This window comes from Panthera onca, chromosome A1, assembly GCF_046562875.1.
Source record: "Panthera onca isolate mPanOnc1 chromosome A1, mPanOnc1 haplotype 2, whole genome shotgun sequence".
In the NCBI taxonomy this organism is placed as follows: Eukaryota; Metazoa; Chordata; class Mammalia; order Carnivora; family Felidae; genus Panthera; species Panthera onca.
The window spans coordinates 91,549,186-91,621,274 of record NC_138339.1 but is presented as its reverse complement, the minus strand read 5'-3'; the positions used below and the strand labels follow the sequence as shown (position 1 = coordinate 91,621,274).

At 35.3% G+C, this 72,089-nt stretch overlaps 1 long non-coding RNA gene across 1 annotated transcript; it reads left to right on the top strand.

Annotated features, from left to right (window-relative positions):
- The first annotated feature begins 16,160 nt into the window (after positions 1-16,160).
- On the top strand, positions 16,161-70,208 carry LOC132680165 (uncharacterized). Its single transcript, XR_009610556.3, has 5 exons — positions 16,161-16,537; positions 28,355-28,487; positions 28,618-28,785; positions 65,886-65,992; positions 69,675-70,208. It is a non-coding gene; the product is annotated as an uncharacterized LOC132680165 (long non-coding RNA).
- The last annotated feature ends 1,881 nt before the right edge of the window (positions 70,209-72,089 follow it).

Genomic DNA, 72,089 nt, shown 5'->3' with positions numbered 1-72,089 from the left:
AAAGGTTTAAAATGATGTGTTTATCAAAATCATGTGCACTGTGACATAATTTCTCACCATCACAAGTGTCCATTCATTAGCTGCTCCACTGAGACAGGGTCAATAAAATTTCAATGTTAATAGAATAAGTCATTCCATTATCTAAATATAAAGAGCATATTTATTATCTAAGGGAAAACAAATAATGCCATGAACAAGTTTAACTTATAGTCTCATAGTTTTGTCTTCCTTAAATATAATAAAATGTTGTAAGAAGTCACAGACTAGTTGATGGATTAAAAAAATGAATTAATGGGATGCCTGGGTGGCTCAGATGGTTAAGTGTCTAACTCTTGGTTTCAGCTCAGGTCATGATCTCAGTTTGTGAGTTGAAGCCCCACATCCGGCTCTGCACTGACAGCTCAGAGCCTGCTTGGGATTCTCTCTTTCCCTCTCTCCCTCTCTATGCCTCTCCCCCACTTGTACCCTCTCTCTCTCTCAAAATAAATAAACTTAAAAAAAGAATAATGTAGATATTATTGTGGGTATATGTTAAGTTTCTCATTTTAGGTATGTCTCTTCTGCTTGAAAAGATATATTTAAAATAATCTTAAGCACACAAAAAAGTCTTATTATGAGACTAGCAGAGTGGCTCACGGGACACCAACAGAGGAATTTACTAGACATCGAAGACAAAAGAAGACAAGGACTCCAATACCATCAATTTAGTTATTTCTTATTTTCTGTAAATGAAGGTACACTTGCTCTAATTTTTGGTCTATAGTATTCTTAAACAACAACAAAACAAAAGTAACAGTAACAACCATCAGTTACAGAGTATGTAATAACTTCCAGGTACTCTACAGATATTTTACCCTATGTAATCCTCACAGGAACCCCAAGAGATAAGTACTTTTATTATTACTGATTTACATATGTGAAAACAGACATCAATTACGTGATAAAGAAAAGAACCAAACTGAGTCAAGTCTGATTCAGGAGGCTGCACTTATTACTGCTTTTCACACTGCCGTCCAGAATTAACTTGATTTTCTGAGTCTCAAGTTCAAATTCATGAGAAACGTATCCTCTTTACCAGCATGGATCATCTCCCTACACCTATTTACTTAGCTGTGGCTTAAAGATTGGACCATTTTGTGCTGTGACGTCCTCTTGAAACAAAGGGTAATGAAATAGTGGAGGCTTTTCCTAGAAATAAAAACAATGTGTGGCAAAGTACAAAAGAATAAAAAACAGATGAGAAAATATGAACAAATATGAAGTTTTTGCTAAATTTGGATGAGTAAATAATAGTAACTATTTTTGGTTTTCAATGGATAATTAAATAGTACAGGAAAAGAGCACACAGCGATTAAAGAAGTGTGACTTCTTATCCAAAAAATACAATGATGACAGATTCAATTTTAGAAGCTTAATTTTTTAAATGAATGTTCTAAAAGCATGAAATATTCTTTGCAGTAGCTCAATTTAAAAGTATATTTTATTATTGAATGACACAAACCTGCACAACATTAAACATCCTTGAGAGTTACATTTGATGCTGGGTAGAGTGCCTATAAGAGGTGAATTTATGGTTTGGGTAAAAAGATACAAGAAGGATTATAGTAAGAGGTGAGTAAAGTGTACTATCTTTTGTATATCCACCTATGTAAATGCCTATCCTCAACGAGACTTTCTAAACTGGTCAGAGTTTTATTCCAAAAGAGCCAGGTATCTTCCATCATTTCCCTAGTATCCAAGAGCATGTGTGTATATGTGTGTAAATGTATGTTTATGTACATGTACACACACATACATATATATACACACACACACAGACATATACACATATACAAACATAGATATACATATATATATATATATATGTATGTTTATATATCTATATCTAGATATAGAGATATATAGATATAGATATATAAATTGTTAGCCCAGTTTAGGATTATATGTTGGGCACAAATAGTGAAAAATTGGTGATAAGCAAAGTTTAATGTTACATGGGAAAGTGAAAAACTGTTCCAGATTATTTTTCTAAGTATGGGATTTTTACTGATAGTGTTTTGAGGGGTTTTTTTTCCCCCATGATCATGGCTATGCTTATTCATTATTTAATTAAAATTAGTAACAGTATATACAGAGTCTACATATTAAGGCAGAAACTTAATTAACCTGGCAGAGGTGATTTGTTTTTTTGAGATAAAAGGAGAAGAATCCTAACAATACAGACGTATTAGACAAAGTCCAAAATTGAAAAAAGACAATCAACCCAATTGTTAAAATTAAGGGAATTGAATTTAAGAAGCATAATGCATAAGATGAAAAAAGACTTTCTTTTCCTCCCCATCTTCTTCAGCTTATTTTTGTAATCATATTTACAAAGTGCATACCACAGAACTAGTATTCAAAATCCAAGCATGTGTGACCCCCCAAACATTTAAGTAAAAACAGAACATGACTCAGACTCTAAATATGACTCAAAAATGATTTTTTAAGTATTAAAGTATACATCATATATAGTGATTTCTTTGAAGTCTGGTTGAATCAGTTTTAAGCTTTGGGTGTGGGGAGAGATTAGAACTTTGCCTCCTTTCCTTCCATACTTCTGAAATGTCACCCATGGTAACGCCGCTTTTTTCCCCTGAGTCTTCTATTGATTTTCATCTTTCCATTGTAAATAGTTCACATTCAAGTTCTGGCTTTCAGATTTCTATCTTGTTTCTTTTTTTCCTAACTGTATCTAATTATATGTTGCTGTGGGAAAAAAATACACCAAAATCAAGCACTTTAAAACACACCCATTTATGATTTCACACTTTCTGTGGGTCGGGAATCAGGCATGACCTCTCTGATTCATGGTCTCAGGAGGCTGCATTCATTTCAAGGTTCAAAAGGATCAGGTCCCCTTCCAAGCTCACTCAGTGTCTGTTGGCAGGATTTTGTTCTTTGCAGGCTGTTGAATGAAATCCTGTTTTCTGGCTGTTGACCAAAGACCACCCTCATTTTTCCCTTCTAGTGGTCCTCTCCATCACAGCAACCATGTGAGAAGAATGGAAAAATACCAGAAAGATGAAAATCAAAGTCTTCTATAATTGAATATTGGGTGAAATCATATCACTTTTGCCATATTATATATATTAAAAACAAACCACTGGAAATAGCATGCACTCAGGGGAGGGGACTCCACAAAGGTGTAAATATGAGAAGGCAAGGATCATTGAGAATCATTATAGAAGAGTACCTAACGCATCTACTCTGTACCAGTATCAACCAGGCAACATCAGGATTATTGTGGAGATTTTATTTACTTTCACTTTTTATTATGAAGGGATTTTAGACTTACAGGAAAGTTGCTATGAATAAAATCCCTAGGAATAAATTTACCCAAGGAGGTGAAAGACTTGAACACTGCAAACTCTAAGACATCAAAGGAAGAAAAGGAAGATGACACAAATAAATGGAAAAATGTTCAGAGATCTTAGATGGGAAGAATTAATGCTGTTGAAATGTTCATAATATTCAAAGCAACATACAGATTCAATACAATCCCAAACAAAATTCCTGTCTTCTTTCACAGTAATAGAAGAATCCTAAGATTGCATGGAAACACAAAAGGCCCTGAAGAGCTGAGGGAAATCTGACAAAGATGAGCAAAGCTACAGGCATTGTATTTCTTAATTAAAAACTATATTACAAAGTTATGGTAATCAAAACTGTATGCCATTGGCATAAAAACAGATAAACAGATAAATACAACAGAGGAGCGAGCCCAGGAGTAAACCTATGCCTAAATAGTCATTTATGACAAAGGAGTCAAAAATATACAATGAGGAAAGAATAATCTCTTCAATAAATGGAGCTCAGAAAACTAGATGGTCACATGCAAAGGAATGAAACTGGATCCCTGTCTTATACCATACACAAAAATAAATTCAAAATGGATTAAAAATATGAATGTAAAATGTGAAATCATAAAACTCCAGTAGAAAACATACACAAATCTTGACACTGATCTTGGCAATTTGTTTTTAGATTTGACACAAAACACCACAAAAGCAAAAATAAACAAGTAAAACTGTATCAAATATAAAAAAAAAACATTTTTGTGTGACAAAGGAAACGATTAAAAAAGTGAAAAATCAATGCAGTAAATAGGAGAAAATATTTCAAATCATATATTTAATATTGGGTTAAATCCAAAATATATAAAGAACTCAGATAATTCAAAAGAAAAAAATCCAATAAAAATGTGCAGAGGAACTGAATAAACATTTTTCCAGATATACAAATGGCCAACAGGTACCTGAAAAGATGCTCAGTGTCACTAATTATCAGGGAAATGGAAATCAAAACCACAATGAGATGTTATCTGTCACCAGTTAGAATGACTGTTATTAAAAAATATAATAACTAACAAATACTCAGTAAGATTGTGGTAAAAAAGAAACCCTTGTGCACTGTTGGTAAGAATATAAATTGATGCAGCCACTGTGGAAAGCAGTATGGAAGTTCCTCAAAAAATTAAAAATAGAATGGTCACATGATGGAGCAATTCTATTTCTAGGTATTTACCCCAGAGATATGGAATTGCTATCTTAAGAGATAATGGTATTCCCATGTATGTTGCAGCTTGTTGACAATAGTCAAAAAATGGAAACAATCTAAGTGTCCATCAAAGGAAAGATGGATAAGTAACATGTGGTGTATACATACAGTGGAGTATTATTGAGACACAAAATGGAAGGATATCTTGTGATCCTGCAACAACATGGATGAACTTTGGCGGGGCACCATGCTTAATGAAAGAAGTCAAAGAAAGAGAAATATTGCAGGAAATCACTTACATATGGACTCTTAATGAAACAAAACAGAATTCATAGATACAGAGAACAGATTGATGGTTGTCAGAAACAGGGTTTGGGGAGATGGGGCAGACAGAGTAGATGAAATTATTCAAATGGTACGAGTTACCACTTATAAGATAAATAAGTCCTGAGAACACAATATACCATGAGAAGCATAGTTAACAATACTATATTGTGTATTTCAAAGTTGCTAAGACAACATATTTTAAAAGATCTTATCACACACATGCAAAAATTTCTAATTATGTGGGATAATAGATATTAAATGAACTTACTGTGATAATAATTTTGCAATATACACAAGTATTATATCATGTTGTAATCCAAAACTAATACAATGTATGTCAGTTATATCTCAACTAAAAAATATTAAAATGAAAAAAAGTTGACACAGTATTTCAGAGTTCATTTATATTTTTAAGCCTCTTTAAACTATTTTCACAACTTACATAACTATAATACAACTATTAAGAACACAATATTAATAATATTAAATGAACTAAAGACCCTGCTCAGATATCACTAATTTCTCAACAAATATCCTTTTTCTGTCTCTGGATCCTATAAAAGATTGTGCACTGCATTTAATTTTATTTCTCCCCCTATAAAATGCAAGGTTCTTCTGAGCCACTCAAATACCTTGAATGTATAGAAAAATTAATTTCACGTAACAAATAAGCAACAGAAAAGTTTCAAACTACATATAGAACTGATGATGAGAAAGTAAGAGAACAAAGAATATAACATTCCAATGAACAATCCAAGTCCACTGGACAGATCTACTCATCTGCTCATCTTATCTGCTCACAGCAGAGATGAAAACCATAACCTAGCGTTTCAAACTGATGAAAAAATGACAGAGGCTAAGAGGAAGGAAGAGAGCAGCGGAGCAAGAGGACCCTAGGCTCACCCAGCCTCACAAATACAACTAGATAACTATGAAATCACCATTAATACCCTAGAAATTGACCAGAAGACAGGGAGAACAAACTCCACAACTAAAGGTAGAAAGGAGGCCATATGGAAGAGAGGGAGTGCAGAGATGAGGCTTGGGAGAGAAACAGATCATGGCTTCTGTGTTGGGAAGGGAGCTGTGTTTGCACAGAAGGGTAAGAGACAGTAGCACAAAGGGATTGCATGGGGAAAACAAATTTCCATAGCAGTTGGCTACAGAAATGAGAGGGACTGTACTTTGTCAACTCTTGCAACCAGTGGGGCTTGAAGCCTGGAGTTTTAAAGGTCAATGGAGACTTAGATAAGATAGAGCCTGGGAGTCACTGGGGCTGCTTTTGGAGAGAATGAAGTGCAAATAGCCCACAGACCTACCAGTGCAACCAGTGATCTGAACAGTGCCTGGGGCATACAGGGGGGGAGGTTTAGTTGCTTATTTTAGATCATGTCCCAGAGAAGCAGTGTTCACAGAGAGATCATTCTAGAAATACAAGAAATGGTAGGTGCCACATCCCTCTCCTGTCCTTCAGCATAAACACAAGGCCACCTCTCCAAATTAGGCGAGCCCTTGACCTACTCACTTCAGAAAAAGGAGGGACTTATAGCTTTCTGGGGGAAGAATGTTGCTATTTTGTAAACCAATCAGGAATAGTCAGGACTAAGGTTAAGGAACTCAAGGAAAGAATTCAACGTAGACAACAGGAAAATATCACATAATGGAAAGGATGGGATCTCATGGATTGGGTATCCTGGCTTCCTACCCTGGCAGGGCCCCTCCTTTACCTAATTTTACTTGTGACCATCAGCCCCTGTGTATTAAATACCCTGGTACGTTTTACTGAAAACACTGTTGCTCGCCAAATTGTAGCACGTATCTTAACCCTCCCAGGGGACCAACCCTAGAACTAAAAAGTGATGCCTAATAAAAGATTTTTAAAAAGGCATCAAAGGGGGGAATGTTGGGAAAATGAATAAAGTTTTACACCATAAATGGATGATGGGACTAAAACAAGCTCTGGTCTCTGGCTTCAAAACCCCTCTTCTGAGTTCTTGCCCTGTTTGCCAGGCGCACACATGAGCCCTCCTGCCAAATATGGAGGCTGACAACTATAAATTACCCCTCCCACTTGCATTCGGAGCTCAGATATTTGGAGAAAGAGTCTCTTCTGAGCCCGCTGGTGTTAAATAAACCTTCAGTCCACCAAAAAACAAAACAAAACAAAAAACAAAAACAACAACAAAAAAAAAAAACACAAAAGGCCACCTGTGGGAAACAATGCAGTGTCAACACTCAGTACCTAACTGGCTTATACCAAACTCCACTCTCTGGAACCCTGGAAAAACCACCATTCCCAGTCATCTTTGCCTCAGTCCCAGTGCTGTGGGTCTCCTGAGAAAACTGGCCTCAAAACCTGCCAATCTTGTGTCTCCTGACCCAGGAGTTTCAGAAGGCCTCAGTTTCATTGGAAAGAGTGACAACAGTTCTCATTTTACAAGCAGGGCAGAGCACACCAGTGAAAACATGCCACATTCAGGCCAGGGACCTATCAGTGCCCACAGTAGGCAAAGAGAGACTCTGTACATGACTGGCATTAACATGACACAACAGCAGAGTGCACACATCTCTCAGGAGACACACACATTGGAGACACTCCTGGAAACACCAGGCCCTGGGAAACAGGGGACATTACTTGACAGGGCATTATAAAACCTCTTCTTTAGGAGCACCTGGGTGGCTCAGTTGGTTAAGGGTCTGATTTTGGCTCAGGTCATGATCTCACAGTACATGGGTTCGAGCCCAGTCTCGGGTTCTGTGTTGATAGCTCAGAGCCTGGAGCCTGTTTCAGATTCTGTGTCTCCCTCTCTTTCTTCTGCTCCCCCACTCGTGCTGTCTTTGTCTCTCAAAAATTAAAAAAAATGTTAAAAAATTTAAAAAACATATAAAACCTCTTCCTTATAAAGCCATTACCCTCAAGAAGAAGAGACATAGCTGATTTTCCTAACATAGACAATCAGGTAAAGAGACTTAGACAAAATGAGAATACAGAGGAATTTGTCCCAAATGTCAGAACAGGACAAGTCCACGGCCAGAGACGTGAGCAAAGCAGATATAAGTAACATGCCTGATGGCGAATTTAAAGCAATGATTATTAAGATACTAACTGGACTTGAAAAGAAAGTGGAAAATATCAGTGAGACTATTAACACAGAGATAAGGAATAACATAGCAGATATAAAGTGATCAATAAGTCAAGTGAGAAATATGATTGATGGGATCAACAGCAGGATGGAAGAAGAAGAGGAACAGATTAATGGCCTAGAAGACTGAGTATGGGAGAGTAATCAAGATGAACAAAAGACAGAAAAAAAGAATCATCCAAAATGGGAATAGACTTAGGAAACTCAGTGACTCCATCAACCATAGTAACATTCATATTATAGGAGTCCCAGAAGAAGAAGAGAGAGATGATATCTGACGCCAGTCAGAGTGGCCAAAATGAACAAATCAGGAGACTATAGATGCTGGTGAGGATGTGGAGAAACGGGAACCCTCTTGCACTGTTGGTGGGAATGCAAATTGGTGCAGCCACTCTGGAAAACAGTGTGGAGGTTCCTCAAAAAATTAAAAATAGACCTACCCTATGACCCAGCAATAGCACTGCTAGGAATTTACCCAAGGGATACAGGAGCGCTGATGCATAGGGGCACTTGTACCCCAATGTTTATAGCAGCATTCTCAACAATAGCCAAATTATGGAAAGAACCTAAATGTCCATCAACTGGTGAATGGATAAAGAAATTGTGGTTTATATACACAATGGAGTACTACGTGGCAATGAGAAACAATGAAATATGGCCTTTTGTAGCAACGTGGATGGAACTGGAGAGTGTTATGCTAAGTGAAATAAGCCATAGAGAGAAAGACGGATACCATATGGTTTCACTCCTATGTGGATCCTGAGAAACTTAACAGAAACCCATGGGGGAGGGGAAGGAAAAAAATAAAAAGAGGTTAGAGTGAAGAGAGCCAAAGCCTAAGAGACTCTTAAAAACAGAACTGAGGGTTGATGGGGGGTGGGTGATGGGTATTGAGGAGGGCACCTTTTGGGATGAGCACTGGGTGTTGTATGGAAACCAATTTGACAATAAACTTCATATATTGAAAAAAAAAAGAAGAAGAGAGAGAAAAGGGGCCAGCAAATTTATTTGAAGAAATAGTAGCTGAAAAATTCCCTCATCTGGGGAAGAAAAAAGATACATGCAGGAAGCAGAGAACTCCCATCAAAATTAACAAAAGCAGACCCACACTAATACATATGAATTAAAATGGCAAAATATAGTGATAAAGAAAAAATATTAAAAGCAACAAGATAAAAGAAGAAAGTTAAATGCAAAGGAAACCCCATAAAGCTATAGCAGATTTTGCAGCAGAAACTTTTCAAGGTAAAAAGTGTAATGATATATTCATTGAAAGGGGTGAATGGGAAAAATCTGCAGCCAACAATATTTTTCCCAGCAAGGCTATCCTTCATAACATAAGGAGAGATAAAACGTTTATTAGACAAACAAAACTAAAGGAGTTTGTGACCACTAACCCTGCCCTGCAAGAAATATTAAAGGGAAGAGTAAGTGAAAAGGAAAGATGAAAACTGACACTATTAAAGTAGGAAGGACAGAAGCAGTAAAAATTAATATTTCTGTAAAAACCAGTCAAGGAACATACAACATAAAAGTATGTAAAACATGACACCATATTCCTGGAACGTAGGGAAGAGAGGAGTAAAGAATGGGTTCAAATTTAAATGGCCATCAACTTAACATAGACTGCTATATGCAGGTGATGTCACACACAAACTTAACAGTCATCACAAGTCCAAAACTGCTAATAAATATTCAAAGAATAAAGAGAAAAAAATCCAAATATATCACTAAAGAAAAAAACCCAGCAAACTATGAAAGACAAGAGATGATCAGAAATGATCTCCAGAAACAACCACAAAACAAGAAATAAAATATGTATCTATCAATAATTACTTTGAATCTAAATGGATTAAATACTCAATCTTAGGACGCAGGGTGACAGAATGGAATAAACACACACACACACACACACACACGACTAATCTATATACTGCCTACAAGAGACTCATTTTAGACATCTTTACATCACCTGCAGATTCAAAGTGAGGGAATAGAGAAACATCTACCATGCCAACGGATGTCAAAAGAGTAGAAATTGCTTATATTGGACCAACTAGACTTTAAAACAGACTGTAACATGAGACAACTAATGACACTGTATCATAATAAAGGCAACAATCCAAAAGATAGAACAACTGTAAATATTTATGCACCCAACATGGAAGAACTCAAATACATAGAACAGTTAATAAAAGCATAAAGGAAATCATCAATAATAATACAATAATAGAAGGGGACTTTAACACCTCAAATACATCAATGGATAGATCCTCCAAAGAGAAAATCAACAAAGAAACAATGGTTTTGAATGACATGTTGGACCAGATGGATTTAACAGATACATTCAAAACATTCAACCCTAAACAGCAGAGAAGACATTCTTTTTAACTGCACATGGAAGATTATCTAAATAAATCACATATTGGGCAAGAAAACAAGTTTCAAGAAATTAGAAGAGATCAAAGTCATAACGTGCATCTTTTCTGATCACAACACTCTGAAACTTTAAGTCAATCATGAGAAAAAATCTGTAAAGACCACAAATACATGGAAGTTAAATAACATGCTACTAAATGATGAATGGGTCAACCAGGAAATCGAGTAAAGAAATTAAAAATCATATAGAAACAAATGAAAATGAAAACACAATGGTTCGAAACCTTTGGGAAGCACCAAAAAATGGTTCTAAGAGGGAAGTTTATAGCAAAATAGGTCTACATCAAGAAGCAAGAAAAATCTCCAACAACCTAACCTTACACCTAAAGGAGCTAGAAAAAGAAAAATGCACAAAACCTAAGACCAGCAGAAGGAAATATTAAAGATTATGGCAGAAATAAATGATATACAAATAAAAGAAATAACAGATCAATGAAACCAGGAACTGGCTTAAAAAATAAAATTGATAAACCTCTAGCCAGAATTGAGAGAGAGAGAGAGACAGAGAGAGACAGAGAGAGAGACAGAGAGAGAGAGAGAAGGGACCCATATAAATAACCACCACAAAAATACAATTATAAGAGAATATTGTAAAAACTCTATGCCAACAAATTAGAAAACTGAAAAAAAATGAATAAATTCTTACAAACTTTTTAACTACCAGGAATGAAACAGGAAGAAATGGTAAACTTTAACAGACTGAAAACCAGCAAAGAAATTAAATCAGTAATAAAAAATCTCCCAACAAACAAAAGTCTACAGACATGATGGCTTCACAGAAAATTCCACCAAATATGTGAAGAAGAGTTAATGCCTATTCTTTTCAAACTATTCAAAAAAATTGAAAAGGAAAGAAAACTTCCCATTTCATTCTACAAGACCCATATCACTCTGATACCAAAACCAGGTAAAGACACCACAAAAAAGAGAACTACAGGACAACATCTCTGATGAACATAGATACAATAGTCCTCAACAAAATATTAGCAAACTAAATCCAAGAACACATTAAAGAAAATAACCCACCGTGATCAAGCGGGATTTATTCTTGGGTTGCAAGGGTTGTTCAATATTCACAAATCAATTAACCTGGCACATCACATCAATACGAGAATGGTTAAGAACCATATGATCATTTTGATAGACGCAAAGAAACCATTTGAAAAAGAACAATATCCATTCGTGATAAAAACCCTCAACAAAATAAGTTGAGAGGGAACATATATCAACATAATATAGGCAATAAAGGAAAAACCCACAGATAACAGCATCCTCAGTGGGGAAAACTTGAGAGCTTTTCCCCTAAGGTCGGGAACAAGACAAGGATATCCACTCTCACTATTCTCATTCAGCATAGTACTAGAAGGCCCAGTCACAGCAACCAGACAAGAAATGAAAGAAAGAAACACAACTGGCAATTAAGAAATAAACTTTCACTGTATGCAGATGACATGATACAATATAAAGAAAATCTAAAAGACTCCACCAAAAAATGGCGATAACTGATAAATTCAGTAAAGAGGCAGGATGCAAAATCAATCTACAAAAATCTGTTACATTTCTATACAACAATAATGAAACAGCAGAAAGAATTAAGAAAACAATCCCACTGAAATTGTACCAAAAATAATAAGACATCTAGGAATAAACCTAACCAAAGAGGTGAAAGACTTGTACTTAGAACTATAAAATACTGATGCAAGAAGTTGAAGATGACACAAAGAAATGAAAAGACATTCCATGCTCATGAATTGGAGTAACAAATATTGTTATAATGTCTACCCTAGTACTCAAAGCAATCTCCACATTCAATGCAATCCCTATCAAAATATCAACAGCATTTTTCACAGAGCTAGAACAAAGCATTTGTATGCAACCACTAAAGACCCTGAATAGCCAAAGGAATCTTGAAAAAAGAAAAGCAAAGCTGGAGACATTACAATTCTGGACTTCAAGTTCTATTACAAAACTGTAGTGATCAAAACAATATAATACTAGCAAAAAATAGACACATAAATTCATGGAACAAAATAAAAAATCCATAAATCAACCTGCAACCAAATAGTCAATTAATCTTTGACAAAGCAGGAAAGAATATCCAGTGGGAAAGAATATTGTCTATTCAACAAATGATGTTGGGAAAACTGGAAAACAACATGTAAAAGAATAAGAGTGGGCCACTTTCTTATACCATACACAAAAATAAAGTCAAAAATGGATTAAAGACCTAAAGATGAGAGACATAAAACCAAAAAAATCCTAGAATTTATTTTGTCTATTGCACAGGCACTAATTTCTCTGACATCAGCTGCAACATTTTTTTCCTAGATACTTCCATCAAGGCAAAGGAAATAAAACCAAAAATAAATTATTGGGACTTAATCAAAATTAAAACTTTCTGCACAGAAAAGGAAAAAAAATCAATGAAACTAAAAGGTAACCTCTGGAATAGAAAAAGATATTTGCAAATGACATATATGATAAAGAGTATGCAAAATATATAAAGAACTTATAAAACTCAACACCCAAGGAACAAATAAATGAAAAAATGGGCAGAAGACATGAACAGGTATTTCTCCCAAGACAACATAGAGAGAGGCCATCATATGAAAAGAGGCTCAACATCACTCATCTCCAGGGAAATGCACATTAAAACTGAAGGAGTCATCACCTCACACCTGTCATGATGGCTAAAATCAACAACATAATAAACAATAGGTGCTGGTGAGGTTGTGGAGAAAAAGGAACACTTTTGCATTACTGATGGATATACAAACTGGTACATCCACTCTGGAAAACAGTATGGTATGGAGGTTCTTCAAAAAGTTAAAAATATAACTACCCTACAATCCTGCAATGATACTACCACATATTTACCCATAGAACATAAAAATAATAATTCACAGTGATACACACACAATTTATAGCAGTGTTATTTACAATAGCCAAGATACAGGAGCTGCCCAAGTGTCCACTGATTGATTAATGGATAAAGAGGTGGCATATATATATACAATGAAATATTACTCAGCCATAAAAAAGAATGCAATATGGAAGTAGAGAGTATAATGCCAAGCAAAATAAGTCAGATACAAATATGATATGATTTCATCCATGTGTGGAATTTAAGAAACAAAACCAATGAACAAAGGGGGAAAAAGAGAGAAACCAAGAAATAGGTTCTTAACTATAGAGAACAAACTGATGGTTACCAAAGGAGAGAGGGGTTGGGGGAATGGGTTAAATGGTAATGGGGATTAAGGAGTGCACTTGTGATAAGCACAGTGTGATTAAAATAGAAACTTAAAAAATGATAGATGCTATGAAAGAACATCACAATTCAGAAAAGAGATTAGAGGAAAAGATTTGATAAAAGGAGTAGTCAAAATAAATTAAAAATTCATTTTATAAATTAAAGCTAAATTACAAAAAACAGTAAATAAAAGGACATTATTGAAAGAAGAAAGATTGAAGTTATGAAAGTTTAAAAATGAAAACAATATAATTTAAATATAGAAGATAAAGATTATATAAACACTACATATATTTATAGAAAAAATACATATACGGGGTGGGGGGAGGGGGGAGAGAGAGCGAGAGAGATACAGACAGAAATCCTGAAGAACAAAACACTCAAACAATGAAACATAACAAAAGTAGAACTCCAGAAAAACTTCCTGACCTAAAAGATAACTGGAGGCTACATACTCAGCACTGCTAAATCAACCAAGAATTCTAAGACAAGTCAAACTTGTCAAACTATGAGATTTTGAAAAAAAATGAAAAAAAAATCCTTAAGGCATTCATGTATAAAGATTAAGTCATTTATAACTGAAAGAACTTCAAATTGTCATATTTTTCAGCAGAAACACTTCAGAGTACAAGATATTGAAATAACATTTATGATAATTCAAGAAATTGTCAGCCATACTTTTTATCTAGTCGAAAGAAACTTTTTAATGAGGAAGCTTCAGATAAACTGAATGGAATATTCCATAATTCCTTAGTGAAACATCTACAAACGTAAGCCAAAAAAAGAAAAAAAAATCAGGATACACTGACATTAAAAAGGGATGGTATTAAATATACATTTAGCTGTTTACCTAAGACTAAATTATGGCTAGCAATACTGTATACTTTGCCAATGTGCATATGCTAAATTTGTTAGAATTGGAGGAAGAAGGGAGGATATATGTAGGTACTAACTGGGCTAAAAAGGCTATTCAACTTAGATTCTGGGGAGACAAAAGAAAAGAAAGCAATATGATATAAATGACCACATATAACAATATAAGTTGGCTTAACTCACCTAACACAACACAATTTTAAGAACAACTTCTGATTGGTGACTGGTTAACAAAGCTAATTCAACATTCTGCCATTTATATGAGTCTCACTTAAAGATATTTGGAAGAATTAAAAATTTAAAAGATGAAAAAAAGACATTCAAGGGAAATGCCAAGAGAAAGATGAAATTGGTATCTGTTAAGACAGAAATCAGACAAAAACTATTAAAAGAAACAAGGGGGTGCACCTGGGTGGCTCACTCACTTAAACATCCAACTTTTGATTTCAGCTCAGGTCATGATCTCACAGTTCTGAGATCAAGCCCCAGATTAGGCTTTGAGCTGACAGCACAGAGCCAAGAATTCCTTCTCTCTCTCCCACTCTCTCTGTCCCTCCCCTGCTCATGTGCATTCCTATTCTATCTCAAAATATAAAAATAAACATTAAAAAAACCAAAGAAGGATACATTATAACATTAAAGACTACATTTACAATACAGGTATATTTATATCCAATAACAACCAGCAACTTTTGTTCAAAGCAGAAAACAAACCATGCCAGCAGAAACAGTAATACATCGATTGACATGATACATTCTCTCAAGTTTCAGCAAGTCAATAATCTTAGAGAAAAACTACAACATAATGAATAAAGGAGACTTATATAACTAATCATGAATACAAACAATATAACCTATTATTAAATTCTTTTAATTAAAAAAAATTAATTCCAGTATAGTTAATAGTGTTATATTCATTTCAAGTGTACAATATAGTGATTCTACAATTCTATACATTGCTTGGTGCTCATCATGATGAGTGTACTCTTAATCCCCTTCCCTATTTCACTCATCCCCCACCAATCTCCCTTCTAGTAACTATTAGTTTGTCTCTATAGTTAAGACTCTTTTTCTTGGTTTGTCTTATTTTCTTTGCTCATTTGTTTTGTTTCTTCTTTTCCACATGTGAGTAAACTCTTATGGTAGTTGTCTTTCTCTGACTGATTGATTTCACTTAGCGTTATACTCTCTAGCTCCATCACATTGTAATATAACCTATTTTTTAAATGTTTATTTATTTTGAGAGGGAGAGAAAGAAATAGAGAACGAGCAGGGGAAGGGGCGGAGAGGGAAAGGGAGAGGGAGAGAGAGAGATGAGATCACAGCCTGAGCCAAAATTAAGAGTTGGACCCTTAAACAACTAAGCACCCAGGAACCCTTAATATAGCCTCTTTTTAAGTGCACATGGCACACTCATGAAAATGGACCGTATTTTAGGCTATACCAGCTTTGTATTGTATCATTTTAGTTAAGATGGAACTACAGTTGTCCTCTCTGGATGGTTCTGAGTTAGAGTTGGCTACAAGAACACTATTGTGAGATGTGGAATGTGGAATGTGGAATTGAAACAACAGACATGTTTTCACTCAGAAGGATGCTGTAGCTCATGTACCTTTTGTGGGATATACTGTAGCGCTTTGTTGCAGTGAAGTAGCAGCTGTGTCATTAACTGTTCCAATTCATACTGGTTATTCTGCCTCCTTCAGTTTTTCTAATTCCTGGACCAGTTTGGGTACCCGTCCTTGGCACAGTGCATCACCATTTCTGCATTTCACCTGCATCATCAAATTTGGAGGCCTGGAAGCAGTGAGAGACAGATCCAAGTTCTGGAGAGAGACTGGTGTTAGTTCCAGGTCATCCTTGTGAATTTTAGTTTGTAGCTATACTCCTGTACTTCGGTTCCATCTTCCATGCCAAACTTGAGGTCCGCTGCTGGACTCAGGGACCCAGACCGCTTAATCAGGTACCATTATTATTTAAATTCTAATATCTATCCCTTACACCACTCCCAGTAGAATCAGATTTCTTTTTCTAAAAATAACCTTGCAATATTTCCCTTTCCAGAGACTCTTCCAGAATCTTGTTACTGTATTCTATCTCTCCTCTTGCTAAAACTGGGAGAGTTTTTACAATTGCATCAACTATTAAAGTAGACTGGAAGTGACTATTGGAACTTATGAAGTTAGGTCATAGAAAGTGATAGAGCTTCTGCTGACTCTTTCTTAGGATGGGTGATGTTGAAATACGGATATGATAATGTGAGAAAGCCCAGACCACAAAGCAAGATGCATAAAACGATAGCTGAGACCCTCAAACTTCAGTCCAAGCTGAGTTCCCAACCACATCCTACATACACTAACTGGCAACCATGTTAGTGAATCATCTTGGAAGTAGATCTTTTGCTTTTCAGTTAAGCAACCCCAGCTAACGTAAACAGAGCAGAAATGAACTTTTCCCATTAAGTCCTGACCAAATTGCAAATTTCATGAGAATAATAAATGATTATAGTTGTTTTAACCCACTAAAGTTTTAGAATAGTTTGTTACACAACACTAGAGAATTAAAACAGTCATTTGATATTGCTTTAATGAACCAGCCTACCATTTTCTTTCATCTGTTTTATGCCATGGCTGAATAACCGTATGAGTTCAGTAAGCATTAGATATCCTTCCCCTCTCTAAAAGATATATTAATAGAACAAAGCCAAAATGTTCAATAGCAAAAGACGCTGTGGTTTGAGGGAAGGGCATATTAATCATTTGCACCTTCCTTCCTCCCCACTCCAATATTACTGTGTCCCCTTTGTACACTCAAGAGGCTGAGAGGGATCTGACCATCTTAGCTTGGCCTCTCTGGAGTCAGTTAGCAGGCAGGAAATGAGAGCCAACACCTGATCCTTCTAATAAATACAGTGGCAGCCTCTTAAATAGACAAAGTGGAGTTGTAAATATTTTCATCTCACCCAATTATTAATCCAAGGGGTTAATTAATTCCTGTCTCTCAGTAACAGCTTTACAGGAATTAGAAACCCTGTGTGAGAACTAAAGATATAACAATTGATACCAAGATTTCTACTCAGAAGACATAGGGAAAAAATAAGGGAATATTTCTTCATTTATGTGATGATTGTTTTGTAGAGATTACATAGGCTATAATGCTAAATATACCAATGATTCAGTGGCCAAAATCATTTTTTTTAATAATGTTACTACCACCTGTTTTTAGCTTGCAGCACTTACGAGCTACGAAAATAAAGAAAAATAGAGAACCTAGCCACACAAGATTTATTTCCAGTAAAACATGGGACACTGTCATAATTAATTGTTCAATTATATCACCTCAGTTTTGAAGGTGGCAAGAAGAAGGGTTGGAAACTCTGCTTTTCCCTCTTGCAGAGTTTCTTTTCCACTGTCCATGTGAATTTTCCTAAAACAAGTCCCTGCCGTTATACTAGCATTTTTAGTCTAAAACAGTATAAAAGTAACAATACTGTTTTCTAAATTAATACATTATCTGTAATGGTTTAATTCCCTTATGCTAAGTCACTAGAAAAAATTAGCTTTTCCAAAAGAAGTTTGGGACTCACAGAAATCTTGCTGGGAGAATCAGAAGGTTAGTCAATGCTTTATTCATATCCGCTCACAAGACTTTAATTTATTTAAAATACTTTTTCTCCTTATTTTTTCCACTTAGTAAGGAATTAGAATTTCTGAGAAGTCTTTCTGCTCAGATCCTAAAAATTCGTTCCCTAATAGTACAGTACTGAGTTGACTCACTGTTAATTCATAGCAGGTCTTGGGCATGTTGCCTGGAGTCAAAGGTTGTGGTTAGAAATCATACCAGTGGTGTTTTCTAAATGGCTTCACTGTATATTATATAACACAGTCAGAATTTCTGTAAAGGCTGAGGCCAAGAGACAAAATTCACAGTGACTTCTGACTCTACCTACTCATTTGTCTGTGTTTGTACATGATAGAATATTATTTAAAAAAGAAAAAACAACTTCATAGGCTATTCTTCTGTAAGATTATATTCACAATTTCCACCACCACCCCCTTACAGAAGGAATGGAACTAAATTACTGGAGGATTTTGTTTTTAAATCTGACTTGTATTAGTTGGTAGAGGAAAACTGGAATGTAAATATAAATAGGACAAGGACTGGCTCTTGAGAAATTAATAGTGAAATAAGCCATACTGAGAAAGACAGATACCATATGTTTCACTCTTATGTGGATTCTGAGAAACTTAACAGAAACCCATGGGGGAGGGGAAGGAAAAAAAAAAAAAAGAGGTTAAAGTGGGAGAGAGCCAAAGCATAAGAGACTCTTAAAAACTGAGAACAAACTGAGGGTTGATGGGGGGTGGGAGGGAGGGGAGGGTGGGTGATGGGTATTGAGGAGGGCACCTTTTGGGATGAGCACTGGGTGTTGTATGGAAACCAATTTAACAATCAATTTCATATATTGAAAAAGAAAGAAATTAATAGTCAAACAAGGGACAAAGGTACACAACATGATACACTATCAAAGGTGTTCAAAGTGAGATTAGAACATGCTTCTATGGAAGCAAGGAACAATCATGGATTAAGTAGAATGAAATTTAGAGCTCTCAGAAGAAAGGAGAGGAGATATTCCTTTCTAAGAGAAAAAAAAACAAAACAGTAAAATATAAAAACATACCAAGTATATTTTCTAAGGGTAGGTAGCTAAAGTGAGGTTATAGCATATGGATACATAACAGCAAAACAAACTGAACTTATATCCACTTGAAATTTGAGTTCAATGATCTACTTGTTTTGTGTTTTATGCATTAAATTTTCAACAACCTGTTAAAAAATAGGTAGGTATTTAGGTTTATTTATTCTAATGGTTTCACAGGCTTCTTTATTTTTTCTACTGTTCAGTTCTGTGCTTCCCTGCACTTCAACCTTAGTTCTATTAAATTTTATTTTCTCTACCTATGCAGCTGCACCAGGTATCTTTAATTGATATATTTTATAGGTGCGAGAATAAATCAGCTGTTATGTTCCCTTTCCAGACTCCTAGAGGTACTGTTTACCACAATGAATACACCATCATCTTGTCAAAAACTCCCATGTCCGCACTGTCTGGAAAAAAAGTATACTGGGAAGTGAACCCAACCTCAATGGCAGTAAATCAGGACATAGGATTGAGAAAACATCCCTTAAAGGGACCAAACATTAATATTCTGACACAGAATTAGAAATTAAACTGAAATAGAAAAAGTGATTTGGGTAATGAATTTCACTAAAGAGCAATTTCACTAATAGTTGGCAGAAGGTAAGTTGACCAAAGTTCATCAATAAGTAACAGCATGTTATAGTGACTAAGCTTTCCCAACAGTTCCATTAATCTTTATTCAGAATCATTATTCACTATTTGTGTATATACTACAAAATCCTAATGGTGGAAATACATTTTAGGATTGGGATCTAAGTTAAAATAGTGCACAACTTATTTGACATATTCACATGATTGGCTTTGTCAGAAACGTATTTGGAAACTTACCAGACCAATTGCCTCATTGTCATTTGCGATAATCCAGATGACAAAATCTGTCAGTGAAATATTTTTCCCAGCATGTGGCAGCATCATCAGCTGCTCCACTGTGGACTATTTTTACTGTAGGAAGTGGAAATGTTTACCTTTCTTTTTATACGCAAAAAGGTAAACTGTATGATCATAATCTATACTTCCAATAACTGATAATTTTGAGACTGTGAAAAAAAAAACAATGGAATACAAGATTATAATATGAGAAAAAAGAGGGGTGAAAGTCAGAGCTGGATCCAGTTATACAAATGAGCAAGGGACGTGTGGATATTAGTATCACACAGACTAGGTATAGAGAAAGACTATTGGGCCCCAGGTTTTCAAAGAATTAGTCTAATAAATTACAATTACTGATTACAATATTCCCACATTCAGGGATTAGTAATCCAATATTTACAATTTAATTTTTATACTTTAAAATAGTTTTAAACATCCTTCATTATCTTCATGAATGTCTTGGCATCTCACTTTTCTATATAGGAATTTCTTTGATTGTCCAACTTTCCAGGATCCAGAGTAGGTCATGGACTTCCTCAAGATTGTATGGGAAAAATTACATAGACAGATGGCAATAAGCCGATGAAAAGATGGCCCACACTGTAGGTCATGGTCTTATAAGTTAAAACAGCAATGAGTAGCACTACATACCTATTAAAATGGCTAAAATTTAAAAAACCAAAAATACCAAATGCTGGTCTGGTCATTTTTTTTCCAGGTAATTTTTCCATGTAATCTATCATATCTAAAGTATGTTTTTTATACTTAAAAAGAGTCTCAATTCCCACTAACTTGAAGATGTGACATGTTTAAACTAAGGATTCAATTCCTCCTACTACACTTCTGTGTACTTTTATATCTGTAAAAATTAAGTTCATTCTAGATTTCACTGGATCCCCTCCTATTCTATGGATATTTAGAATAGGTAAGATACAATCCAGGTAAATTGAGTTAACCTCATGTGTTCCTTTGAAACATTCTAATATATCAATTGTTTTATGTAGTTAATAAATCAGCAGGTAAGCAGGGTAATGCTAAATGAGACTGACTGATGAATAATAGTTAGTGTGATATATAATGGGGGGAAATGTTCCTATTAAACATACAAGTATGCCAAAACATGGCTAACAGTAGCTTTGATTTTCCAATACTATATTGTGAGACTGTAAAGCCAAAGGTCTTCGAACTCTGATTTCATTTTATTCTGAAACTGCCTTTAATCTTCCTACATTAACGATTGAGAGGTACCATACATGCAGCTTAATGAACATGTTGTGAGTTCCTTATGTCATCATGTGCAATAGGAAGGGACAATCAACAATACCTGCCCCTAGGATATATACCAGGCCTTTATAGTAATGACTTTACATTGTATTCTAAGGCTGCCCGGAAGTGAACATTTTTGAGGGGTCCTTTTGGACTTAGTTTGATTTGCTTATTCTCTCACTGCTGATTCCATTTAGATACAATCATGAGCTAAAGCATAGCTATTTTACTGCTCAGCAGTCTAGCTTTACAAAATCAAGCTGTCTTCTTTCTACATCCTTGAACAAACAGAATGATCATGGCTTGTGAACTGAGTTTCAGTAATCCATGTGAGGTGATGACATCTCAAACAAAAGCTCATGATTTTTGAAATGTAAGATACATCCTTAAGTGAAAAGCCACAAATAAATTATTTACAAGATACATTTAGCATATTGGAATGAGAAGTGAAAACCCAATTCCAAAATTTCAAATTTTAGCTTTATTTCATAATGCATCAAATTTCAAACTTTATTTCAATACAGATAATCTTTGTTTTCATATATTCACATTAAAGCCAATGTGTCATTTCTTATTTATGACAAAACTCGTTTCCATTAAACATATACCTAAGGAAAAGGCTTTTTTTTTTCTTTTTTGGCACAGAATACTGAATAGCTCAGAAACATTTTTGGAATAGTATTAAGAGTATAAAAAGTCTCATGACATGCTTAAACTTCTAACTTGGAAATACATATAACATGGTCTTGGTATTCTTGCCCCAATAGTTGAGAAAATAATATCCATGAAATTACATGTAAGACAAAGAAACTTCTGAGAAATATGTGAAATGCTTAGGTTAAGTATACCTTGAGATTCCAACAGAAGAGACAATGCCAGTAAAAGATTTTGGTCTCAAGTTATATCTTTCTGAGGAAGACAAAAGCCTGATTATTCAGATCTATTTCTCAGTTGAAGAAAAAACACTGTCTTTCTAAAATTCCCTTTTAAGGAAGAAACTCTTCTTACAAAAAACTGCAGCCAGACCTCATATTTGCCACAATTGAACAGATAATTATGGCTAAACTAGCCCAGGATTTACCACAAAATATTTCATTTTACTTCCAGAAATTTATGGTAAAATATTTTTTCTACTTCTGCTATTAAAATGGAAACTTGTCACAAATTACATTTCAACTATATTTCAAAGTCTATATTTTATTTTAATAAACACTAATGGATTAATGTATGTCTTGCATAATCTGAATTACTGCTGGATGGCTGAAGTCTCTATAACCACCTACCCTTAAATCCAGTCCCCTTTCCAAACTAAATTTAGATTTAAAAATATATAGTCTTTAAAACTAGGTATGTGTTCAAAACCTTGTTTTTCTTTCTTTTAATGTTTTTATTTATTTTTGAGAGACAGAGCACAAGCAGGGGAGGGACGGGGTGGGCGGAGAGAGGATTCAAAGTGGGGACTTCAGCCAATAGCAGAGAACCCGATGTGGGGCTCAAACTCACAAACTGTAAGGTCATGACCTGAGCCGAAATGGGATGATTAACTGACTGAGCTACCCAGCTGCCCCTCAAAGCTTTGTTTTTCTGTTAGTAGCTATTTATTAGTAGCTATTCTGGGGCAAATCTCTTAGGTCATTTGACTTTTAGTGTCCTTGAATGAATAAAGCAGAGTGTAGTTATAAACTTAGAGATACTGTGGCTAATATGTCTGTTAAGTACTAGGTGCTAAATACTTCTTAAATTACAAAAGTATTGGAAAATCGGATACAGTATAATTATTCTGACATTCTCAACCAAGAAACTAGAGTTTTTTGATGCTGTATCTACAGAATGAATTCCAGAGGTGATAAGTCTCATTCCTCAGAGATACAAGTGTCTTATCTCTATGACAAAGAACCTCTGGAGCAGAAGCCAGGAACAGTGTGAAAAACAAAACAAAGCTAACAAAAAACAAAATCTTATTTCCCGGTTTTCAAAGCTTAAGCCTTGAGCTATTAACAAAAGAGGACTCTCCTAGTCTTAATCTATCACTCCAGGAAAAAAAAGAAAAAAGAAAAAAGAAATCAGAATTCAAAAGTATATGGATTTAGTAAATTCAAGTCAATCTCAAACTGCTTCATTTTCAAAATATTTTTGCTAAGGAGAAATTGACACTAAAAATACATCCCATATGATGTTTAAAGAAGGTCACGTAAACCTCCTTGAATGCAAGATGCTAAGCCTGTGGCTCAAGTGTCTTAAAACCATGCATGTTCCTATATAGGCCAGGTTTGTATGATGTTCAGTCAGACCACCATCTGACAGTTGACATTTATTGTGGTACCAGACACGAATATCACTTTTGCATTTATAATTTTAGAGACACTTTAAACCAATTGCTTCAACTTTTGAAGCTTACAGGCTTGCAAATTTCAAGAATACAAGCTTTAAAAATGTTACTATTTTGAGAGGAGGCTTGGTGGGGGGGGGGGGGGCGGGTGGACACACATCACTGATGAGAGTAAAAGGGTTTAAGTGGAGGATCCTTTACTTTCCAAATGTAATATGATAGCTTTTATAAAACCAAATTGAGAAACAGGCAAGCTTTTAACTATGAGGGAAAGGAACAGGGCGTTACATATGAGATGAATAAACGTCTTTAAGAGAAGAATGAAATGGGTATTGGATGAATCAATGCCTGACTCCTTTGAATGAAAAAATTGGGTAACTTTTAAGAAAATAAAACAATAAGAAAAAAAAATAACGATCTGGTAGACAGGAATGAAAAGCCCACATTTGTGAAGACTCAGACACTATGCAGATTTTTAAATGTACAGTCTAATTTTAATCCCATGTGTGCAATAAGAATTTTGATTCATTCTCCTGTTTTCCCGAATAAGTCTTAAATTAGAATGAAGTTTAAAACATAGTAAATGAGTAGTACAATCATTCCTTAAGGGGCTGTTCATATTATTGGGCCACTGGCTCACTTGTTCAGATGTATCTCCATATTTTACGTATTCCTTTCATATAGTAAGTAGGCACTGAAACATAACCAAGAATTAGTAAAACTGGAAAGAATATCCTCATTATCTTCAGTCAATTTAAGAATGACATTGAATGACAGACATTGTACCAAAATCATACAGAATCAGAGGAAAGCTGCAAAATGTTTATCAGTTCACATGTTAATTTCAATAAATATTGCAATGTGTTTAATGGGATTTTATCAAAGTCATTAAAAGAGTATGCAGTTCCAATGTAAAACTTAAAACCAACAGGGAAGTTTAACTTAATTTTTTTTCTTTTTTTCACTGACAGACTGTAGGAGTTCAGTAAAAATAGACTCTTTTCAATGTTATGCTAATGTATTTATGAGTCTATTTTAAATCAAAAAGATAAAAAAGTATGAAAAATAATATTTATAAAAGGAGAACCAGAAAGCTTATTAAATATTTATGGAGGACTTATAATAATAGATAAGTATTTTAAGGTTTAACTAAACATGATGCTATTCTCTATTTTTATCAGTGCCATGTTTATGTTGAGTAAGAGAAAACCTATATATACACGGGCATCTTTATCTAGGTCTTTCCTACATGCTCTAATTTTTTTAAAAAGCTGTTTTTTCCCCATTAACTGGATTTTAATTATTATATAATAGCAAAGTATTTTAAAAACTGATTCATGAAACCAACAGGGTTTGGATAGGAACCAGCACATTTCTACTGAGATTTATAGGATATTGATATTTTCTGGCACCCTAAGAAACATACTGAAATCCCTCCAAGCCCTCAGATAACACGGTCAGGCTATTAGAATTTTTTTTTTTTCAGTTTTGTTTGTATTTTCAGGAAAGATTAGGAGCGGCATGATGTTTTGGATCAAGTGTGAGCCAGAAGCACCGATGTGCTAGTTGGAGGTACAAACAGAAACTTTTTTTGGTGGGTTGTTCCCATCTCAGCTTAGATTTTACTTCCTGTCACTGTTATTTATTTCTTATTTATTTATTTTGGGGGTGGGAAGCTATTCTATGCACTGTCTTGGTGGCCAGAAGAACAGCTGGCACTTGCTATTCTTGAAAGAGGTGCCAAGGATAGAAATACGTGGGTAACAGGCAATGTAAAAGACTTTGAAATCTGTCTCAGCAGCTGTCACTGCAATGGACACAGTACAAACACTCAAAATGTTGCTCTTCACTGCCAAGGCCTTCTGTACTCTTGGCAGCATATCGGCAACAGTTCTGAATGCAGTGTGGCTGCCTTCTAGGTAGCAGGGCTGTGTGGGTCAGTATGTAGGAAGATGCTGGAACTTTCTTTTTGGGGCACATTTGCCGAAGGAAAACAAAGGGAAAGTATCTTTGTTTCTCTGACTTCATACATGTCCTTAATTTTGTTTGTGTCTTATGGTACAGTAAATTTGGTGGTTTTAATAATCCTGTGGTCCTTAAGACAAGATGATTTGGCAGAGGGAAGCTAAATCCATAGGTACAAAATCTGCCAGATATATTAAAAAAAAAGGGGGGGGGGAATCTGCCAGATGGCTCAGTTGTTTAAAGGTAATTTTATGTAAACAGCTATTGTTTCTTCATTGTCTACAATGTAACTTTAAAAAATATATTTTGTGAACTTCAAAGACCATGGGGTGAGAGAATGTAAATGACTCAATGGATCAAACTGGGAAGAACACTCTATCTCTACATTTTTACATTTTCTTTTTAAGTGCCTTTGCTATCTTTGTGCTAGGTCTATAAATGAAAATCATATAATTTGGAAAATATTGTAAGAACTAGGTAAATAACAATCCCATTAGAAAAACAAAACATTAAATTTAAATATATTGGGGGAGCATTTAGTCTGCCAGACTGGTAACTGCTATAAACAAATACTTTATACAACCTAACACTTTAAATAGAAGATAACACTCATTGGCCAAATACAAGCTGAAAGTTTTTAACATGTATCTGGGCTTGAAGCTAAGCACTTAGTAAAAGCCTTGTTGAAGGCTTAACTCTAATAGTAGGGCTTTTCCACATCTCTTTCAATCTATTCTTGCCAGTAGCTGAGTAAGATGCTATAATATACATTTATTGTGCCTCTAAACTCAAGTAAAACATATTTTTAAGTGCATTATATAGTGTTAAGAGACACTTATACTAAATGAAAATTATATTGCCTTTACTTTAAGCAGCACGCTGTTTAGGGAAATATCAATGATAGAATTATTTTTAAAATGCTTGGGTTAAATTGCATGGAGAGAGAGAGGGAAGGGAGTCCCTATGTTTAGTACCTTTCCATTTCCTTTATATTCTGGTGTATATAACCATACTATAGCTTACTTTAGAAAACTTAAAATAATAATAATTTGTATTTGTCTAACTACATTTTTAATCCAGTAACTTTTTAAAATTATTTGTTCTGGATTAAATAAACTGTTGCCTTTTGAGAACACTTCTACGTGTACACTGCGATTAAGCGCAGGCTTTTGTATGAAGTTCTTAACTTACTTTGGTAAATACCAAGTAGCATGACTGTTAGGTCACATGGTAAAAGTTAGTCTGGTGTTGTAAGAAACTGCCACCCTGTCTGCCAAGGTGGCTGTACCATTTTGCATTTACACTATTACCTAAGACAAACATAGCTAAACATTAGATAAAGTGGTGAAAATAGATTTTATTCGTTAAGTACTGACAGTAGGGGAAAGAGATGAACCTCATTCCCATTTGTGCAAAAGTGATTGGGAGTTTTAAAGGGAGAATGGAATGGGGATGGTGTGCAGTAGTGCAGCAGGGTCAGAGAAATGAAAAATTACAAAGTGTAAATGAGATTAGGCAGGTTGCATTTGCTAAATTGTCAGTTATCAGGTTTAGGATTCTATCCTCCCACAGTTATTGGGATAAAGAGGCCCTATAGTTCCTAATGATTACATTTCAAAGGAATGGATTTCGGATCCTTAAAGACTCTTCTGACTTTTAAGGGATACATATCCTCAGTTCTAAGTCATCTTTAAAAAAATTTATTTCTTTAAATTCAAGTTAGTTAACCTACAATGTAGTATGAGTTTCAGGAGTAGAACCCACTGATTCATCGCTTACATATAACATTCAGTTCTCATCCCAACAAGTGTCCTCCTTAATGCCCATCACCCTTTTAGCCCATCCTCCCACCCCCCTCCCTTCCAGCAACTGTCAGTTTGTTCTCTGTATTTAAGAGTCTCTTATGGTTTGTGTCCTCTGTTTTTATCTTATTTTTCTGAAGTCAGTCAGTCAGAGAAAGAGGAGTATCATAGGATTTCACTCATATGTGGAATTTAAGAAACAAAACAGATGAACATAGTGGAAGGGACAGGAAAAAAAAAAAAAAAGTAAGCCACTTGTAGGAAGACTCTAAGAAACTGAGGTTAGGGACTTATGTTCATGTGTTGACTAGAAGGAGCAGCAAATTCTCCTGACAGTGCCCAGCCTTTTCAGGAACCTACGTAATGGAGGGCTCAGGTCATCTGAGGGACACACCCTTGTGCTGCTAGAAGCCATGATAGTAGCCATTTTTCAGGGCAAAGATTTACAGCACATTATTATGTGTCGAGAGTTCTGCAGTTCTCTTCAGCGTTGAGTGTGAGCTCCTGTTGCTCTCCATCCTCACTGGCGTTTGGTGTTGGCAGAATTCCAGATTGTAGCCATTTTTAAGTGTGTATCGGTACCTTGTGGTTTTAGTTCATATTTGCTTCATGACATACAATGAACATCTATTCATAGGCCTATTTACCATCTATACATCTTTTTTGGTGAGATAGCATTTCGGGTCTTATGCCTGCTTTTACATCAGGTTGTTCTTTTTATTGCTGAACTTTAATAGCTCTTTGTAGATTTTGATTAATTGTGTTTTATTGGATAGGTATCTTTTGTAAATACTACTTCCCAGGCTGTGGCTTCTCTTTTCATTCTCTTGATATTGTCTTTCACAGAGTAGAAGTTACTGTTTTTTAAGTAGGCTCCACACCCAGCTTGGAGCCCAATGCAGGGCTTGAACTCACGACCCTGGGATCAAGACCTGAGCTGAGATCAAGAGTCGGATGCTTAACCAACTGAGCCACACAGGTGCCCTTATAAGTTTTTAATTTAATGAAGTCCAGCATATTATTTCTTTCATAGATCATGCCTTTATGTATCTCAAAAAGTCATTGCCATACCCGAGGTTGTCTAAATGTTCTCTTATGTTATCTTCCAGGAGTTTCATAGTTTTGCTAAAGATCCGGAATAACAATCACAATACTGAGAAGAATAAAGTCAGAAAACTGACACTACCGGACTTTAATAATTACTATAAACTGACAGTCATCAATGCAGTGTGATCCTGGCATAAGAATAGACAAATAGATGAGTGGAACAGACCCATGTAAGTATAATCAACTGAGGGGCAAAGATAATGCAATGAATAAATTAACAATCTTTTCAACATATAGTGCTAGACCAACCAAATATATATGAGCAAAAAAAATAAATCTAGCCATAGAATCTATACTCTTCACAAAAATTAAATTAGATTTTAGGCTGAAATTAACCAAAGAATTATCTTCAAGAAAATATTGATCTCTTTAAATGTATGTGGCAGTTCTTTTTACGCCCAGGCTTCCTACTCCCAAATCTTGAGTATATTTTTTTATAATATTGGGATTATCTTGTTCTTCAGTGTTTGACAGGATTCTCAATAAAATTATTTGGATTTTATCTTTATTTAAGCAAAAATTATTTAATTTCTTGGGGCACTGGAGTGGGTCAGTTGGTTCAGCATCCAACTTCAGCTCAGGTCATGATCTCTCTGTTCATGAGTTCAAGTCCTGCATTGGGTTCTGTGCTGACAGCTCAGAGCCTAGAGCCTGCTCTGGATTCTTTGTGTGTGTGTGTGTGTGTGTGTGTGTGTGTGTGTGTGTGTCTGCCCCTCCCCTGCTTGTGCTCTATCTCAAAAATAAATAATTACATTTTAAGAAAAATTTTTAATTTCTTAACCTTTTATAGCTAATCAGGCTTTCCCCCACTTTTGAGTCATTTTTAGTAAGTTATATTTCCCTGGGATGTTGCGATTTCTATCCAGAATTTCAATTTTATGTATTAATCTGTTCACAATTGGTCTTTTTAAAAGTGTGCTATATCTACAGTTGTATTTTAATTCCAAAAATATTTGTGGTTTTTTTCTCTCATTATTAATGTCTGAATTGTTATTTTTTATGTATTAGTCTAGCTTATCCCAGAAGCAGATAAGAAGATGGAAATAAATGTGCAAGAGTTTTATTAAAAGAAACGCCTATGTAAGAGAAAATAGGGAGGGGGATGTGAAAATCTGAGAAAGCTGTCAGACCACAGTGCAAGTCTGAACACAAGAAAAGAGGAGGAGCAAAGTTTCCTAAACTGCTATCCAGTCTTTAAAAAAAAGATATGGCAAAGCCTTTGGGGGGTTCCTTGAGCTTAAGTCTGCCGTGAGAAGAGTTCCAGTTCCTCTAGTTGGATGCCTGTGAGGTTCATTCTCATGGCTGCTATAATTAGTCTCTGCAAAGAACCAGTTTTCTTGTTTGTTAATTCTATCTCACTTCATTTGCAATTTCATCATCTCTCCTCTAAACTCTATTATTTCCATTTTTCCTAAAAAACACCTAGTGTTTTTTCTAAAGTGTGATTCTTGCTGAATCTCATAAAGTTTTATACATAAAGCTTTATTGTGCAACTTTAAGAATTTTCTAATTTTTACCATGATTTCTATTATGACCATTACGTATTTGGAGATTTTTCAAGTTTACTACTTTTTAAAAAGTTAACATTTGGTTCAGAAGTCAACAAATGTCTTGAATAGAAACCATATAAATTCTCATTTTTAATTTTTTTTCTCTCAGGGTTTTTAATTGCTCAAATACTGCATGCTTGATAACTCTGAAGACTTTTTTTCTTTTGGTCACCTCAGACTGGTGATAGCAGCATGATCCTTTCATTTGGATTTTAAGTCATTAGCTCCAATAGGCAAATGCCAGCAAAGGGGCAAACTTAAGGAGAATTCAAGGCTCATATCAATGTGCTATTGTCCCTTTTCTTAGCCTCTCAAGTCTGGTTGTCATAGATATTTCCTAGCAATTTTTAAACATCTCTATGTATGTATGTATGGTATATACGGCTTATAAAGTATAGAGATAAATAATATATAAAGTAAACATTCATCTCTAAACATATTTTATATGTACAAATCTAATACAACATATATTTTATAAATATATGAATCAGCCTTTTACCCAGTACTCACCTTGTATAACTGCCTTCTATCGGAAGGTTTTTTTTTTTTTTTTTTAATAATTATTTATTTTTGAGAGACAGAGAGAGGGAGACTCAGAGTCTGAAGAGCATAGTCTATGACCTGTCAGGGCAGAGGCCCACACTGGGCTGAAACTCAGGAACCGTGAGAAGCTTAACCAACTGAGCCACCTAGGTGCCCCTGGGAAGCTTAGTTTGATACCAGTTATTCTATTATGTATATAACCTCAAGTGTGATTTTTAATCATAATTTAATGCTTTATTTGGTCTTCTCAAGGATACTTTAAATACTTTTTTTTTGAAGTATGATTGACCAAAATACTTCTTTATATAATATTACTCTTTTCAAATAATTCATTTGAATTCATTTCACTATAGAAAGTGGTCTTTGATCATTCTTCTTCTCCTGGCTCACACAGTAGTTTAAACAAATATCACAGTTCTATGTTTTCTTCCCTTTTTATTTTAAGTTATCAGTCATTCTTATGTCACATTTTGTGGTCAATATAGGTTGAGATTTACCAAGCTGAAAACTTTCTTTACTTGCCAAATTTTTCTTGTAGTCAGGACTTCCTTTTAGGGGTGCCTGGGTGGTCAGTTGCTTAAGTGTCCAACTTCTACCCAGGTCATGATTTCATGGTTCGTGGGTTCAAGCCCCATGTTGGGTTCTAGACTGACAGCTCAGAGCCTGGAGCCTGCTTTGAATTCTGTATCTTCCTCTTTTGCTCTCTGCCCCTCACCCACTCAACACACTGTCTTTGTCTCTCAAAAATAAATGTTAAAAAAGTTAAAAGAAAGAACTTCCTTTTCTACTGCTTTCCTACTCCTTTATATTACTCCTAGAATTTTTAAGATTTTTGAAAACATTTTTTAAATGGACATTTTCTCTTAGTATTTTGGAAAAATTATTCCACTGCCTTTCCAATTCTGTTTTTGTTACTGTGAATTAAACAGCTAACTCTTACTAGGTAATTTATTTTCTGCCTCTAGTCCCTTTTCTTCATCTTTGATGTTTAGTTTTAAAATGAGGGGCGCCTGGGTGGCTCAGTCGGTTGAGCGTCCGACTTCGGCTCAGGTCACGATCTCACGGTCAGTGAGTTCGAGCCCTGTGTCAGGCTCTGGGCTGATGGCTCAGAGCCTGGAGCCTGCTTCTGATTCTGTGTCTCCCTCTCTCTCTGCCCCTCCCCCATTCATGCTCTGTCTCTCTCTGTCTCAAAAATAAATAAATGTTAAAAAAACATTTTTTTTAAAAAATAAAATGATATGCATTTATTTTTTATTGATTTTTTGCAATAACTGTTTGTTGATTTTGAGTGTATATTTCCTCTCAAGAGAAAATACTTAGTCATTACTTCTAAAATGCCTTTTTTTCCCTCATTTATTAGAACTCACTTTTTCAAGTTTCAAAAACCGTCTATTTTCTGACATTCATTTTGGATGTGTATGCTGGATAATTTCTTCATATAGTTCACTAATATTCCTGTAAGCTATTTCAAATATCTTACCTCTAAATTTCTAATTTATAAATACGTACATATGTTTTCAAATATTTTAATAATTTAAAAAAATTATTTTTACCACCCTAATTATTTACAAATATTAACTTGTTTTGCATTGAGTATTTCAGACTTTCAATTCTTGCCTAAAACACTGTGCCATCTTACTAGGAAAGAGTAAACTGGTGCAGCCACTCTGGAAAACAGTGTTGGGTTTCCTGAAAAAATTAAAAATAGAATTACCCTATGACCCAGCAATACCTCTACTACGAATTTATCTAAAGGATACAGGAGTTCTCATTCATAGGGGCACATGTACCCCAATGTTTATAGCAGCGCTATCAACAATAGCCAACTTATGGAAAGAGCCCAAATGTCCAAAGATGTGTTCTATATATACAATGGAATACTACTTAGCAACGACAAAGAATGAAATCCTGCCGTTTGGAACAACATGGATGAAAATAGAGAGTATTATGCTAAGTGAAATACATCAGTCAGAAAAAGACAGATATCATATGCTTTCACTCATATGTAGAATTTGAGAAACTTAACAGAGGACCACAGGGGAAGGGAAGGAAAAATAAATTGCAAAGAGAGAGGGAGGCAAATCATAAAAGACTCTTAAACACAGAGAACAAAGGGAGGGTTGATGGGGGAAAAATGGGAGATGGGCACTGAGAAGGGCACTTGTGGGGATGAGCACTGGGTACAATATGTAAATGATGAATCAGGAATCTACTCCTGAAGCCTAGACTACACTGTATATGGTGTTATGTTAGCTAATGTGACAATTATTTTTTAAAAATAATAAACACTTAAACATAAGAAAATAAATTAAAAAAATTAAAAAAAAAGAATTGTAACTGCCTCCTCCCACAAGAATAAAAAAGAAAACTCATCTATTAAATAAAATGCATGCTAAAATACTTGTCAGAGAAATGTAAATCTGAAACTGTAGTCTAATAGGTAACCTGACATACTTTCTTTGTTAATATATTGCTATAATTAAAAACCTGTGAAAATAATAAATTAAGTGAACAAATAAAAAGGTAGGCTGCAACATGATATGCAAATTAATTTATTATATTAACATTTTTTATAAATTCCTTTCTGTGATACTTTTACCAAGTGTCAGGAAGATAGACACTAGATTTCTATGTTAGCTGCTAAAGCAGCATTTACTTTACTTAGTCAAATGGAGATAACGTGGGAGAAATATATATCCATAATATAATTTATACTACACTTAATAAATTAATGAATCATCTTATGTACATAGTATTTGGGGAAGATAAAAATGATCTCTTTTCTTCGGGAGTTTATATTCTATTCAAAAAGAAAATAGAGTAAAACATTGAGTGGATGTTAGCGTTGTCATTTAGGTGTGAGGCTGTATTTTCTCTAAACCCTGTTGTAACAAATGAATGCAGGTAAGTCAGTTCAACTGTCTTTTAGTGATCTTTCTCATTTGTCTATGTCATTACTGCCCTACCTAATTCATGGTGTCGTAGTGAGATACAACCTGGTAGTATACAAAATAGTGCCTTATAAAAATCACAACTATGGTTTTGATTTTTATAGTGGAGACATCACTAACACTGTTTCAAAAAAGAATTAAGTGTTGCTTTGTCTCTCAGAGAGTAAACCTGAGCCCTTGAGGTTAAGTTACTCAAGAACAAAACAAAACAAAACAAAAACTTATAAATACATGTGAAAAGGATAATAAACAACTGGTAGGCAGTCTCATTCTGTTTTCAGTTCATAAGTTAAAGTCTCATTTCCAAAGACTATCTTGAATATATTTTTATTACAAAGGAGACTGGAGGAGATTAAAGAATGAGCATAATTAATAGAAAACAACGCATCTCTTCTAAAACCACACCCAACAAGGTAGCCTTTTTTTGGCTTGGTAAAATTGTACCATACCATGCCTCATGGAATGAAGAGTCCAGTGGTCTGCAGGGACACTACAGGCAACTGAGAATGGTGTTCCAAGAGCCTCTTGAGAGAAAAGGGTTGACAATTTCCCTTTTTCTTTCAACTTCACTACTGATACATTTTTTAGTGATTGAGAAGAAAAAGTTTTACTCATATCGATGAGCAAAAAAGGTACCAAGCCTTCCACTCTATGAAAGGCAGCGAATGGGCTTTGGTGGTTACCAGAACTCACTTTGCCACCTGGATTATCATGAGAGAAGGCATTATAAGAAGCATGACATTTGGCTGAATCCTGAAACATTTCCTGAAAGTTACAGATAATTAATTAGTATTTTTTGATTTAGTGAGTGCAACATATTTCACTATGCATTTCAGGTGACAAATAAGTACAAACACCATCCTCTAAGATCTCACATGCTAAAACTAATGTTATAGATGTTAATTATATTATGAAGCAGAAACTAAGAAGCAACAAAATTAGACAATTTATATAAAATTAGATTAGCCTTCTACTATTTAAAATTGGGAAAGATTCTACAGATGAAATGGCATTTGAATAGAACTTAAAAAATGTAAAAAGTGGATAGATTAGTATAATATAGAGACATAGAGCAAGGCATTTATCACTGAAGATGGTAGATAAGAAGGGAGAAAAAATACAGAAAAGAGATCTGGGTAGCAATGGTAGTATTTTTGTCAAGAAAGCCATGTATCAAGTCACAATATGCCTTGAATAGCATTTAAAATTAAAATATTCATTTCTTTTATAATCAGGGCTTGTAAAAGACATAAAATAATATAATCTAGCACCATGCCAAACTTGCACTCAATTGAAAGAGTTTATAGTAAGGGTGATCCATTGGGAAGTTTTGTGCCACTGCCCAGACAACAAAGACAACGAAGTCGGAAAACAGGAGAGGGGAGGTGGGAATGGTGAAAACATGCTAATGCCAAACATTGTAGAGAAGAAAGATGGCAACTTTATGGTTTGAACTATACAGAGTCTCTTGTATACCTTGTATACTAACTCTGTCCTGGATTAATTAATTGTATTTTCCAACTTTCCTATTCTCTTTTCTGTTCTGCTCTTTAGTCTTAGACACTTGTCTTACATCATCTTCTCAGTTGGGGGGAGATGATTTTAAAAAACACAACGATACAAAATATATTAAAGGTCTATATTCCTATCAGAGCTGACTAAAATTTTGGTGTCATTTTTAATGTTCTTAAAATAAACATAAAACTGAAAGTTGTATTATTCATCACCCTCCTCATTGCAATTATCATGAGTTCTGATATATACAGTTCGTATGTCAGTATCCAACTCTTTAATAGTTTATATTTCTAATGTACATTTACATATACACAAAAAATCATCTACATCTTGTCTTTTCACTGAACATTAAGCAACAAACTAAATTATGCCAACAATGCCTATGATCCATCAATTGGTCTTCTTGAAATATAACTAAAGAAGGATGAAAACTTATGACCATATAAAAGCCTGCACACATGTTTATAGCAGATTTATAAAGGATTGTGAAAACATGGGAACAATCAAGATGCCCTTCAGTAGGTGAATGGAAAAACTGTCGTACATGTAGAAAATGGAGTATTACTCACTGCTAAAAGAATCAGCTATCAAGCTATAAAAAGATATAGAAAAAACTGAAAATACATATTACTAAGTGGAAAAAGGCAATTTGTAGAGGCTACATATTGTGAGATTGTAAGGAAACACTGTGGAGACAGTAAAAAAACAAAACAAAACAAAACAAACAAACAAACAAAAAAGATAATAGTTGCCAGGGACTGGGGGAATAGAGGATGTATAAATGGAATATAACATTTCCAGTGCAGTGGAACTACTCTGTATGACACTATAATGATTATTAACAACACTAAGAATGAACCTAATATAAACTACAGACATTATATAACAATATTGTATCAATGTAAGTTCATCGATTATAACAAATATACCATTTGGTATGGTGGAAGATGTTGATATTGAGTGAGGCTGTGCACATACTTGTAAAGGCAGAAAGTATATGAAAAATCTGTCTTCTGGTCAATATTGCCATGAACCTAAAACTGCTTTAAAAAATAGTCTAGGTTAGGGGGGAGGAATCAAGTCTAGTAACACACATACACACATGCCTGCACACATACACAGATGATGCCAGGGTTTGAGTCTTGATTTCTGAGAGATGGTACAGTCAACAGAAATAATGGTAGAAAAAGGAAAAAAGAGGGCCACGTTGGGATGAGGAGCTGTGTTCAAAGATCACGGGGGATGTGTGTTAAAGTCAATGTGCTGGCAACACATCTTGGTGGAAAGGCACATAAGAAAGGTGGAAATGTGAAACTCGATTTTCAGAAATACATCAGAACTTCATGGAAGTTATTCTCAATAGAAGCAACTCAATGGAGCCATTTACAATTTTGTATTTTAAAACTACTATTCAGACTTCAAAGTTTTCCAGGCCTTTCATTTCCTAGACTTATGACTGAAGGAAAAAAAATCAAACTAGGTAAAATCCCCTTGATATATGTAGACCATTCTAATGTATTTTAATAAAAATTAGGGTTTCCTTAAGTTGAGCCTAAACTTTAAAATTCCTCTGCCTAGTTTCAAAGTCAAGAGACATTATCATTTTTATATGAGCTACCAATATAACAATAAATAGTTGCTCTGAAGTATTATACTAAAAATGAATTATGCCCTCAAAACAGGTAACATGCCCTGTTTTCTTTTGAGAACTTTTTAATGTGTGTTTTAACAGGAAAAATTCTTTTCTTTTTTGCATACAGGTAATTTGTTTTCACTTTTGTAGTTTTGTAGCAGAGTTCAATTAAAATTTTATTCACAATCAGGCACATGGTTTTATTTAAGTTACTTATTTAATTCAAATGGAAGAGTGTGCCCGAGAAGCCCTTTCCAAATAATTAAAAACTGTCTTTAGTTTAACCCAGATCAAGTGCTTATATTTTAAAACACATGTGAATAGGTTTCCTAGCAATTACCTGCAATCTGTCCCTGAGCTTTTGACATTAAACAATTAAGCTCTATTTCTTGACTTTCAATTAGTATATTCACTATCCCACTCCATATTTGAAAAGTTGATTAATGAATCACCAGAGCAATTTCAATCCTGTCAAAATAAGGGAGAATTCATGATGTTTGTTCTTACCGACTATATTTTAAATGTTAATTCAGTCTCTAAGACAGGGCTTAGTGCGGGGATCAGAAAGAAAGATGCAGAGTGGGAGAGAGAAGCGTAGGTGTCTCCAGAAAAGTTCTAGTGGCCATGTTGAAAGGAGATTTAGGTGTGGACCTTCCCAGAGAGCTCACAATGCTGCACACAAATTACCTTTTTTTATTATGGTAAAGTTATAGACTATTTTTGACTATTGAGAGGTTATAAAAATATTTGGTTCAGAAACATTCACTTCCATGTTTCCCAATACAAACAATTGTTTTAATGATTCTGTTTGGACATCGGAGGCTGCCTCCCATCCCTCTAGGAACCAATTACTCGTGCTGAAACATTTGTTTGCTGTCATGAAGACCTGGGTTAGGTGACAGAAATCACAGAATTTCAAAAGATTAGCTGAGACAGATGAAGAAAATCTTTAAAGAGCCTGGGGGGCAAACATAGAAATAACCCATATGGAAAAACTGAACCAATGATGAAAAATTCCTCCTTTGATCTTTTACAGAGGCAAAAAAAATGTGGAAATCATGTTGCTCAAAATAAAATTTATTTTGTAGTTGTATGAAGCTACTTTCAAGGATTATATACTGTGGGAGGCGAAAGGTAACAATGGGTTTGTGTAGGAAACGTTTTATCATGGATTCAGATTTACTGGTATCACATATGAGAAGATACATGCCACTGACTATTCAGGGGAGAAATGGAGTTTTCAGAGCATAAACATCAGAAGGCCCACTACATCTAAAATATTAAATACACTAATGAACGTGAAAGATGAGAATTTCAAAAATTCACAAATTCTCTCTAAAAGAGAGACTGGTTCCTCATTTGGGGCTTTGCAAATATAGGAGGGTCAAGTTCTATAGCTCACTGTACTGTTCCTATACAGTCAGCCAGCCTTCTGCTCCCTACTTACATACCTTGAGGTAACCTATTATGTCCTTGTCTTCCAAACTGCTAGTCTTCAGTGTCTCTGCTTTGGCACCAAAATATTTGTGTTAAATGGGAATCACTGATCCTTTAACTTTTTTTCATGAACACATTTTGGCACGGCTATGTTTCCCTTATCTATCCTGAGGCCAAGTCCCAATTTCTAGTTTTACTGGTTCACTATTGGCTACACTTGCCTTTTGTCCTTTTTACATGAATGGTCATTTCTTCCCTATGACTCTCTCCACTCCTTCACTTGGCTGCAAACCAGGTTCTTGTTGTAAACGAGCAAATTCTCTCCACTTCATTTCCTACTCTAGGAGAAGAACATTTCTTTTCCAGAAATGTTTTCCCTAGTTGTCTACTTCATCGCATTTCTTTGTCTGAAATCCACAATCGTTTCCAAAATAGCAGTTTCCTATAGAGACTGCCCCAAGGAAGTCTTTTTTCTCTGATAGCCTGTGACTTTACCAAAGAAAAGGCTAATGAACCTGGTCCCTGTTCACCAATTTCAGATTGCTATTCTGTTTTCTTACTCAAAGGATTCACTGTTTTCAAGTATAAGATTCCATCATGGAGTCAGATTCTAAATGTTAGAGCATGTCTATTACAGATGTCTCTGCATGGGCATTACTCTTCCCCCTAATTTCCACAGCATCCCTCTACATCACTGAACAGTCTCTCTCAATGGAGACTGTAGGTAGGGCTTGGTCTCTCTCTACTCTTTCTTCCTTACCATCTGTTATAGTATTGACTTGTGTACCAAAATGACATCAATGGTGAATTGTATACTTTAACATCAGAATTCTCTGACTAAAAATGACCATCATTCTTTGAAAAAGACTCAGATACTTGGATTTAAATTTACACCCTCCATTACCACATGATAAAATCTACTGTTAACTACTAAAACCACTTATTTCTATAATTTTTAGAACATTTTTAATGCATCAAATGTCTCCTTTTCAGTAATGGGTCACTCCCAGCTCTTCAGTCACGTATGTCATATATTTCCTTACCGTACTTTCACTATTATGTAATACTAACCAGACCCAAATACAACCTTACTACCTCTCAGCGGTTCTTTAATTCTTGTTTTCTCCCAACTATATTCCCCACAATGTCTGCTTCAAATCTTTTCTGATGGTACATAACTGTGAGTCAGGGGCCCTGTAATCTTCATCTTTGCTTTTTCCATTTTTTACCAGAGAATGAGATGATTGACAGCATGCTTTCATCAACCCCCACAATCAGAACACTTTCCATACAATATCTGTGTTTCATCACTTAATTATTTCTTATCTCCTTTCCAAGATAGGTTGATACTCCTCTACTTTTTTAAATTTTTTTAATGTTTATTCATTTTTTGATAGAGAAAGAGAGAGAGAGAGCTTGAGTGGGAGAGGGAGACACAGAATCCAAAGTAGGCTCCAGGCTCGGAACTGACAGCACAGAGCCCGACGCGGGGCTCCAGCACATGGACAGTGAGATCACGACCTGAGCCGAAACCGGGCGCCCAACCGACTGAGCCACCCAAGTTCCCCAACACTCCACTACCTTCTGTGGTCTTACTTGTATGCCTCCTCCCCACCATGCCCCGTTTTCCCCCTGTAAGCTTTAATGTGACATTTCTCAGGATAAGCTTGGTATAGAGGTGAAGAGAATGTGCTCCAGCATAGGTCATCTGAATTCAGATATTCATGCTGCCATTTATTAAACCAAAGAACAGTTACATAACACTTGTATCAGCTCCCTCATCTGTACAAGGCACTGTACTCCTATCAGTGGTGAGCACAGTGTTTTCAAAAAAAAAATTAATGTTTATTTCTGAGAGAGAGAGAGAGAGGGGGAGGGGAGGGGGGGAGAGGGGGAGAGAGGGGGAGAGAGGGGGAGAGAGGGGGAGAGAGGGGGAGAGAGGGGGAGAGGGAGAGGAAGGGGCAGAGAGAGAGGAAGACACAAAATCCGAAGCATTCTCCAGACTCTGAGCTGTTAGCACAGAGCCTGGCTCGGAGCTCGAACCCATGAACCAGGAGATCATAACCTAAGCTGAAATTGGACGGTTAACTGACTGAGACACTTGGGTGCCCTTGAGCATAGCCTTTTGTATTATAAAAAGTATTTTTCCTAATTTCAGCATGACTGATTTTTGTACTCTGCCAGCTCTTTCACCACAATGTATTAAATGGTCAGATTACTCATTTTAAAATAAAATTCTCCATAACTGGCAAATGTAATTGAAATGAAATGACTTGTCACAATATTTTTATTAAGACCTGTGCACTTTAGTTTTAGAATCACACTTATAGGTTACTATATTCTCAGATCAATATATAGAAATTAGTGCTTACAAATATTTTTAATTGATGGAATGGCTTACTTCATCTAAGTATTAATAGTTATAATGGCTAGAAATGCAAAGTATCACTTGATGCTGTGATGTTACTATTAAAGAGCATTCACATATATTAAATCTATCTTTAAACTTTCCTGTGTGGCTTTTAAAAATGTCTTCCATGTATAGAATTGTTGGATCACTATTTTACACCAGAAACTAACACTTTACGTTAATTATATTGGAATTTTTTTTTAATTTATTAATTTCAAACAAAAACAAAGGCCCGTCTTCCATGTTTTGTTCTTGGAAGGAGGGAAAGTCTTCCTTTTAGCTATTCAAATTTTATATTCCCCTGTTCTGCCTAGGATAAAACACATTCATTCTTGAATCCTAATCAAAGCATATAAACTTGTCTGTTACTTCCAACCGGGCAGATGTTACTAGGCTCAATGTCTCTCAGTTGCTATTACTATCTGGCAATGATGTTTGGAAGAGACCTGATAGGGGTGATTTCAGAGTTAGTGGATCCTGTTGGGCACCCACGTTACTCTGAAGAATACTTTGTAATTTGTCTCCATGCACATCATGTTTATTTCCTTAAATGGTAATGAAAATGTGCACATGTACAGATATGAATATTAGGTGTGAAAATACATAAACGTAAATGTAAAGAATATTAGAAAAGAAAAAGTTTCACTACTGTGAAACTCTGCAGTGGTTTAAGACATATAAGCAATAGTTTAAAGCCTTAAAACATCATTTGCAATTCATATTGAAGCCCATATCTCTGTCGCAGGCTTTTTAAAAGGTTGTGTGCATCAGAGTAGAAAAAGAAATTGCCTTAATCTAAATATGGTCTTGCTACAACCGTCTGGGACAAAAATATGAAATTGGATTCTCTTACATTCAGTGTGTTCTGCCTTTGACCATTATTTACAACCCTAGTGGCTGTTTCGAAAGTACATAGGGAATCCATGTTAAATAATCAAGAATCACAAAAATAATATGTTATGACAAGAAAAAGTCACAGTGAATAGTTTTAATGTCTAATGAAATTTGTCTTTAAACTCTTCAATAAGTTATTTAAATCTAAGCTAATAAAAAAAATCACCTTTTAGCAAAGTTTTGGCCTCGATATACATGATAGAAGGTTCCCTTAAGAAGTAAATAATAAAACTCAAGAGATTGGGACCCCATATTCTTCTAATTTAAAATTTAACTTTAAAGGAATTCTTACAGTGAGTTGCATTCAAATGTAATAAAAAATGGCAACTAATTGTAGAATAAAATGCATGTTAAATTTAATTGTAGTAATTCAGTTTTGTTAATTTATGATTGAATTAGATTTCAATACTTGGGGAAATATTTTTTTTCTGTGCAACAATTCTAAAGTAATCAATTCTCATAAGTTCCTGATTGAAGGCCTATTTTGAATGTCAGAAAATACATAACCTAAGTACTTCAGAAAAATACTATTTTCTGTGGCATGGACAATTATGCCTTAAGCAACACTACAATATCAATTTATCAATATAATTGACATAAATTCCTTTAAAAACTGACAGATATTTATTTACTCAGCATCCAATCTAAAGGGCGCTGGCATTTTATACAGTATATTATGTATTATCTACCTATTTTCAGATTTATTGATATTATGCTATTTAACTTGTCAAATTTACTTTATTTACATATTATGATATACTTTAGTAGTTTTTGGTTCTCAATAAAAGGTCTTTCTGTTTCATTTATTTTCTGAGATTTTCACAGTATGTCACAAGGACTAGAATATTTAGATAATGATGGTGATAATCCATGGTATTCTATAGACCTTACAGCCTGAGTACTTTGTCACTTCTAAATCTTCTAGAGCTGAGTATGATTCCTGCAGTTCCCAAGCAGGGAGAAAATGTAATGGACATAATCAGGCTATCTGCTCTAAGAGTATTCTAGTGCTTAATAGCCCTTTATAAACAGGTTTTGTCAGTAAAGAGAAAATGCAGGAACAGACTCTTGATTCACTGATAAAAACGGAACAATGTACAGATTATATTGGTTTCTGAATTTTTGATATGGACATCCCTCAAGCATATGAGGCAAATACTATTCCCTTGTCATTTTTTCTTCCCAAATAGGTTTGTATTATACTGAAGGTGTCATTTATTTTACCAACAAGCTATTGTTTCTGTTATTTGGGGCACAAGTGAAGAAAGTATACACAAAAGATCTTAGGGAGGTATATCCTGCAAATTTGATAAGGAAGAACTATTTATCGCTCTTTCCCATCCTTTTTATGTTTTGCATTTTGGCAATTGCCCTATTCTAACAGATGCCTGCCTCGTTACTTTTGTGGCTCTCCTTCCCATCTCCTAATGGGACATTAGCGTAACTTCACGGATGCTGGGTCAGCAATGATTTTTCTGCTGCTTGTGGGACAATTCTTGATATGGAGGATAATCTCATGATTGTAGCTAATTACAGTTGATTAGTGTGTGATCTTTCCTTAGAATGTGATTGCCTTTGTGATAGTAATTCAGGAATCATAGGAAAGACATGTGACTACCTAAAATGCATCCTTCTATCCTGGTTAAGTTTTGGAATCCTTGAACAAGGCAACTCCTTTCATCATATAATTTTAAAAAGTTTTCAAAATGAAATACCTCTGATAACATATTCTTCTTCATTGTACACTAATGTAAGGATGTAAAATCATAGACAAGGAGAGCCAAGTGGCATTGATTTTTGTAATATTAAAGGAGAAGGGGTGAAGAAGGAATAAAAAAATGAAATTGACGTCAATTTACATCTTCAAAATTTTAAAAATACAATATGCATAGATTAATTATTTTTACTCTGCATTGTTGTGAGTGTAGGCCAACTGGTTGATTTTCTGCAACTATTAAATAGCTTCCCTGTTTAATGATGAGTCCCCTTTAGGCTTCTTTTCCTTTGGTCAGACCTTCAGTGTAACTTAACAGCCAGTTAAAAACATTGGTTTGAAATCATTCTGTGTTCTGCAGGTAGTAAACCACACTCACTGACTTGTATGAAGTGTAAAGACTGAAAAGTATTAAAATTACATTTTGATTTAATGACCAATGGCTGATCAAAGGCAATCAAGGAGAGAAATCTTTGAATAATGAAAGACTATTTTTAAAAGGGTAGAAGACCTATCTTCCCAATATTTGTAATACAGCATTATAATAATGGGCTTTTTTCCTCTTATTTTTATCCTCTTATTTTTTCCTCTTATTTTTACTTCTTTTCATCCTTCCTCCTTCCATCTCCTTTTCTATCAATCTTTTTCCTCTTCTGATTTTCTTCAAAAAATAATGTCACACTCTGCCTTAATTTCCTTTCTCTGAAGCTATAGGGAAGCATCAAATGTCAACTCAAAACACCTGAAAACTTGTTTCCATTGTGGTTTGCAGAGGTTTGGTTTTCTTCCTGACAGTAACATGCCAAGAGTGGGTATTGAAATAATCCAGGCAGCAGGCATTGATCTGAAATTTTGATGGTTAATTACTGGATCAGGTATCCACAGGAAGTGTGTAATTATTATGATTTGTGAAAAGTAAGTCCCTTGTAGGCTCCTTACCTATTAAAACTATAGGTGGCTGTAATGAGTGCAATGTGTAGCCAACTACATTTATAAGGATGATAAATGGGAATCAGATGCAATTATTCCTGATGCTTGACAGAGTTGTGCTGAGAGCATGTGTTTAGATAGTGATGCTCTGTTGAGTGCTTTTTGTTTGGGGCACTAGAGCTTCCATTACTGAAAGATTTTAGGCTTATTTTGTATTTAAGCTGCAGACAACAATAAGGGCTATTATCATTAAGGTAATTTGCAAGTATACTCCTCTCCTGGGTTCAGGTTGGTATTAGAGTATTTAGGCCACATATAGTTAAGTGTACAACTCTCAGGTTTCCTTGTTAGATGGGTTCTTTGGAAATTTTAGATGTTTACACCGGAGGAATAGCATGGTATTCATTTGTTATATAGTGAATTTATGTCTGTAATATATAGGGGAGAAAAACATCTGAAACTTTCCTTTTCCTTTCTTCAACCAGTTTTCTACTTCATGCTCATAAATAACAGAATACATCAACCACCCCATGATATTATAATAGTAAATGTTCATATCTTAAAACATATTTCCTCTCTAAAACAACTGCCTACCGAGAACGTAGGGAGAAATTTATTTTCATCTGAAATTTAGGAACCTCACGGTCAGTTCCAAAATGTAAATAAAATGTGTTTGGAGGATGAAAATTGCTGCTTTCCTTCTACCTCACCTAATCACAAGTAAATGGTCTTAGAATTGGGAAATATCTTATTTCACTATTTGTCTACTACAACAAAATTTGTCTTTTAGAATATGAAATGTGTTATGCCCAATACATTTGCAAATTAAGATAAAGAAAACAAATAAGACCCTGGATCAAGGAAAGCTTTACAAAAATAGTTTCAATTTTAATAAAAACACAATTTCTTATTTGACTTTTCTTTTTAACGTCTTCTAGCAACCGTACCAGTTGGGTCGCTGGTGATAAAGCTATGTGTAAAATAACCTAGAAATACGTGAATCATGATTTAGAATCTTCACAAAATGAAAGTTCATAGTAAGTAAAATTGGGCTTTGGACTGTAGAGAAGAAAGATTAATTCCCAGAAGGGAAAAGTAAGAGAGGGAAGAAAGGACAGGTCTGGTCTGACCAAAAGTATCAAAGGTGAGAAATGGAAGATACAAGAGAGACCTGAGGAGGTGTCTCCTATGACCCTATTCTAAATAGGCTACAGCCATCTCACTGTACACACAAAAGGCAGTATGTCATGGAATTTCCCATCTGCTTTTGTTTATTGTCTTTTTTGTTTTACTTTGTTAACTTTTTTTTCGTGTTTATTATTTGGGAGAGAGAGAGACAGAGAGCAAACAGAGGAGGGGCAGAGAGAGAGAGGGAAACACAGAATCAGAAGCTCCAGCCTCTGAGCTGCCAGCACAGAGCCCGACGTGGAGCTCAAACCCACAGACTGCAAGATCATGACCTGAGCTGAAGTCGGTTGCTTAACCGAAGAGCAACGCAGGCACCCCAAGTTTTACCTTGATTTTTAAATGCAAAATCAGACAGTTATCTAGGGAGGCGGTGTGGAGAAATAGGACTACATTCACTTGAGTTGAAACTTATTAGGAAGAGCCTTGAAATACATCCAGGCTAATCAACTATGCACTGCTAGTAATTTTTAGCATTTTCCTTATTTTCTTATAGTCTCCTTTATTTCATTTCCTCTCATCATTATATATGTGGTTACATGTAGTTATTACATATGTAGTAGACATGACTACATGTTATGGTCATAAATATGTATTTAACAAGTTATATATTGTATATGTAATAGGCATGTGGCGATATATGGTTATATACAAATAATACATATGTATTCTATGTATTAGGATTAATATGACTTCAAATTCTCAGTTCCTCAGAGTATTTCACCTTTTCATTTTAGAATTTCAACATCAGTACTATTACATTTTATGTAAAATGTTAAGATATTGTGGATATTTAACAGAGAATGCTTTAACATATAAAAGTAAATTAATATATTGAATTCCAGGTCAAATTTGTGTCCTATAATATGATTTTCTAAGTGTGTATACATTCTATTTATATTAAATGTCTTAAAAATATTACATAGGTTTTAGAAGATAAAAGACTAAAAGATTTTAAAATTTTGAACCTAATTGTGCGCATGCATATGAGTGTGTATTAAGAGAGAGAAGGATGAAATATAGAAAAAATAAAGGAGAAAATGCAAATGGGAGAAAAGAGAGATAACCCAGCTTATAAGTCCTATAATTGGAAGAAGAGAAACAATAATTTCTTTAACTGAAAAATAGTTTCAGTTCAAAGTATGCAAAAGTTGGTGTGCTTATAGTCTCTAGCAAGGATCAATTTTTTACTTGCATGAATAATGTGAATGATCTGCTTGAGGGACAGGTTGACTAATACAAAAAATGTTCTGAAAATTTAATTTTAGAAAATTCAGTAAGCTCTCTGAAGTTGTTAATGGAGCATGACAATATAAGGCTGAGAATCTGAATACAAGTACCAGTCCTGCTCATGTAATTTCCAACTCATTGATTCCTAGGAAAGAGAAGGAAGTGTAGGAATTTCCCAAGTATTTTATAATGGGAAATTTTAATTAAAATCCAACAATCTCTTTTGGCAAAGTTCAATACATTTAAAATGTAAATCAATAGCATATGTCCAGAAATGCTTTAAGTTATAAATACTGAGTTTCTATAACTAAACAATTTCTGTGGATATAAACTTTTACATCATTCAAAATGTCTATTTTTTTTTCTTCTACTGGAGTTAAAACATCTGTGCAAATATATTAGGGCAATTAGCAAAATTGATATTGGTTTAGCTATTTTGAAACTCACAAAACAAGTATGTATTACTTAAAAATTGACTCACAGTTTACACCTAGAGCCTGCCTAGCTACCTTGAACAATCCTTCTTAATACAAAGATAGAGATATTTGATCTTGTCCAATGAAAAGCATAAAAATACATCAAATACTTTATTATACATTAAATGTTCAGATTTAGCATTTTAATAGTTTTTGATGTTATCTAAAGGCCACAGGATTTACTGAGTTTTAGGCCAAGACATTTTAATAGGATTTAAGATGAGAAATCTATGCTATTCGAACACACAATTTGACAGTAAAAACTGTAATAGAATCCACATATCTGACTTTATTTTATGTCAAATACACTGAACCTGATTAATCTCTCCCACAATCATGGACTGAAAAGCTGGAGGATAGATGCTATCCATCTCCTTTCTCCACTTACCAAGGTCATAGTCATTCTCTAAGACTCATCCTACAAACCACATTTTCTGGAAGCTTTACTGTCTCAGGATTATTAACCCATTTTCTGTGCTCACATAGCATTCTGTCCCCCTCTAGTGTAACACTTGCACAATACTATAATTTTTTATTTCATTATGTGTCTCCTCACTAGACAGTTAACCTCCTAGACAGGAGGAGTATCGGGCAGTCAAATTTGTAAGTACAGAAAAGGATGATCAAATGGAGCACATAGATCATGAACAGATATTAGAAGAGTCACTCCTTCTGTCCTCTGAGGAATGTCACTTCAGAACTGAGAATCACAGAAAACAGTCTCTGATCTTGCTATAGCACCAGGGTCAATGATTATGATGTTTGGCTTAAAAACCCAAAGTATGCTCTCCTCGATCACCACCAACCTTAAATCCATATAGTCTGGTCCTGATTCGCTATTGTCTTGAAGTAGTGTTCTGAGGTACATTATCAGCCTTCCCTCATCGAGGACTGTTAACAAGATCCATGATTAACAGGGCTGTGAAGGTTTGGACTCTTGGAGAATACCTGTCTAGATAAACAGTAGTACTAGTTGCTCTTTCTTTTCCCTTTTCTGGGAGATTGATTCAGTCATTGCTGGTAAAGAAAGTATCAGAAAGAGCCTAGTGTATGCATTACGTACTGAGTTAGAAAGAGAGGAGATTGACTTTATTTTTGTTGTTTCCTTTGCTGTGCAGAAACTTTTGATCTTGATGAGGTCGAGTAGTTCATTTTTGCTTTTATTTCCCTTGCCTTCGGAGACGTGTCAAGCAAGAAGTTGCTGCGGCTGAGGTCAAAGAGGTTGTTCCCTGTTTTCTCTTCTAGGATTTTGATGGTTTCCTGCCTCACATTTAGATCTTTCATCAATTTTGAATTTATTTTTGTGTATAGGGTAAGTAAAGCGGTCCAGGTTCGTTTTTATCTGCACGTTGCTGTCCTGTCTTCCCAGAACCATTTGCTGAAGAGACCGTCTTTTTTCCACTGGATATTCTTTCCTGCTTTGTCGAAGATTAGTTGGCCATACATTTATTTGTGCATGCATTTCAGGGTTCTCTATTCTGTTCCAATGATTTATGTGTTTCTTTTTGTGCCAGTACCATACTATCTTGATGATTACAGCTTTGTAATACAGCTTCAAGTCTGGAACTATGATACCTCTAGCTTTAGTGTTCCGTTTCATGACTTCTTTGTCTATTTGGAGTCTTCTCTGGTTCCATACATATTTTAGGACTGTTTGCTATAGCTCTGTGAAGAATACTGGTGTTATTTTTATAGGGATTACAGTCAATGTGTAGATTGCTTTGGACTGTATGGACATTTTAACAATTTTGTTGTTCTAATCCATGAGTATGGAATGTTTTTCCATTTCTGTGTGTCTTCTTCAATTTCTTTCATAAGCTTTCTATAGTTTTCAAGGTATAGATCGTTTACCTCATTGGTTTGGTGTAAATGGAATTGATTCCTTGATTTCTATTTTGGCTGCTTCATTGTTGGTTTATAGAAATACAATAGGTTTTTGTATGATAACTTTGTATCCTGTGACTTTCCTGAATTCACAGGTGAGTTCTAACAGTCTTTTTTTTTTTTGGTAGAATCTTTCAGTTTTCCATGTACGATAACATGTCATCTGTGAAGAGTGAAAGTTTGACTTCTTCTTTGCCAAACTATATGCCTTTCATTTCTTTTGTTGTCTGACCGCTGAGGCAAGGACTTCCAGTACCATGTTGAACAACGGTGGTAACAGTGGACATTCCTGTAGTATTCCTGATCTTAAGGCAAGAGCTCTCAATTTTTACCCATTGAGGATGGTATTAGCTGTGGGCTTGTCATATGGCTTTTATGATATTGATGTATATTCCTTATATCCCTACTTTTATCAGGAAGGAATGCTGTGTTTTGTCAAATGTTTTTTCTACATCTATTGACATGTTCATATGGTACCAAAAGATGAGAGAAGATATTTCCAAATGACATTTTGGATAAAGGGTTAATTTTCAAAATCTATAAAGAACTTATCAAAATCAAAATCCAAAAAGCAAAGAATCCAGTGAAAAAATGGGCAACAGACATGAATAGACACTTTTCCAAAGAAGACATCCAGATGGCTAGCAGACACATGAAAACAAGTTTAATATCACTCATCATCAGGGAACTACAAATTAAAACCACAATGAGATACCACCTCACGCCTGTCAGAATGGCTAAAATTAACAACTCAGAAAAAATAGGATGTTGGTGAGGATGCTGAGAAAGGGGAACGTTTTTGCACTGCTCGTGGGACTGCAAACTGGTACAGCCACTCTGGAAAACAGCCCGGAGTTTCCTCAAGGAGTTAAAAATAAAGCTACCCTACAGCCCAGCAGTTATACCACTAGGTATTTATCCAAAAAATACAAAAATGCTGGTTCGAAGGGGCACATGCACCATATGTTTATAGCAGGGCTATCAACAATAGTCAAAATGTGGAAAGAGCCCAAGTATCCATCCACTGATGAATGGATAAATTTGTGAGATATATATATATATATATATATATATATATATATATATATATATATATATACACACATACACACACACATACACACACGTGCAAGGACGCACACATACACACACAATGGAATACTACTTGGTGATCTAAAAAAATAAAATTTTGCCATTTGCAATAATGTGGATGGAACTAGGGTGTATTACACAAAGCAAAATAAGTCAGAGCAAGACAAATATCATATTACTTAACTCATATGTGGAATTTAAGAAACAAAACAGATGAACACAGGGGGAGGGAAGGAAAAATAAAATAAGAATAGAGGGAGGCAAACCATAAGAGACTCTTAAATACAGAGAACTAACAGGGTTGCTGGAGTGGACATAGGTGGGAGAGATGGGCTAAAGGGTGATGGGCATTAAGGAGGGCACTTATTGGGATGAGAACTGGGTATTACATGGAAGTGATGAATCATGTTTTTCTACTTGTGAAACCAATACTAGACTGTATATTAACTAACTTGAATATAAGTAAATAAATACAAAAAAATAAAATAAACATGAGAAATACCAGGAGTGCCTGGCTGGCTCAGTCAGAAGAGCATGTGACTCCTAGTCTCGGGGTCTTGGGTTCGAGTCCCACGTTGGGTGTAGAGATAAACAAACTTTAAAAAAAATAAGGAAGACCAAAGAGAGGAAACCACCTAAATATCTATCAACTTGTAATAGATAAATAAAACGTGGTCTCTCTATGCAATAGATTATTATTCAGTAATGAAAAAGGACAGACTATTGATATACACAACATGATGAACGTTGAAAACATTTTCTAAGTGAAAGAAACCAGCGACAAAGGACCATATACTGTATGATTCTATTGATAGGAAATGTCCACAAAAGGCCGATCTATAGAAACAGGAAGTAGATTAGTGATTGCTGGGGGACAGGAGCAGGAACAGAGAGTTAACCCTCTGGGCAAAAGGGATCCTTATGTCATCCATAAGGAAATGGAAATGTTCTAAAATTTAATTGTGAAGGCTGCACAATTCTGTAAATTTCCTGAACTTATTGTACACCTAAAATGAGTTAATTCTGTGGTATGTAAATTATATCTCAATAAATCTGCTTTAGAAAAAAATGAAAAAGATGAGAAATTTGACCTCTAGAAGTCATCACTTACCCATGAACACTCACTCCCCAGTCAGTCTTATGTAGAACAATGTATTTTCTACCAAATAATGAAATGTAAACTTGTAAACTGGCATAAAGAGACTAATCTGGGATTTGTTTCTCGTTTTTAGGTTATATATTGCTGTGTAACAAACCACTTTACTACTTACTTACTTAGAGCGACTATGGTTTAGCGTTTCTCACAATTTTATGGGTTGCTTGGGCAGTTTGTCTTTTAGTTTCTCCTGGGTTCATGCGCATGAACATGTCTGGCAGTTAACACTGCTGGCTGGCTGGCCACACCTGTCTACTCCATGTGGCCTGTCAGCTTCCTGTAGGACTGACTGTCTTCCTTACCTTCCTAGCCTCTTAAAGCCTAGGTTTTAAAACTCACAATGTTACTTCCACCACTCCGTGAGAAGCTATTTAAGCAGCCATGTTTTCAATCTACTGCAGCATTCTATTACACATACAGTGTTCCCAGTATCCAACATCACCTTCATTCTGTCAAGGTCAGCTACTATTCATGGATAGAGATTAAAATCCTATTATTTGTGGTGGTTGTGCTTAGTGCTTTTCTCGTGTTTCCTCTGTTGACTTGCATGAAAAATGAGGGTAGATCAAAAATTTCCTATTTCTTTTTTTAAATGAATACTCTAAATGAGTAAACAATGGATTTCTAAACATTGTCTCATGTTTGTGAAAAAAAATAAAAATGGAGAAAAAAACTCAAGAGTGAAAAGCACTTGGCACAGAATGTTGAAAGGGGGGGGGGGGGTTCTGTTTCTCCTGATTTCCTTAAAGGACCAAAGGTAAGGAAAGAAGTTTTTATTATTGTAGGACCATTATCCTAAAGACACCTCCAATGGATGGCCACTTTCCTAGGTTTATGAAGATACCACTAATCCTCTTATCCTTATCCCTAGTACACAAACCAGTCTACAGAAAGACCATAAATAAGCAGTTCACTAAAACAGGGGATTTCTAGGTGCAGTGTAGACGGGGTAGCTAGTAGTGTGTTTTGGGAGAACAAATTTTCATAAAGTAGCAGAGAGAAGAAGCATCCAAAAGAACCAATGAATGGGATTGCCAGCACCAGCCAGAAGGCTGTGCGCTTCGTGCTCTCCATACTGCTGACAGGCAAAAGCATATTCTAGGGGTCCCACTGGCATGGAGCACAATGGAAGAATTGAAAGCCTGCAGGTTGGGGGAATATACATTAATGTAGAGACTAAAAACGTTTTTGTTGTTTTTTTTTTTTTTTGGGGGGGGGGGGTCTTTTTTTGCTTGGAAAATTGCGAAAGTCTGAGATTATGTGGAGTAGTCCTTCAAGTCAAGGAGAAGAGAAACTGCAGAAGTGGAGCGACCTGGACTCCCACTAAGGGATTTTCCATTGGGCTAAGTGGATAGTCTGAAAGAAAGCCAGGCTTGAGGTCTTCGCAAAATTACCCCACCCAAAAGCATAACATTTTAGGGTAAGGGAACTTCTATAATAAGAAGCTGTGAAAGCACTTAATCGAGCATGAGAGAGGTTGGAAGAGATTCATAAGAGTATATTTCATAGACTAAGACCCACAGGACCTTGATGGGCCCACAGATGTGGCTTACAAGAGAACCTGCAGTGGGGTACCTATCATAAAGAGGTTATCTGTGACTATGTTACAACAGCATGAGCATTCTAAACTTTCTACCTGATACTGACCCTCATTTCTCTATTTTAACAGAATATCAATTTCCTACTTTTCAGCTTAACATGTGCTATTTTAGGAAATGGCCAGTAACAAATTTTACTAAAACATAAACTTAAGGTAGGTCCCTCTGCTACTTAAAGGCAATGACCGGACACTGTTGAGGTGAATAAACCTCTAGGAGGTTCAAACATTATCATCTTAGAATCTTCCCTTTTATGTCGAGACTTGATACATTTACAAGGAGTTATGACAGACCCAACAGCATAAATCTAAACACTAGGTCATAGCCCAGTGATAAAAATAGACTATGACATTTACAGAATAAAATTTCTACAGCTTTTCACTCTAAAGTGTATTCTGTCTTTAGACGGATTATACAAGCACAGTTCCATTGCTTATATAGCTCATTTCCAGGAGCCATTTCTGAAAATATGAAGTATATTAGCTCCTGTCAGAGTGATCCAGGACAAAAGAAGATGTGAATTCAAAGTTATTACCAGACCTTTTGCATAGTTTCAGCTTTTCTCCCTCTGCTAACCTTGTCCCCCATGTCCACACTGTCCCTTGCATTATTCTAGTCCCCAGTTGTCATCTTCCTTTGACTGCTTTGTAGCTGCCAAGCCCTGCACTATGAGTTCCTTTACTTCCTTTCCTTGGTCCAAACACCAAGGTCTGCATTACACTGTCCCACCTGCCACGCATCTCAGAGCCTCTGTTCTAAGAAAAAAACTAAAATATAACAATACATACTGCTTGATAAGCTAACACTCAGAGGTACAAAAAATGCATTTAAAATTTCATACAAAATAACACTTTTGGGTAATTGAAGTCTTTTTTAACTGCCTCAGATGACACCATTTTGTTTACTGAGTAAGACAATAAAGGGCATTGAAATTGATAACACGTATGCGGCATTTACAACACATTTCCTACCTTTAATTAGAAAATAATATTTCAGGGGCACCTAGGTGGCTCAGTGGGTTGAGCATCTGACTCATAATTTAGGCTGAGGTCATGATTCTGGGGTAGTCAGATCGAACCCAATGTCAGACTCCATGCTAAAAGCTTAAGATTCACTCCCTCCCTCTGTCCCCCTCCCCTGCTTACGTGCTCTCTCAAATCAATCAATCAATTTTCAGTCTGGAGTTGGTTTGAGGCACCAATTCTCTCTTAAAAATTTTAAATGAATAAAGTTCAGGTATCTTTTTCTCCTCTAAATGCCTAAGTCCTTTCCTCCAAAAAAACTTTCCTCCAACCATTTACTGTATTATAACAACATATGATTTTCATGATTTTCTTGTTCCAAATTTTTACGTATTGAGATATAATTGATAAATTATAAACTACATATATTTATAGTGTATAAGTTGGCAAAACTTGACATACATACATACCTGTGAGATCACCACCACCAAGATACTGATCATATCCTCAAAAGTTTACTCAAAAAATTCCCTTTGTAATTCCCCATGCTCTCTCTCCCCACCTTCTACAACCCCATCCCAGGTGAACACTGATTTGCTGCTATCATTACACAAAAGTCTACATTTGTGAAAGTTTATGCAGACGTAATTACACTATATGTACAATTTTGCTGTTTGTCTTCACTCACTCTGCACAATAATTCTGAGACTTACCCAAATTGTTGTATTAATGTTTTATTAGTTTTTGTTGTAAGTAACATCCCACTGTATAGATGAACTCTATAGATGAAATTTGTTCATGTATTCACTGGTTCATGGACATTTGCGTTGCTACTAGCTTTTTGGCTATTACAATAAAGCTATCTTAGGAACTTCTGTATTTATGTACACACCTTTTTATGGATGTATGCTTTCATTTATTTAAAAAAATTTTAAGCTTATTTATTTGGAGACAGAGATAGCATGAGTGGGGGAGGGGCAGACAGCAAGGGAGACAGAGAATCCCAAGTAGCCTGTGTGCTGCCAACACAGAATCCAATGCAGAGCTTTAACTCACAAAACCACGAGATCACAACCTGAGCTGAAACCACGAGTCAGATGCTTAACTGACAGAGCCAACCAGACACCCCTATATGCTTCCATTTCTTGATAAATACGCACAAGTGGAATGGCTGGATCACACAGGGGGTATATGCTTAACGTTTCAACAAACAGCCCAAATATTTTCCAAAGGTGTTACACTAGTTTACATTTTCCTCAACAGTATCTGAGTATTCCAGTTTTCCTGTATTCTCATCAACACTTGGTGTGGTGAATCTTTTTAATTTTAACCATGTTTATGTAGTAGAAACTCATTGTGGTTCCAATTTGTGGTTCCCTAATGACTAATGACATAAAGCATCTTTTCATATGCTTTTCATCTGTGTATCTTCTTTGGTAACGTGGTCATTCAATTCTTTTTCCTTCATTTATTTTTACTTGGGTTATTTGTTTCTTAGTGTGTTTTTAGAGTTTTTAGAGCAGAGACTTTTCTCCCAGGATTTGGCTCATCTTTTCATTCTCTTAATAGGGTCTTTGAAAAAGAAGTTTTGTTCATCAAAATGTGTGAGTTTATTCTTTCCTAACTTGCACATTTGATGTTTTTTCTATGAAATTTTCAGGCAAAGATCTCAAAGCCTTTTTTTTTTTTATATATATATTTCCTTCTGGAATCTTTATACTGCTAGCTTTTACATGAAGGTCTCTGATCCATTTTGAGTCAATTTTTACACACAGGTAGAGGTATGGTGTAAGGTTTTTGTTTTTTTTCTTTTTGCATATGTCTATTTTTCCAACATCATTTTTTGAAAACAAAATCTGCTTTTCAACATTAATTATCTTTGTATTGTGAAAAATTAGTTTGCTGTATTTGTATGGATTGACTTCTGGACTACTATGTTCCATTCAGCTATTTATTTTTGCATTAATGTCACACCATCTTGATCATTGTAACTTTATAATATGATCACCTGGTGTTAATATTTCATACTGATATTTTCAAAGTTGTTTGGGCTACTACAGGTCATTTACATTCCCATATGAATTTTACAATCAGCTTGTGAAGTTCGATATCAGAGTCTTCGGGAGATTGTCACTATGTTGAATCTATAGATGATTTAGGGAGAATTGACATCTTAACAATGGAGTGCTTCACCCCATGAATATGGTATATCTTTCCATTTATTAATGTATTCTTTAATTTCTCTCAGCAATATTTTGTAGTTTCACTGTGAAGGTGATTTATAGCTTTTGTCAAATTTGTACTTAAATATTTCATGTGTTCCATATTATAAATACAATGTCTACTAGGAATGAATAATCCCAAATGGGTATTAATCACTAATCTGAGTATATATCTCATCACCTTTTCTACAGACTCTTATGTCTATTAATAAAGGCAATTATTCTTCTCTCTTTTTAATCTGGATTGCCTTCATTTCTTTTTCCTACTTCAGTTCCAGTACAATGTTGAACACTGGTGGTAACAAGCAGATATATTGGTCTTATTCCTCATTATGTATTCAAGTTCGTGACTTTCTTCTTCGGTAGTGTTTAATCTGCTACCAATTCCTTCAGTTCATTTTTTATCCTCCACATTGTAATTACCATTTATAGAAGTTCTATTTGGGTCTTGTTTGCCATATCCTCTATGGCTTTACTTAAATGTTTATACATTTCTATTATATAGTTGTTTTAATGTTCTTGTCTGATAATTTTAACATTTGTGTCATCTGGGTGTGTTTAGATGGATTCATTTTTCTCATTATGAGTTTTGTTTTCTGCTTTTTATATGCCTGGTACATTTTCATTAGTTTGAGACACTGTAAATTTTACCTTGCTGTGTCCTAGGTAATTCTGTATTTCTATAAATATTCAGGAGCTACATTCTGGGAAAGTTATTTGGAGGCAGTTCAATCCTTTCAGAATTTGCTTTTAAAATGTGTTACATGGGACACATTAATGTAAAATGTGTTACATTAGCCCAATCTAGAGCTAATTGTTCCCCACTACTGAGGCAAAACCCTTTTGTGTATTGTCCCCAATGCCTGTGAAACAAAGTTTTCAAGTCTGTGAGAGTGCCTGGCATGGTTACCTATACACCTTTGGGAGTGCATCTCATGCCTTGGGTAGTTTCCTCATACACATGCTCTCATTAGGACTAAGCTAACACTAGATGGAGACTCTTTGTAGATCTCCAAAGCAAAGCTCTTTCTCTGGTACTCTGATTTCCCATGAAATCTCTTCCATTTTCTGAATCCTTAGCTCAGTCTCAACTTGTGGAGCCCACCAGGCTGTGGATTCCATACAGGTCTCTCTACTTATGCCAGACCCTGGGAAATTTTTCAAGCAGGAAGCTGGACATAACACTGCTGGACCAATTCTAGGATTCATCCATATTATTGTCTCTCAAGGGTCACTATCTTTGTTGCCTGATGTTGATTCTCTAGAAAACCATTGTGTCACAAAATTTGTTCCTGTTTTAGTTGTTTCAGGCAGTAAATCCAGTGAATATTGCTCAACCGTGTCTGCAAGTGATAAGCAGTTCTTAAAAAATGTTAATCATCCCTTTATTTCCCATCTTTCCACGGGTAACTAGAATGTTTTGCCAAAAAAGGAAAAAAAAGAAAAGGAAATATTCCCAGATCCAAAATCCTTCTCTTATTCTAATGCAGACAACCTTTTAAGACCTTTTACTTCTTTTATGCTATCCAGACACAGCTCTGGGGTAAGTTACATCTCCAGTTCATTCAGTTGACCAAAGATTCTAATCAAATTTATGTTTTGGGTTAGACATGGATGTAGGATACTGGAATCCTTACCTTGTGGTTGATAGACATCTTACCACTAGTAATCTACTCCAGCCTTAAATCCATGTGTGGATTCAACACATGTATTGTTGGCTTTGTTTACAATGAATTGGTAAGATTACTGACCAGATCAAATTTATAGTAAGTTAGTGGAAAAGCAAATAAAGAGCTATAACTAACATTTATTAAGCCCTTTTCACATGCCATGCACTATTTTTAATGGTTTACATGTATTAACTCATTTAATTCTTACAATAACATTTTGAGATCAGTACTATTACTGTTCTCAAGATGAGGAAACTGAAAAAAAAATATGAGGAAACTGAACCATATGCAAACCTATGGTGATTGCATGCATTTACTTGTCCAGCAAACCAGTTTTAGGGAAATATAAGGGAAATACAATTAAGGGATAATTATAAACAAATTGCTAAAAAAATATAGTATGTATTTAAATAACAAACCAGAGAGATAGAAGATGAAAGAAAAAGTGTAGCAGACAAATTATTAGCATTCAGAAAACTATAGATACATTAGGAAACATTTCTTTTTCCAAAGTTTAAAGGTTTTATTATCAGTACTATCCCTGTCAATAATAGAAGGCAAAAAGAGGGTTTCTTGGAGGTTTTTAATGTTTATTTATTTTTGAGAGACATAGAGAGACAGAATGCGAGCAGGGGAGGGGCAGAGAGAGAGACACACACAAAATACGAACCAAGCTCCAGGCTCTGAGCTGTCAGCACAAAGCCTAGCACAGGGTCCGAACTCACAAACCATGAGATCATGACCTGAGTATAAGGCGACCGCTTAATCGACTGAGCCACCCAGGTGTCCCTTGGAGGTCTTTAAATAGGGAGTTGACTGGTTGGTGAGGAAGAACATAAGACAGCCATTAGAATAGTCTGAAAATGAATTGGAGTGGGTTGGCCCCAATGGAAATAGTAAGGAAGGACATTTGTGAGAGCTATAGTGATAGCGTAATTTAGTATGGCTAAGTGAACACACAGAGGGACAGACACCGTGGTGGGAAATGACAAGCAGAAGAGAAGAGGCAAAGATGGTTCTAATGTTCCAACCCATGGATGATGCTTTAAAATGGTGATGTTACTGATAGAATTAGGGTAGAGAGGGATAAGGAGGATAATAAAAGATTTTTAAAGAATCCTTTTTATGGATGGTAGAATGATCAGGTGGGCACTTTGTAGAAAAAGCTGATAACTCCCTTTTAATCAGTGATGTGATCACATGAAAATATTAATGCAGCTTCCAAAAACATTTTATGATTTGAGAGAGATTCAGTTCCCAGAAGAACTGTTATTTAAAATCATTTGTGATTGAGTGTGAAAAGACAGAATAATAGATAACAATATTCATCAGGGGAAAAAATCTGGCATATACTCTATTCCTATTTTTAAAACCAATTTTTTGGGGTTTTAACATAGGTCTGTGGTTAATGATATGAACTATGTTACATATGTTATGAAGCTAGAGACCATCAGTTTATAGGGAGATAATTATAAAATTATTGACAAGATTTTCAGAAGGGAAAAGTACATTAAAAAGTAGAAAAGTAACATTTCTTGTCTGATTAAAATTGCTGTTAGTTTTGGTATCTAGGTTTTATACCACTATTAAATCTTTATTTGTAAATTCTAAATTATCTATACATGGCAAGAAGATCTACAAGAACATCTACTAAGGATACCCTTATTCTCAACAGTGGCGGTTGGCAATAGGCCACTGGACTCATTACACAGTAAGTAATGAATGCAGAGTTGAGAAAACCTTCCATTTGGTGGCTCAGACAAGGAAACCCCTCAAGAAAGCTGCAGAGCCTTACAGTCAAAAGCTTAACCAGTCTTATCTTACTTGTAAAATTCATGCAATTTTATTTTCAGTTTTGGTAGTTTTCTACATAAACTGAATATTTTGATGGTTGTGTATGTGCTTTTCCTTAAAGGTAAATTCAGTAGCTTCAGAATCACTTTATTATATACTAAAAGGTAGAGATTTGATCACTTCTTTACCCCTTGCCTAGATTGATAGTTTCCCAAATTTCATTCTGTTTTTTTTTTTTTTATTTTTAACTTCAACTAAATTTTGAGCCATTCATTAATAAAATACTGATCTACTGATGAACAACATAATTCTACTGATTATTATGTAAAAAGGTTTTAACTTCTTAGTCATTTATTTTTATCTCTTATTTTTCATATTTTCTGTTTCCTTTTTTGAATTTTGAGTTAGTTTCTTTTTTCTTTTTTAATATATGAAATTTACTGTCAAATTGGTTTCCATACAACACCCAGTGCTCATCCCAAAAGGTGCCCTCCTCAATACCCATTACCCACCCTGCCCTCCCTCCCACCCCCCCTCAACCCTCAGTTTGTTCTCAGTTTTTAAGAGTCTCTTATGCTTTGGCTCTTTTAAAACAAAACTTATTAACATAGATAAAAAGAATTTTTGTTGTTTTTGTTAGCACAGGTAACTAGTGAAGAGCACTGACCCTGCAGATGGAAGGCCTCGATTTAATCTTGGCCCCCAAATTCCATTGTGTGAACTGAGGCAGGTTGCTGCCTGTTTGTGCTTCGTTTTCACTCCCTGGTAAAAATGAGATTGTAGGAATTATATGTAGCAAGCCAAGCAAAGCACCGATTGCTGAACATATTTTAGGATACCGTTGCTGCCATTGTTAGGGCAAAGTGTCATTTCACTAATTCTGAGAGTGCTCGTCCTGTTTAAAAGAGGCTCACAACGAACATACTAACTGTACCTTTTGAAAGTCTATCTTTTGCCTATAGATAAAAGTAGTGTGTGTGTGTGTGTGTGTGTGTGTGTGTGTGTGAGAGAGAGAGAGAGAGAGAGAGAGAGAGAGAGAGAGAGAGAGAAAGAGAGAGAAAGAGAGAGAGAGAGAGAGAGAGAGAGACAGACAGACAATGGAGTAAAAGGTATACTGAAGTGGCTAATCATATATAAAGAAGTGATTCTGAATAATTACAAAGCTCTAATTATTGAACAGATTTCCCCATAAATTTCGTGAGTTTTTATTAGCAGAGTTAGTCAAGCAGGATCAAATTACCACTTACTGGTGATTTTTTTGAAGCTAGTCATGCACTTAAAGAGTGTTGGAATCAATGACCTCCACAATCCATTAAATTAAAGGATTTTGTGAATTATATACACATAGTAACCAACTATCCTACCATATAATCTAGTACCTCTGGCTCTTCTCTCCTTTATCACCTATTAAATTAGAGATACAACTTCCCTTGAGGCAGACTCTCATTTTTTCCCTCTTCTGAATTAAGTCAGAAGATGAACCCTCAGCTCTAGTTAAGTATCATGGCCCCTTTGCCATGCGGCCACCCTGACTCTAATACCTTGTGGATCTGGCTTTAGCAGAATGGTAAACCTACAGACTAAGCATTTATTTCATTTATTTTACTTGGTGATGAAATTAGGAATTAATTCCCACCTTTTCTCTCCATCCTTAAATTAAATTCACTGAACATGATTAGTAGTTTCAGAGTGCTGGTTCAATATACTTTACAAATATTTCTTTACATAATTCTCCAAATCAACACTGAATATGAAATAATTTAATATGTTACCTTCAAGACAGACTCTTGCATACCAAATGCACCTGACCTACTGGGCACAGATCCTTCCTCAGGGTCTATGTATCATTTACTTCAGTCACAGCTGACACCTACTTTCCACCTACCACTTTATACTCTGTCCTGAAACCTTCAATCTTAGAGTCATTTTCAAATGATTCTTTGTGATCCCATTCAATTTGCAAGCTGATTTACATGCCCTATGTCTGTGGGAAATGGCATGATACTTTCAATCTGTTCCACTTAACAAATTTGTTGCACAGTAGGAAAGCTATTCCAATCATTCTTTCATGATGTAAATTTGCATAGAAAGGAGATGTCCCTTTGTCAGTCTTTTGAAGGTTACGGACTTCACCCTGTTTATTAAGTGAACAATGTCAAGAAGCAAATTTTAAGGCACTATTATCTCTGTCCTTTTATCTCTTCTTCTTGTTTGTGGAATTTAAAATCGTGCTGTGCAAGCACAAACAAAAAGTACATCAGAGGGAAATTAGATTATTCAAACAAATATATACACCATTTTTAGAATTCACCAATAATAAGTATCTTGCTCATATCAGCAGGAATTATTTGTCCTCTTCCCCACATTTAGGGGTGGGTATTAGAAATACAAGCTAAAGGAATACAGGTATTCTGTATTATTGAGCTTACTAGAGGACACAATATCAACTTCTACAACTGCTTTATTGTTCTTAATCATTGTAACAATCCTCGGACTTGCGTATTTCTACTGCCACTTTTATTAAAGAGAAATGTGAAAGTTAGAGGAGTTTTAAAATTTTTTTTTTCAACATTTTTTATTTATTTTTGGGACAGAGAGAGACAGAGCATGAACGGGGGAGGGGCAGAGAGAGAGGGAGACACAGAATCGGAAACAGGCTCCAGGCTCCGAGCCATCAGCCCAGAGCCTGACGCGGGGCTCGAACTCACGGACCGCGAGATCGTGACCTGGCTGAAGTCGGACGCTTAACCGACTGCGCCACCCAGGCGCCCCATAGAGGAGTTTTATGATCATCTCATGGTAGCACTTGCACAACACCAAAAATAATGGAATCTACTCAAAGCTTCCAAATAAAGAACAATATGATCAAAACAGTGTTTAATTTTAACACTTCCTCTCTATATATTTGCCCCAGTCATATCCTCTGGCTAATCCTCTTTAACAGAGGATTAAAACCTTTTTGTTAAAAGCTTTAACAGAGCTTTAAAACCTTTTATTGCCATTGCCTTTTATTATTTGGCAATAGCCATTAATATAATACCAACAGTATCTATTTCAGAAATTTGTAATACAATTGAAAATTCTAAACCATAATATGATATTTACAATCTTTTAGCATGTATTTATAGAAATAAACCTTTCATGGAGTAGGACTTGAGAGGTAAACAAAGGTCTTCTGATATTTCATTATTAAAATTTAACTTCATGCTTCATTGACAATAAAACTTTCCCTACATGTGGTGGATATGTAAAGAATTGTTCTTTCATTTCTACATTAATATAAATGTGGAATAGTCTAATAAGGGGCTGAAAGGTAAAAACTTGAAGAAACAGAGCATTTCAAGATTAAGGGAATTAGGGCTATGGCTGGGATGGAGAAGTTAACCAACCGAAGTGGCTACTTGAAAAAACCAAGATGAATGCCAGTGAAGATAGTCTTGCAGAGAACAGAATGGAAATTAAGTGATGGCTAGATAATAAGTGCTACATTTCCACAGCTCTAACATACCATCAATTTATTAACAACCTTTCAGAAGTGTTGTGTCATAATTTTGGAAATGTTAAAATGTACAACTCAAGGAAAGAATCCTTGGTCTTAAAATACCTAGGTACCTTAAAAAAAGGTTAACATAAATAGTGTGACACTTAGACTAGAAGTCATTTTTCTATTCCTTCTAATAAGATTGTGAATACCCAAGTCTACATCACATCTGCCTTTCCTTTAAAATGCATAAGGTTATTCCTATATTCATTACTAAAACCTGGGGGATGCAAGGCTTGGGGCTAGACATGTTTTCTAGCAGCAGATAGTGTTGTGTTTTCTGTTTTCTTTTTTGTTTGTTTTTAAGGATAAATGGTATACTGGAAGTCTATAGCATAAGATGGCTTATGATTTTTTTAAAGCCTCTTATGTGCCTAATGAATACCAAACATTGGTGAACCAAGTGGCTGTTGCGAGAGATCACTGGAGGAGGAATAAGGACTGCAAGTGTTGGGATGCGCCAGCACATCTGGCTGTACTGGAAAGCCTACACAAAGAAAATGGCTTGATCAGACTTTAAATTCCTGGCTTGAGAAATACACAGAGGGCCAAGGAGCTATGATAACTATACTAATATAATCCCTTCTTTCTATTATCACATTGGTTGATGTAGCTGGAAATCAGGCAGAAGTTTAATCCACCATCTCCAATATTTTTTTGTGAAATTTAATGTATAAACTGTTAATGACCAAAGCTCAGAAATAAAAGGGTATAGAAGCAACCTAACTGTCCATCAGTGGGTGACTAAATAAAGAATGTGTGGTATTTGTGTATATACACATGCACGCAGTGAACTATTACTCAGCCATAAAAAAAGAATGAAATCTTGCCATTTGGGACATGGATGGACCTAGAGGGTATTAGGCTAAGTTAAATAAGTCAGAAAAATATAAATACCATATGATTAACCTGTATGTGGAATATTTAAAAAAGGAAGCAAACAGAGAAAAAGATTCATAAATATAGAGATAAACTGATGGTTGCCAGAGGGGAGGGGAGGCAGGTGAGTGAAGGGGAGTAACAGATACAAATTTCCAGTTATAATATAAGTCATGGGGATGAGAAGTACAACATAAGGAGTGTAGTTAACAATATTGTAATAACATTGTAGGGTGACAGATGGTATCTACACTTGGGATAAGCAGTGCATAATATATAAAATTGTCAAATCACTATATTGTACACCTTGAACTGATATAATATCATACATCAACTACAATTGAAATTGGTAAATTAAATAAAAAATAAAATGTACTTTAAGTATTCATTGTTTAGCTCATGAATTCATGCATAAGTATTCTTGAAAAACTTATTTTTTTCTAACGTCTGTATCTGCAAATGGAACCAGAATTTACCTTTGCCCTGCTATAGTATAGAGGATGGAGTAGCCTGAGTCAACCAGAGGAATAGTATTTGTAAAGACACAAGAAGGTGACAACTATGAATAGTTTAGTATGGCTAGAGAAAAAGATCAAAGTTGGCAAGTAAAAGATTACTATAAAATGAGACTTGAGAGTTTGAAAGGAACAGATAATGAAAGACTTTGGATTTTATTTAATAAGGCAATAGTAAGCAATTAAATTTATATGAGAGTAACATCATGTTTTTTGAAAATTGCCTTGAAAGGTATGATCAGAGACCAGGAGTTCAGTAAACGGTATGGCATAATAATTCATGTGTGATTAGTAAGAACATGGACTTAGGTAGAACCAGTGATGATAAATGTAGTTACCAATTCTAGAGACATTAATAAAGTAAAATAAACTGTACATAATGATGGGCATGGGTGGAAAGGAAAAAAAAATAGCAAAGGATAAAACCTAGGTTTCTAGCCCATAGTTAAGAAATGGTGCAATGATGGTAGTAATAAATATGGAGAAGTTACTAAAGCAAAAAAAAATAATGCTTTTCGGTCCTAATGATTTTTTAAATTATCTGTTACAATGGACTAAAACATTAAACATAAAGCTTTTGTGTCCTTAGGGCTGGAAAAAGATTTCATGGTAAATTAGCATGCAAATAATTACAGCTGCCTCATCTTTTTAAATACTTAATCTCAGCAGGCAAGTGTGCTTGCATGTGTAGTAAGTGCCCCCTTACATTAAATCATTGTGTATAAGGAACCAAGCTGATTTTATTCTAGACAGAGCACTTACAGTAAGTGAGTTATAGTTGTGCCAATATCCTATGAAACCATTAAAAAGAACAGTGGATGCAGGTATTATTTATGAACTTAATGTGATAAAATGTATCTGATATAAACAAGATCCATTCATTCATTCATTCATTCTCGTGGGCAGATTTGGCAATCTCCCTCCAGATCACAGTAAGATATGAACCAAAATCTGAATTAAGGGCTGACTCAAAATAATGGGAATCAATTTTGATGAGGAATTAGCCAATAAATAGAATAGGCATTAAATGTTACTGAAGTCCCAAGTAGAGCTGACAAGAAGCCATTCATATTCCTTGTTCCATTATGGCATGTCCAGGGTTTTGTTAATGCTCAAAAAGTTCTTTCTCAAAAAATGCATTTAGATTCTGATGTCTCAGAGGAAAAGAATGTATTTTAAAGATAATGAATTACTTACCAGATGAAGAAATCAGTGACTTAGGACTTTAAGAGATTTATTTATTTTTGAGAGAGAGTGCACACGTGGGGGAGGGGCAGAGAGAGAGGGGGGCAGAATATCTGAAGTGGGCTCTGTGTGGATAGCAGTGAACTCAATGTGGGCCTTGAACTCCTGAGCCATAAGATCATGACCTGAACCAAAGTTAGACGCTAAACCAAATGAGCCACCCAAATGCCCCCAATGACTTATACCTCCTGTTGTTAGAAAAAGTGGACTAGAATCTGAGATTCTATTTAATGCTTGCTTACAGCCTGAAATCTCATGAGAATATACAAGAGGAGTAGAGGGAGCTCTCATTGTCCAAACTGCCTGGAATGAAGATTCAGGAAAAACCGAAGATATTTTCCTGTCCATCAGGTAGCTATTTTCCCAAAGAGTGTGTGTTCTAATGAACAGAGAGATTTAAAGAAAAAGGTGCAAAGACATGAAGACCTAAGGGAGAATCTGCAAGGAAGGTCTATTCTTCTTGTGCAAAGTCCTCATCTTAAATATTCTACTGTAATGTGGTAATAGGCAAAGTTTAAGTTAACTGCCTAGTTCTTACTATATTGTAGTTCTTGTCTCTATATTAGTTTTGGGTTTTATATTTGAATTGCAGTCCTATCATTGGTCTTATGAAAGTTGACATGATAAAATGCTTTTACTATGTTCCATCCAATTTCCTTCAGGGTTCATTGTAAGAGGGGGTGCTAACATATTCAGTGGTCTACTACACGAAGACTAATAGCTATTATTAGCGATGGGCCAACTTAAGACATGGAAAACATCAGAGGGCAAACATGTAGGAGGAACAGGAAAATTAAGCTTTCCAATTGATACATTAAGAGAGACACCATTTAGAAAAGGGAATGGTAGATATTAGGGAGACACATTCAATAAACATTCTTTTGAGCCAGACCAGAGGGCTAGTGCTATGAGTAAAGATAGAAAAGAAGGGTACCTGGGTGGCTCTGTCTGTTAAGCCTAGGACTTCCCCTCAGGTCATGATCTCACGGTTCATGGGTTTGAGCCTTGCAGTGGGCTCAGGGCTTACGGCTTGGATCCTGGAGCCTGCTTCAGATTCTGTGTCTTCCTCTCTCTCTCTCTCTGTCCCTCCCCCATTCTCTCTCTGAAAAATAAACATAAGAAAGAAAGAAAGAAAGAAAGAAAGAAAGAAAGAAAGAAAGAAAGAGAAACCCTATCCTCAAGGACCTTATGGTTTTTAGCTAAGTAAAATAATATAGTCAATAACTAAAATGGAGAGAAGTATGGGGAAGAAGGTGTGTACAGAGGGCTAGAAGATCCCAGATAATGGGACGTTTAATGTCTGGTGGGCAAAAATAATAGAAGGGGATTTCAAGACGAAAAGTGCAGTGCTTTCTTATTGCCAGGCAGAATTAAATGAAACTTGTGTAAACCATGAATAAATTGTACTTGAGAATGATAGTTTTATGCTAAAGAAGACCTGAATTATCTTATTACTTGACACTTATTCCTCTAATTTTCCCCCAGTTTTTATCTTTTTCAGTATATATGGTGGTCTACCAGCCACTATCTCAGACTTAATATTCCCTTCTTTTTGGGGGGGCATCCACAATCATTTATTTCTACTACTACTCGTAGGTTCTTTGATTCTTAAGTCTTCCCAGATCCCTAGCCTTTTTAGGGCTCCAGCCTCAGAGTTCAGCCTTGTGTCATCTTATATCATTTTTAGATTTCAAACAAAACAAAACAAAAACAAAAACCTCTGTCACAGGTTTTAACACATATTTGTGGACAAGTCAACTCCAAATTCTTCTCTAGGCTTTAGATCTTAACATCATCCTGAGAAAAACTGAAATGTGCTCCAAATTTATTTTTCATTTTGTATTGCCTCTCTTAATTGAATTGTCACTATTCTCTCACTCTAGCAAAAACCCTTATACTGAAAGCATTTCTCTCCCAGCCCTCAAATACCTTTAATAATGTAAGATTCTCTCTCCTAAGTCCCGTTCCAACCATATCCTCATCTTAATTCTCACTGCCATTGCCTTAATTTAGATCCTCGTTGTCTTTTGCTTAAATAATCAGAATAATCGATTAGTATCTCTAACATCATTCACTTTGACTTATAATCTATCTTCTCTTCTTCCACAAGAATGATCTTAATACAAGTAGAAATGCTATTCTGTCTCTTGCTGGAAACCTTTCTTCAACTCCCATTCATCGGCCCAAGTAATAAATGGTAAGTTCCTTAGCAACTTGCTTCACATGCAGGCCCTATATGAACCGGCCAGTGCACTCCCTTGCCAACCTCAGAAAAAAAAAACATACCTTTGCCCCAGGCCCACTGCTCTTTATTCTCTATCAAACCTAAAGTATAGAGTATTCCCTTTTACTCCTTTTAGAACTCTTACATTCTGATGAGGCACTTTTATTTATCACCATGGCTATGATTACCAATTCTTTATTCATGACTCCTAATTCTGTATCTCCCTCCTGTACCTATTTCCTGTGATCCAGACATGGATATCCAACTTAAATGTCTATTTCTGCTAACGCGTATGACAGTATCTAAAACCCAACATTTCTACAAATTATGTTTATAATCTTCCACAGACATACTGCATATACAAGTTTTAAGGATTTGTAGTTACTTCAGGGAAATCCACTTATTACTACAGCAATACTTCATTTTATATGCATAAAAACAGACTCAGGAAGGTTTGTCAGGATGCTTAGTGTTTCAAAAATCCCAATTTCAAATAGCTTAGTGAAAAGGACAAGGATCATGTCCTATAATTTAAAGGCCAAAGTCAAATCACATTGGACTTAAACAATCACTTTGGTCTGTTATTCATATTCTTTTTCCTCACCTCCCAATTCCATTTAGAATTTTTCCTCATTGTCTCCTCTCTCAGACAGAAGTTCCCCTTTTTTAGGAAATATGGAAGGTGACCACTTTAGATTTGCATCACATCCTTTCAGCAGCCATCAGATAAATATAATAGTTGTCCTTTCCTAAGTATTAAAAAAAATTCCAGTGGAAAATATTGAACATGTACATCCTTCTGAAACAATCAGTGTGACCACAGGGACAGGTTGTTGAGAAACATATTATCCCAGAAGCTAGGAGATGGAACCCCAGTGGAACCACATGGACTGAATAAATGTTTAGAGCCATCCAGGAGGTAGGGAGGGGGGGGTTATCACACTGTTAGCCAAAGGAAAAATGAATACTAAGGAGGCAAAAGCAATAGCTACTTGCACAGAGTTACTAAGCAAGTAAGTGGTCAAGCAAGGACTCAGACTTAGGCCATTTAGTTCCCACACTCTGCTTTTTATGCTCTACAACAAATATAGTCAGCTGTAACTTAGCAACTAGAGACACAGGGAGATCTAAGACACAGCCCTTATTCCTAGGGAACTGTAAATCTTATACTGTGGGTCATTAGATCCCAACCATTTTATCAACAATTTAGTGTTTTCTCTCAAGAAAGCTATGGTTGAAAGAAAAAGCAAGCAAGCAAGCAAGCTAGCTATGGTTTAAAAAGCCTTGTAAATGTCATTTATTATGTATTAATTGTGTGCACTTTACTGATATAGTGCATTCTATTTTATTATTCAGAAAATTACTTACCGAAATTGAGAATTACTATTTTTAGTGAAGAACACCAAAGGCTAGTGAGCTGGTATATTGCTTCTGCAAAAACCCTCCTGTCACTTGGACAGGTACCTAGCCTTATGTTTCTTCTGTGCCTGTTAGGTTTGTCTTTTATACTCTAAAAGCTTATTTTTCCTTTACCCCTCACATACCAATTTCTACCCCTTATTGCAGAGAGCTGTCAGCTAGAATCTGGTATACGAAACTAATTTACGATAGAGTGCTGTTGATCACTGGGGCTGTTCATAAATGTTCTATTCCTTCTCCCTCTGGTTGGACTGTACCTTCCTATCATCTTGAAGTTAGGCATGGTCATGGGACTCATTCTGGCTGATGGTGAGCAGTGGTATATGCCACTTTTCTGAGGAATTTTGAAATCTAGTTTTTAATCCAATGTCTTTTCTTTTCCTGTTCCAGCCATCATGAACACGTGTAAGGAAATGGAATTTCATGAACCTTCATCCTTGAGTATAATGCCAAACCACATTGGACTGGTAGCATGAGAGGAACACATTTGTTATGATATTTACCTACTCAGATCCTATGTCATTATAGAATAACATAGCCTATTTGGACCGAATCAGACATTTTCACTCAAGTCATTCAAGTATGCGGACATGTACCTTTTCCAAAGAATTTACAGTGTTATAAAATGTGTGGAGAAATGTACCAAAGGAAAGAATACACAATGGGGAAATTTTAGAATTTAAGAGCCCTAAGGAGTATTCATATTTGAAAGATTCTGTATTAGATAAGTACTCTCCTGCTTGCTAGCAAATAAAAAACAAACCAACAAAGAATAGCCATAAAACTTCAATCTGGAAAGATGATCACAGAAATTTCTTTTAAGTTCATTATTCTCTGAAACAACTGCACACACAGATATGCCCACTTTATTTTTTAATAAAATAAGGCACCTACCAAATGTAAGGAGGTGTCATTTATAGCAACTTCTAATTTAGTGACATCCAGAACATTAAAAAATAAAGTTCTGAGTCCCTATGCTTCTGTTCAAAATTCTGTCTTGAAGAAAAGAACACGATAAACTGCCCTTTAAACACTGTGAAAGGGAAATAAAACTTTATTATCTCTCTCTAAAATTAGTTAGGGAACGTTCTTCAGCTTGTCACAGGAATCTGGGAGGAAGGCTGAAGTTAATGAGCTGCTTGCATTGTGATGGGCTTCTTTGAAAGAAGCTGTGCTTCTCCACAGTGAAGCCATCAGAAAAAAAAAATCAGCATGGTAGCAGGAAGCATCATAATTAATAAGAAGCCCACAATAGACTGCTGTTTAATCTAACATGACTACTACGAACTGTAGACAATAACAGCATGAGTCTTCATTTACAAAGGCAATCTATCACTTTTCTTCCCCAGAAAATGAGAAAGTATCAATCTCTTCAGAAGTTCCAACTTAAAATACTGCAGAACAAAATAAACTTTCTAGAACAAAAAATATTCTAAAAGATGTGGAGACAAATGTGAAAGAGATTTAATCTCTGTATCTGAGATGCAGTAGAGAGTGGAAATCCCATTTACCATCTGTGACTAAATATTCAAATGGCCAACTTCTACTCTCTATAGTACCTTTAAGTGGCCTGTAGCTTATTATCTGAAGGCTTGGGAATTTTAAGTTCTCTCTAATGACTTGATAATTAAGGTAAAGGATAGCTTTAAATATTTCTTGGGGGAATGACTGATTAACCAAGAAACAAAGTTTGCATTCCTCAAATTGGCATTTTGAGAATATGGGAAAGAAAAGCACTGGGAAATGAGAGCTCTTTTGCAACCTTTATTCAGGTGTCCAAATTTGTCATCTTCTTATAAGACCACTTCCTTTCTCTACACTGCTTTCTAAGTAGCAGAGTCCTGAACATCCACTTTAAAAGAAATAGAGGATTAGCAAAAATGTAACTTCCTTTTAAAATTTTTGTTCCACAGAAAGTAAATGGACAAGGATACATGAAAACTGGATTAATGTGACACAATTCAATTTATTGATAAGTATTAGCATTAATCAAGTCATCTAGTTGAGGACTGTCTTTGGAAGATTAAAAATATGAAAGATTGTCTCAGGATCAATGACCTCCATTATGGACCATCAAAAATTTTACTTTTATTAAAACATGTTTTACAGCACATATTTTGCAGCAAATCTATTTGCAAGTGGAATTACAATTTTTTAAATGCCTGACAGTATGTGTGACGAGGAGGTTCTAAGTGCTGTTAAATGAGCTTTGACTCTTGCCAAAAGCATTAGAAAGATAGGAGATGCACTGTGGTCTATATTTTTTTCAGAATTCCTGGTTATAAAATAAAATCCTTCTCAGGAAGAAAATTACTATAAAGAATTATTCAAAAATTAAAAAAACTTACTAATAACAAATTTATTTGTATCTCTGGAGAAACTGCAAATATATAAAAATTTCAAGTTTGAAATAAATTTCAAGAAGAAATTTATAAACATTTTCTTCTTCCAAGACTTCTGGCAAAGATGAGAGAGTAGGGGGATTCTAGGCTCATTTTATCCGATGGATACCACGAGATAACACTCATGTGAGTGTAAATAACCCAGTAAATGACCCCAGTGACATCATAAAATCCACAACTAAATGTAGAGAAGAGGCCACAACAAAGAGGGTAGGAAGGGTGGACCTATGGTCAGGAACTAAATGGACTCACAAGACTATCTGTGGAAGGGACAGAAATGGTGGGTATGGAGAGGGGAGAGAAACAGACCCATACATTAAAGAAGCCCATGTGGGGAAGACGAATCCCCTTAACATTTGGTTTTGAAAATCAGAGGGGCTGGATTTTGTGACTTCTTATAACC